Source organism: Hakea prostrata, chromosome 7 (assembly GCF_041222555.1).
Source record: "Hakea prostrata isolate BN-2017 chromosome 7, UWA_Hpros_2, whole genome shotgun sequence".
Classification (NCBI taxonomy): Eukaryota; Viridiplantae; Streptophyta; class Magnoliopsida; order Proteales; family Proteaceae; genus Hakea; species Hakea prostrata.
In genome coordinates this window covers 65,026,779-65,098,867 of record NC_142606.1, presented here as the reverse complement: position 1 = coordinate 65,098,867, position 72,089 = coordinate 65,026,779, and the positions used below count along the sequence as shown (strand labels likewise).

The 72,089-nt window shown below is 38.3% G+C and overlaps 3 protein-coding genes and 1 pseudogene across 3 annotated transcripts; all 4 read left to right on the top strand.

Moving 5' to 3' along the window:
• The first annotated feature begins 4,169 nt into the window (after positions 1 to 4,169).
• LOC149011711 (cytokinin dehydrogenase 3-like) lies at positions 4,170 to 6,374 on the top strand. Its single transcript, XM_089163986.1, has 5 exons — positions 4,170 to 4,833; positions 5,071 to 5,198; positions 5,335 to 5,619; positions 5,713 to 5,981; positions 6,071 to 6,374. Exons 1-5 carry the CDS (start codon positions 4,179 to 4,181, stop codon positions 6,372 to 6,374), a joined length of 1,641 nt encoding a protein of 546 aa, XP_089020112.1. The 5' UTR covers positions 4,170 to 4,178.
• An 18,389-nt stretch (positions 6,375 to 24,763) lies between these two features.
• Positions 24,764 to 28,059, top strand: LOC149011710 (cytokinin dehydrogenase 3-like). The gene is made up of 5 exons (XM_089162729.1): positions 24,764 to 25,421; positions 26,001 to 26,128; positions 26,274 to 26,558; positions 26,653 to 26,931; positions 28,027 to 28,059. Exons 1-5 carry the CDS (start codon positions 24,770 to 24,772, stop codon positions 28,057 to 28,059), a joined length of 1,377 nt encoding a protein of 458 aa, XP_089018855.1. The 5' UTR covers positions 24,764 to 24,769.
• Positions 28,060 to 37,451: 9,392 nt separating this feature from the next.
• Positions 37,452 to 52,985, top strand: LOC149011708 (ATP-dependent zinc metalloprotease FTSH 5, mitochondrial-like). The gene is made up of 7 exons (XM_089160991.1): positions 37,452 to 37,896; positions 41,184 to 41,271; positions 45,288 to 45,551; positions 47,038 to 47,283; positions 47,379 to 47,503; positions 50,330 to 50,806; positions 51,192 to 52,985. Exons 1-7 carry the CDS (start codon positions 37,870 to 37,872, stop codon positions 52,110 to 52,112), a joined length of 2,148 nt encoding a protein of 715 aa, XP_089017117.1. The 5' UTR covers positions 37,452 to 37,869; the 3' UTR covers positions 52,113 to 52,985.
• On the top strand, positions 41,590 to 44,194 carry LOC149011709 (putative pentatricopeptide repeat-containing protein At1g17630; annotated as a pseudogene).
• Positions 52,986 to 72,089: the final 19,104 nt, after the last annotated feature.

Here is a 72,089-nt window from a genome sequence, read left to right as displayed (position 1 = left end):
GCAGTTCAACTCCAAATCAAGTAAGGTTTCCATAAGGGAACACCATCATCAATATCCATTGGTTTTGGGTCAAACACCATGTCTTCTACTGAGATGACCCATAAAGGCTTCTTCTTTTACTTTGGGACTTTGGATCTACATTAAGGGAGAGGTCTGACTTAACTTCATAGGACTTTCCAAGGGTAACAACACTGTACTTAAGGTCCAACTTCAAGATCAAACATCAAACAAGCCCTTCTTCACCCAAAACAGATAGGGTGTCTTGGTTAGGTTTGGGCTGGATTTCACAACTACAATCTCATAGGTGATCTTCTTTGTAGGAGCAATCCGAACATCGACACGAGTCTCCATGTGCCCCCACATCGTCGCCAGTCGGTCCCTCATAAAATTCAAGTGGCGGCGTACTTTCCACTTGAATAGAGTCCTCATAACCTGTAATAAGATTTAATATATATATATATATATATATATATATATATATATATATATATATATATATATAGGAAGGAGACAACATAACTCGGGAGGCAACATGACCATAACTGCACCATCCACTTTCAAAACAACTATATATATAAATGAGATGAATAAATGAATTAGTATGCAACTATGCTCTTAACTCTAACGATGAAGTCTCGGTGGTAGGCACGCATTAAACTACACACTAGCCTCCTTTGGGTGGTCATGTCACTCTCCCTCAACTTGAGATGCCTTTTGGGTTTTCCACGGTAGTTGGATCAAGTCACATCAAATTGTGGCCAGGGATTAGGTAACCACTCTCTCACATCACCATTGGTCTAAGAATTGGTGCGTGTTAGGGATAACCCTAGGCCAATGCAATGTCATAAAGCATCATACTACATGTGGTCCAGATACCTTCCCCCATGCTCAGTGCCCTTTTGGTCCAATATCCTTTTCCACCTAAGAATGATATCCTCAACCAAAGATGTCTGTTGGACCCCATTCCTTAATCCTATGGTCATTCACATATGTTGGAGCGGATGCCTCTCATGTCTCCTCATGACACTCAAGCCATCTTTTGGATGCCCCATGAGTCCAACCCTAACATATGCAATTGTACCATCACGTGATGACAGTGGACCTACTCTTCATACCTGTAGAGAGAGCACCATCAGTCTAAACCACACAAGTGTCATCAGTCTTAGTCTTTCTCATTAAGATATTCTCTTTTTAGCCTTTTGGCACAAAGCCATGTGTTTTCTACAGAAGGCCTTCATCAATCTAGTATATCTTTTCACTTTCTAGTCTTGCTTAATGCCCTCCCATTGGTACACTAAGTACCAAGACTTATAGAAGCCGCTTCATGCCCTCCCATTTGGGTATGTTAAGTACCAGGACTTACATAAACCATTAACATTTTATTTCTTTTTCTTTTACTCTTTTATATTCAATTTCAGTATTGCATTACTATGATCTGTCTATTTCAATGCACATTTTTCATTTCAATCATCATTTAGTCTCATTTGAATAAAACTAGACACAATTCATACAATCCAATCGTTTAAATATGAGAGCATAATAATTCTACATTTAACAAGCATAAGCATCATTTCAAATTCATAATTCAACATCTCAATAATACTAATGACATTTCAATTCAAGCAGTTCAATCAAGACATTAAGCTGACATCCGATCCCATGCATTTGTATTCCATTCACAAAACAACATATCATGCATTTTCATAAATTGTGTAAGTGAGCAAATAAAATCAATTCGATATTAACATGTGAATGCTACTTGTCTACTAAGTGGAATCACCCACTTACGACATACATGAGTTGGTCGATATCTCTTCATGTTTCATGTGTGTGTTTCGGATCCTAGTTCAGTTAAAATCTGCTTCCTTTCCTGTATCCCGAACAACGGCTATTTTGAATGCGGGAGCCAATAGGGGGTTTCTTTTTTATTAATTTACTTTCTCTCTCCTCTCTCCCCTCGTTCTTCCTCTTCTCTCTCTCTCTTCGTTAATTATTTTCTCTCTCTCTCTCTCCCTTCTCTCCCCTTTCACAAAAAAGCGGGGGGGCCCCCCTCTCTCCCTTCTCCCCCTCTTCCTCTTTTTTCTTCTTTTTTTTTGGGGAGGGAAAAAATTTCTTCTAAAAAAAAAAACTCCCCCCCCCCCCCTTTTTTTCCCCCCCCTCTTCTCTCTCGTCTTTTATTCCTATTTATTCTCTTATGTTTAAAAAAAGGGGGTAAAGGAAATTTTTGAAAAAAAAATCTTATTAGGTATTCAAAAATCAAAATATTATTTCTAATTAAAAACTAACTCTTCAATCCCTATTTATTCTCTTATCTCTTCTCTCTATCCTCCTTATGTCCTTTAATGGCCTCCCCTTCTATAAGGGTGTTTAAAAAAATTTTGGAAAAAAATCTACTCCACAATTAGTCTCTTTCTCTTTCTCAATTTATTCATGTCTTTTCTCTTTTCTATGTTAAGCTCTTTACGTGATTTATACTTCATCCTCCTTATTTCTTTAATTTTTGTTATTTGATTTTGCATTGTGAATAACACCTCAATAGAAAATAGGTAACTAACTACCATTGATTTGCACCTCTTACCAAAAAAAATTTTTGGTTTACTCTCCACCAATACAAATGGTTGCATTAAGTAGGTGAGTTCTCAACCACTCCACTTCATATATCATATATACTACTTTTTCGTAAAAATCAACCATGTATGTGGGAGGGAGAGTGGGAGGTGTCACTCCCTCCTTCTCTCTCTCCTCCCTTAACCACGTATACAGGATATAAAATAAATATAAGGTAATATATATATATATATATATATATACATACATTTAACTTATAGATGGGGCTTGTGGGCCTACTTTATTATCTTATGCAGAGTCCACCTTAAAGTGCGAATATTAATACCTCCAGGTTTAGAAATTTATGTTGATCATTTCCTCATTTTCAGTTCAGTCTAATTCCACTGTTGTGGGACCCACAAGCGATGTTTGACCTCAACCAAATATCAATTGGAATCTAGCCTAATTTGAGCTATCCTTTAACTATACCCGGATCAATTGATTACACCATCAAACCAACCATCATAACATTTAATAATGTTAAAGACTGACACATTCACACAAAATAATAAAATAATAATATAAAAAGATGCGGCACATCACAAAAGAGGATCAATTAATGTATCCATCTCAACCCGACATCATGATTAGATTTAGAATAGATATCAGATAGATCAAAGAGTATTGATCTTGATTGATGCAGAGGAAAATCTTTTCAAATCAATCAAAGATAGAAAGAATATCTCCTCTAATATTAGAGGAATAGTCATGGCTTAATATTAGGCTATGTTTGTTTGCAAAGGTGACGTGGGAAAAAAAAAACATGTGCCCCATGTGTAGTGGGGTGAGGGAGAAGAAGGAAAGGAAAGGGTTTTATGGAAAAGTGATAGTGGTGGGTCCTATTTTTCACTTTTCCAAACTTTACTACAAAATCCCACTAAATTTGTAGAGTTTTGAAAAGCCTTGGGGTAGGAAAGTTAGGTTGCCATGTCACCAAACAAGTTTTCTTGATTCTCTCACTTTCCCACCTCAAGCAACCAAACAATATAGACTTTTAGGCTGCGTTTGTTTGCTGGAATAAAAGTGAGGTGAGAAAATTCTTTAAAAAAGTATAGATTTCTTACTTTTCCCTTAAATCCCAAAATTGTAGATTGTTTGGTTGCTTGGGGGTGAGGAAAGTGAGAGACAAGTATTCAAGGAAACTTACCTAGTGATGTGGCAACCCAACTTTCCCACCCCCAATCCATTTTAAAACCCCACAAATTTGGTGGGATTTTGTGAAAAAGTTTAGAAAAGTAAAAAGTAGGACCCACCACTATCATTTTTCCACAAAATCCTTTCTTTTCGTTTTCTCTCCTTCTCCCTCACCCCACCACACATGGGGCCCACATGTTTGTTTTTCCCACCCCACCTTTATTCCAACAAACAAACACAGCCTACGGTTTCCGCCAAAACTTCCATTGTCCATGGTTTCATGCATCAAATTTTTTTTTCTTTCTCTTCTTAATCCAAATTATTAAATACCCCCTCAAGAACGCTCAAAGAGACAACCAAATACTGCTCAACAGTCCTAGTGTCTCACCTCACTGTCTTTATTTCTTCTTCTTCTTCTTCTCCTGTCTCTCTTAGATATGGGTAGAAGTAGTAGGAGTGTCAGGAGTATTTTCATAGTGATATTCTTTGTAAAATGTTTGTTGTTGATGATAGAGAAGAAGCAAAGGAGGAGATCATCTCCTCGTTCATTTCTAGAGAAACTTAAATCTCTTGAAATCTTCCGGAGGCTTTGTTTCGACCATGAATCCATTAACATGGCTTCTACTGATTTTGGCAAACTTATTAGAGTGATCCCAGCTGCCGTTCTTTATCCATTATCTGAGGTTGATATCGTGACCCTCATAAAATCCTCTTATGGTTCTTCTTCTCCTTTTACCATTGCAGCTAGGGGTCAGGGTCATTCAATCTGTGGACAAGCCATGGCTCAGGATGGTGTCATAGTAGATATGAGAGCTTTGAATATTTCAAGTGACAAGAAAGAGAAACACCGTGGAAATGGATTAAGTGGAAGAATTAGTCTTTTTGGGTTAGGTTCTTATGTTGATGTGGGTGGAGAGCAGTTGTGGATAGAGGTGTTGAATGCAACCCTGGAGCATGGCGTTGCACCCAAGTCATGGACAGATTATTTGTACATCACCGTCGGCGGAACCCTTTCTAATGCCGGCATCAGTGGCCAAACCTTCCGTCATGGCCCTCAGATCAGCAACGTCAATGAGATGGACATTGTTAATGGTACAAAATTAGTTGTATGGCAAGCATCTCTTGTACTTATTTTTACTTGTTACGACTCTATATGAACGTTGTCATATCTCGGGGTTGGATATTTCACCATGGTAGCAGAGCCACAAGACGTGTCTATTTTGTAGCTAATTTTATTGTAAACCAATATGTATTATAATTATTATTTTAATCTGGAAGATCAAAGAAATTCTTTGCTGCTTCACTGACTGTATTAAGATGAATGTGCAGGGAGAGGTGAGGTGGTGACCTGCTCTAGAAACCTGAACTCAGATTTGTTTTATGGGGTACTGGGAGGATTTGGCCAGTTTGGGATTATCATAAGAGCAAGAATTGCCCTAGAACCGGCTCCAACTAGGGTAATTAATAATGCATGCATGTACATATACAAACATTTAGAAGGCTCCAAGCTATCTTCTTCTTGTTTAATAAAGAGGGTTGTTAAGAAAATAAACATTTAGAAGAAACTAATTATTTGATTTATGATGTTTGCAGGTGAAGTGGGTACGTATGCTTTACCTTAATTTCTCTAGTTTCACGAGAGACCAAGAACATTTGATCACACTCAAAGGAAAAGATCAAGCAGTGGAGAATAAGGGTCTAGATTACGTGGAAGGTTTTCTTATTATGAATCAAAGTCCTGCAAATAATTGGAGATCTTCATTCTTCTCCCCTACTGATCATTCCAAGATCACTTCCTTAGCAACCCAACAAGGCATGCTTTACTGCATTGAAGTGGCAAAGTATTATGACCATCTCTCTGTCGATACTGTTGATAGGGTGTGTGATGATCTGTTACGATAAATATTTGTTAGTTCATTCCTAATTTCTTCTTAAATGGAGAAATTGATTTTGATTATTTATCTTGTTCAGGAACTACAAATGTTACTTGAAGGGCTGAACTTCATCCCTGGTTTCATCTTCGCTAAAGATGTTTCTTATGTAGATTTCCTGAATAGGGTTCGAAGAGAAGAAGTAGAGCTTCGCTCAAAAGGACTTTGGGACATCCCTCACCCATGGCTTAATCTTTTTGTATCCAAATCTCAGATCTTGGATTTTGATGCAGGTGTTTTCAAGGGTATTCTTCAACAAAACCTGAATGCCAATGGACCCATTCTTGTTTACCCCATGATTAAAAGCAAGTGAGTACTGCAGAATTAATTGTTGAAGAACACCATCCATTAATTTTCATGCAACTGATAATCAGCATATAGTATATTTTCATTTGCAGGTGGGATGATAAGATGTCAGCAGTTATACCAGATGAAGATATCTTCTATACTATTGGGCTATTGAGATCAAGTAGTCTAATTAGGAGTGAAGAACATAGTTTAGAGTTGGAGAAACAAAACAAGAAGATAATGCAGTTCTGTAAAGAGGTTGGGCTTAAAGTGATGCAATATCTTCCCAATTACAGGACCAGGGAAGAGTGGATAAATCATTTTGGCGCAAAATGGGATTTGTTCAAAGAAAGGAAGAACAAGTTTGATCCACTAGCCATACTGTCCCCAGGTCAAAAAATCTTTAACTTCTGAGGCTAAGAATAGAGAAGCCATGAACATATCTCTTCAGGATTTATGGATCAATTCTAGTAGTACTAGTAGGTCTCTTCTATGTCAATTCACAAGCATATAGGTATTTGAAAATATATGTATTCTGCCGAATATTGTGTATGTAATATGGATTTTGGTTATGATTGTAGATTCCATTTCATAACAGGTTAATGTTTTCAGATTCATGTTCAAGTTTGGCAAGGCCGGCCAAAAGCGAGGTCTGGTCATGTGTGGAAAAAAAAAGTCCTAGTCCTACTGAAAATGCCTTGGGCTTTAGGGGTACCCAGATCAAAGCTGAATTTGAGTCACATCACATGTAAGGTCCATTGGATCTTGGGACAGATTTGGAACCACAGGCATGTCCATCAGTAGGATATATTCGGATTTGGGTTCAGGCTGATTAATATGCAATCGGGTCGGATGGGTTCGGGTTTACCAATCCGATCTAGTTTCTGCATTGTTACCTTGTCAAGAGTGGAAGTGCAAATTAAGTGGGCTGGGGCAGATTAATTGGTCCCCAGATGCTCAACCCAAACGGATTACCAAGAGGCATGCAACCTTAGCCGAGCAAGTCCAAGGTCAACTCATCCTAGGCAAGGCCCAGGTTGTAAAAATCAAACCCAAAGTCTTAAATAAAATATTCCTCTCTCCCAACCCCTATCTTGATTCATTGCTCAAGAAATGGCGGGGTTATTTTTGGAAGCTAAAATTGCTTTCTATTTTTTTAGTAAGAAGTTAAAAGACTTCATACATACATACATAAATAATAATAATAATAATAATAATAATAATAATAATAATAATTAATATAATAATAATAATAATAATAATAATAATAAATTAAAAAAGAAAATAAAAGAAAGCTGCATGAAAACACAAGGTTCGGTCCAAACCAAGGGGCAGAAATTGACCAAGCTGTCGTACATGCAATAGACAGGGTCATCCAAGTTTAAGGGATGGTCAAGCCTAATAAACCCTTAGAATAAGCATTGTAACAATCACAGCAACAATTAAGTGCAATGGATATGATATATGTATCTTCCATTACCAACACCCAAAGAGGCGAAGATACATGACAATGGTGGAGACAGAGACAAAACACTCCACAAGGGCAGAGACTCGATTGTCGCGATGGTGGCACCCATGTTGCGGAGAAGGTTGTCACTACGGTAGATCCAAAGAAGATGAGTCCATTCAGGGCAAACAGGGCTGGCTTTCAGTTTTGAATTGCCATCCGTCATTGCCGCAAATGTGGAGGCCAACAATAGTAGGAGACAACCAACTGAAGCTCGCCGCAACAGATCTTCCAGATTTGCAGGAGGCACTTCTAGATATGGCGTAAAACTACAAATCCGTGGGATGCACCAAAGCTCGCATCAATATGGTTTTGTTTATTTATTTATTTTTAACTAGAAACTTCTATTGGTTAGGGGGGAAAAAAGACAGACGAAGAGAAGATAAATGGAGAGACGAGAAACGGAGAGTCAATGATGGAGAAATGAAAAGAATGAAGTAGAGAAAGACACCGAGAGGGGAAAAAGAGAGAGAGGCGGTGAAACAGACTGAGAGAATGCATGGGAGAACGGAGTTCAACGGAGAAATAAACAAGGAGAAGACAAGAGAGAAGAGCGGGAAAAAAAAAATGGAGAGAGAGGAGATAGGAGAGATGAGGGAGATGAAGAAAAAGGAGAAAGCCGTGGAGAGAAGGAGAGGAAGAATAAACAAACAGCGTGCCAAAAGAGTGTTCCACTTTCCAGCAGAGAGAATTAATTTTTTCTTTGTTAAAGCAGTAACATTGAAATGGATTCCTAGACATAAGATTTTGAGCAAATTACACAACACCCACTTTAAAGGGGGTAAAACTCTTGACCACTCGCTATTACCTCTTAAATTACATAGCACCCACACTCAAAATTACAAGTTACCCATAGTTACATTTTCAGTTAACTGGATGTATAAAATGACCAAAATACCCTTACTTATATTTAAAGCATTTAAAATTTAATTTTTAAATTACCTAAATACCCTTTGATAGGCATCTCTTCACCATCCCCTCACCCATCTTCTTCCTCTCCACCACCAGAAATGATGTGAGACTTGATGGTGCCCTTGCTAATGGCGACGATGTCTAAAGAACGACTTTATGCCTACGATCAATCAAAGAAAATGTAACGACTAATAGCAGTGATAGCATCGCAGATATGCAACCAGATAGCATCCGCATTCTCACAGGAAAAAATTGAGGAGGAGGAGAAACTAGCAGTACTGGATATAGTGGTGGAAGAAATTGTGGCCAACACCTATAGAGGTGGACAAATGTTCTTTTACATGTGTGGTCGTGAGTGTCTTATGCTCAAGGCTCTATGCATGCGTCTTGCTCACTTGGGTGTCTCCATTCACATGGTTGGAGACATAACAACGCCGCCCATCTAATCCAAAGATCTTCTCGTGGCTTCTGAAGGGCCTGGTGGGATTTTTACTGTGGACGCCATATGCAACGTTGCACAAGCCAGTAATGCTAGGGTGCGGTTCATTATAGTGCAGCCTAAGTGTGAGTCAGCCACCGAATATGCCACCGTGGTTGCTCATATTCTAGCACAGACGATGGCGGATGAACATGAGGCCCTAGAGCAAAACACAAGGCAGCTACTTCTGATGGGAAGCATCATGGAAGGGTGATGAAGTCAAACCTAAGTGCAATGGTCAAGAGCATTAAAAGCTTTTGACTTTTCAACCCCCTCCCTCTCTTTTTCTTTGACGTTTGCTCTACCCTCTAACGTCTCCTCTCTCTCTCTCTCTCTCTCTCTCTCTCTCTCTCTTCTATATATATTGGTAGTCTTCATGGAAAGGGTTATTCTTTGGAAAATAAACTTTGTTTGTGCACACTTGTGTTAAAGAGTTGATGAATCCTGATTGAGTGAGTCCACACCTTGGGTTGAGAGAGTCCTCAAGTTTTTTCATTTCCTTGTATTATCATTCAAGATTAATATTGAACATGAGTTTGCATTGTCTTTCAATACTGGATCCATTGGCTACATCAATTGGTGTCAGAGCAAAGTTTGACTTGAAAACATCATGCCAAGAAGGGCGAATGTTCGTATGTCAACAATGCAAGAAATTGCATTACAAGATGAGGTGAATCAATTGAAGGAAGTGATCAAAACCTCCAACAAATGATGCAAGAGGTTTTGCACCAACTTCTTACAATGACTTCTAACACTCATCAAACAACTTCTACAATAGATGTGGATCAAAGTTTTCACATCCTAGAGAAGCTCCGAAGTGAGGTGTGAAGGTTCTTCAAGTTGTATATCCATTCAATCCCAGAAGTGCATCCATAAACACTTTGGGCAATCGAGTGGCTAGCACGAGCCCTGGAGCAATCTAATAAAAGCACACAGGTAGACATAAACGACTTTGACCGTAAATTCGATCCCAAACTCTATGTTGATTGGGTTGCTTCTGTTGGTGCAACCTAGAGGGGGGTGATTAGGTTGCAACTAGTGGATTGTCCCAATTTTTCAGTTTGTGCGGAAATACACGGTAAATTGAAAATTCAAATGAAACTAAACAATACAAGCAACTACAACACGGGATTTATAGTGGTTCGACTATACAAGTCTACATCCACTCCTCTCTTGAGGCCAAGAGAGTATTCCACTATTGATTCTCTTTCAATACAATGGGTAGAGATCAAACCCTTACAATAATCTTTGTTATGGGGCAAGAGAACCATTTACAATCTTTGTTTAGCAAGCAGGGCAAGAGCACCCCTTAACAATCTTTGTTTACTGGCAAGAGCACCCAAAGACCAATTCTAATCTACCAACCTAGACTAGAATCGAAATAGTTACAAAGGAAGGATGTTACCTTACAAGAGGTGTAACACTGTACCTCTTGTGTGAATGTGATGCAATGTGAGTTGTATGCTCAAATAGAGATGTATGCACCACCTACGCCTTTAATCACTTCAAGCTTGACTTTCACAAGCTTACTTTGTACCTTGGTATTGTTCTTCAAGGTTGGGAGAGGGTGAGAGGCTAAGCACAAGGCTTTCTTGCAATTTGAGAGCTTTAGGATCACTTGGGAAGTGGGTGATTAAGTGTGTGTTTTTGCTCTCAAATGAGGTGAATTGGGTTTATATAGAGCACCTTTGAGAGCCAAAACCCAATCCCCAACGGATAGAAAACGGACACATTTTTGTCCTGTTTTTCAACCCAGACGGACGTCCGTCTGGTCAGACGGTCATCCGTCTCAAAAGTATCCGTTGCAGCTATAGAGGATATTCTCTTTAAACTAGCCGTTATAGTCAAATATGGGCCAGACGGACGTCCGTCTGCCCAGACGGTCATCCGTCTGGCCTGGACTGGCTCAAACGGACATCCATCTGCCAGACGGAAATTCTGTCTGGTCTTCTGTTGTTTTTTGAGAAACAGAGTTATCAATAGACGGACATTCGTCTGCTCAGACAGCTGCCCGACTGAACTCTGTTTTTGCTGAATTAAGTTGGGGCTGGGACATGGATTGGGTTTTTGGACTTTTTGGTCAACCCTAAGCATTGTACACCTCACTAACATGTCCTAGGTCACTCTAGTAATATGAATTACATATAATTGATGCATTTACATGAATGTGTATGCGAGAGTGTCCTAAGCCCTAATTCAACCTAAGTCTTGATCTTCGACTTGATTTTGTGCAACGGTCTTCATGTCCATCTTGGCATGGTCATCTTGACTTAGACTTCATGTCTATCTTGGCATGATCTTGGCTTTGACTTGAGCATATGGCTTTGACTTGGAGTTGGTCCACTTGTTCTCATCTTGAACTAAAACATCATAACTCAATATAGCCATTAGTAATTCATGCTTATTATCATCAAAACCAATAGAGGCTGATGTGGCAAATGCTGACATGGCATTTCCCAACAATCTCCCCCTTTTTGATGATGATAAACACATAAATGATTGGAAGATATGAATGATAATTAATAGCAAATAAACACTCATTCATATTCATGCTATTTACATGTTTTTCCATGGTGAATTCTAATTCATGTTTGTTATCATCAAAACATGGCGAATTCAAGTTTCATGTTTGTTATCATCAAAACCAATAGAGGCTGATGTGGCAAAATGCTGATATGGCATTTTCCAACAGCTTCTATTGAAACTTTTTTTAAATGGAAAGAATTATCGGAAGAGAGAAAAGTTGATTTTGTACCCATAAAACTTAAGGGTCATACCTTGATTTGGTGGCGACAATTTCAACAAAGTCTAGAAAGGAGAGGATTCCGCTCAATTAACAATTGGGAGGATACAAAAGAAAAATTAGATGAAAATTTTCTCTTTCTTGATTTCTCTCAAACTTTATATAAGAAATTTCACCATCTTCGGCAAAGAAATTATCAAAGTGTGAGTGATTACCTCGAAGAATTTTTTAAATATTTATGTTTTGATTTACAAAAAAATGATGACCAATTGGTGGCTAGATATGTTAGTGGTCTAAAACTTTCTATTCAAGATGAGATTGTTTTACACCATTTGAACATCTTTGATGAAGCTCACCAATTAGCCATCAAAGCCAAAGAAAAATTGAAGAGAAAATCCTCTAAGCGGTTTGAAAGGGCTCCCAATATTACTATAAGAGAGAAAATTACTGCAAGGGTCTATTCAAGGCCTAGAAGTGATAAAAAGTCAAAACCCATGACCAAAGACCAACACAAGGGTAAGGAAAATTATAATGTGTGTTATCGATATGGGGAAGTGGGTTATTTGTCATTTTCTTGTCCTACTAAAAAGAAAGAAAAATCGAATCAATTTGATTGAAGGTGATGGTGATGAAATTACTATGAAAATGACCAAGAAGATGCAATCCCTCAACAGTATTGTGAGCTCGATAGTGGGGCCAAAAGCATTGTCGTTAGGCGTATTTTGACCACATCTAAGTGTTTAAAAGATGATCAATGGCTAAGAAACAATATTTTTCACACTTATTGCACTGCTTATGGAAAGAAATATTTAGTATTAATTGATTCCAGAATTGTGAAAATATGATTTTTAAAGAAATAGTTAAAAAATTAAATTTTACTTGTGATAAACATCCCAACCCTTATCACATCTCTTGGTTTAAAAGGGGAGGTGAGGTGTTACCGTTAGAGAAAGGTGTTTAATTAAATTCTCTATTGGTACTTATTTTGATGAAATTTGGTGTTATGTATTGCCTATGGACGCTTGTTATGTTTTGCTTGGTAAACCTTGGCAATTTGATAGGAAAGTTAATCATAATAAGGAAAAGAATACATATTCACTTGTCTTGAATGGTAAGAAGTATTTGTTGACTCCATTGAAAAATATTCCTCCTCGCGGTACCTCAAACGGAAAAAAAACAAATTTTTTTTAAATTTTTTTAATTTTTTTTTATCTTTGAAGCTCTTTGAACAAGCTTTCAAAGAAATAGTTCTACGGCATATGCTTGTGTCAGACGACAAACACATGAGATAGAGAAGAAAATAAACATTCCTAAGTGTATAGAAGGGTTCTTAAATGAGTTCTCCAATGTAGCACCGGAAGAACTTCCAGACAAGTTGCCACCAATGCGTGATATCTAACAGCCGAATTGATTTGATGCTTGGTGCCATCTTACCAAATTTGTCACATTATGGGATGAATCCAACCGAATATGTCAAGTTACAAAGGCAAGTTGCAGGGTTATTAGAAAGGGGCTTATTCAAGAAAGTTTAAGCCTATGTGCTACTCCCGCTTTTCTTACTCCAAAGAAAAATGGATCTTGGAGGATGTGTGCTAATGGTGAAGTAATAAATAAAATTACAGTTAAGTATAAATTTCCCATTCCCCGATTAGATGATATGATTGATATGTTGCATGGTGCAAAAATATTTTCTAAACTTGATCTTAAAAGGGGTTATCATCAAATTCGCATCCAACCAAGTGATGAATGAAAAACCACTTTCAAGACACGGGAATGACTTTATGAATGGCTTGTGATACCATTTGGCTTATCCAATGCACCAAGTATCTTTATGAGATTGATGACTCAAGTGCTTAGAGCTCTTATTGGAAAATTTTTAGTTGTTTATTTTGATGATATTTCATATTTAGTTCTTCTTGTGATGAACATATTAGTCATGTGCGTCAAGTTCTTAAGGTTTTACGGAAAGAAAAATTATATTTAAACCTCACTAAATGTTCTTTTGCAGTTGAAAGTGATTCCTTTTTATGTTTTATTATCACTTCACAAGGGGTTAGAGTGGATGAAACAAAGATTAAGGCAATTGTAGATTGGCCTATTCCTCGGTCCTTAACCGAAGTGAAGAGCTTCCATGGTTTGGCTACATTCTACTGATTTTGTGAAAAAATTTAGTACTATTATTGCTCTGGTAATGATTGCCTCAAATTTAAATCTTTTATTTGGACCCAAGATACAAATAAGAGTTTTGAACTAATTAAGTAAAAATTAACCAAGGCTCTAATTCTTACTTTGCCTAACTTTGATGAAGTATTTGATGTTGAATGTGATGCTTCACATATAGGCATTGAAGCCATTTTAAGCCAAAAGGGTCACCCATAGCTTACTTTAGTGAAAAACTTGATGATGTTGAAGGATGCTACTCTACTTATGACCTTAAATTTTATGTCGTTGTGCAAGCTTTGCGATTTTGGTGTCATCATTTGATTCACAAAGAATTTGTCTTGCATACCGACCATGAGGCTCTAAAGTTGTTGATTTCTCAAAAGAAATTGAATTCAAGGCATGCAAAATCGGTCTCATACATTTAAGAATTTAATTTTGTAATTCACCATAAATCCGGTAATAAGAATAAGGTTGTCGATGCTCTTAGTTGTAAACATTGTCTTCTCAAGACATGTCTTATAAAATCATTGGGTTTGATATTTGACCGGAAAGTTACAAAAATGATCCATATTTTGCAAAGGTTTGGGAAGAATGTGAAAATAATAGAAGTGACAATTTAACATTTTTTATGGATACTTGTGAAAGACCATAATGAATATGTTATGGTTTGAATTTGATTTTTGAATTCAAGTTTTTGAAGTCAAATTTTGGATTCAAGTTTTTAATTTTGAATTCAAATTTGAATATTGTAAACGAATCTTGTACAACAGCCATGTTTATTTATAAATACATAAGACTTACCCATCAAGGTAAGCAACCTACTTATTAAAATTAGAGTTTTTCTTTGCATTCTTTCATGGTATTAGAGCTAAGGTTTTGAGATTTTTTTTTCCCCAAAACACTGTATTTTCAATGGCCACTGCTAACACTCCATTCCCCATTACCAATCTCTCCGACCTTGTTTCTGTTAAGCTTGATGGAGCAAATTATCTCATGTGGAGAGAACAATTAGAATCCATTTTTATTACCTATGATCTTATGCATCATCTTGATGGTACTAGATCAATGCCAAATCAAACTGTCACTACTGGAGAAACTCAAACGCCGAATCCAGCATTTCAAACCTGGAGAAAGAATGATCATTTTGTTCGAGCATGCATCAATGCCACCCTCACACCGTCTCTTTCTTTCTCATATTCTTGGCCTTCAAACAATGAAAGATGTATGGGATTCTCTTCAACAATAGTCCACTGCTCGAAGAGCTTATCTTCGCAGTGAATTGCAGATGATCAATAAATGAACGAGCACAATTACGGACTATCTTCACAAAATTAAGTCCATCGCTGATTCCTTAGCGGCAATCATTGACAAGGTAAATGATTTTGACTTGGTAGCATATACATTAAATGGTCTTGGTTCGGATTATCTCACTTTCATCATCACTGTGGAAAATATTACCCCACTCATTATCTTTACCGACCTAAGGGCCAAACTACTTACTCATGAGCAACGATTATGCCGTGGCTATGGGAACACCCAATCAATCTTAACTGATTCCCATTCCCCTACTGCATTACTTGTTACAGATCAGCCTAAATTTAATCAGCCTAATAATAGTATTAATTCCTATCCACCCAACAACCGAAACCCACCTAGATCTGACTTCCGAAATTCATCAAATGGCCCTCCAAGATCTCAAAATGCCTATAACCGACCAAACCAAAACACCTTTAATACTAATTCCTTCAAATGTCAAATATGTGCTAAGCAAGGAAGGCCATTCGGCCAATAGATGCTATTTCCGTTATGCCCAGAGCCGAAATAATTATAATCCACCACCTCACATTCCTTATGCTAACTTACATGGTACCCAAAATACCCAACACATTACACCACAGAATGATGCACAGTGGATACTGGATTTAGGTGCTATCAACCATATGTCATTTGATCCAGCCATGCTACATCAATCTGCCACTTACAAAGGAGAAGACCAGATTTCAGTTGGTGATGGTAAGAAACTCCCTATAACTCATATAGACTCCTCAACTTTGAAAACAAATTCAAATCATTTATCTCTTAATGACATACTAATAATTCCCCAATGTCAAAGAATTTAATTTTCATTTCTCAACTTACGTCTGACAGTAATTGTTCTGTTGAATTTTTTCCATGGGGTTTCTATGTTAAGGATTTGGAGTCAAGCATCACTCTACTAAAGGGTCCAGTCAAAGATAAATTGTATTCTTTCTCGGCCAATGTTGTGTCTCCTTTGGGTCTTTATGGAAATAAAGCTCCTTCTGATATTTGGCATTGCTGGCTTGGTCATCCTTCTTCTGCAGTACTTACTCATTTGAGAAATAGTGTCTTATTTAATTCCTTTGAAACACTTGGATCCAATAAAATTTGTGATGCATGCCAACTTGGCAAACATCACAAATTACCATTTTCTATTTCAGTTAGTCGAACTACTCAACCATTACAGCTTATTCATTGTGATTTGTGGGGTCCCACTAAAACTTTGTCAATTAATGGATTCAATTCATATATTATTTTTGTTGATGATTTCAGTCGATTTACTTGGTTTTATTCTCTGCAATTTAAATCTGATGCAATTCATTGTTTCAAGCATTTTAAAAATATGGCTAAAAACTTGTTTTCTACTTCTATTAATTTTTTTTCAAAGTGATGGAGCCTTAGAGTTAACAAGGGGAGCTTTCAAAAACTATCTTGATGAATGTGGCATTGTATCCAGGATTTCATGTCCTCATACTCCAGTTGTTTGGGACAACTGGTGCGTCTTTTCCAATCCCTTAATAAGTTGTTCTTAGTTCCCGGATTTGAATTGCGGGAACCCTTGAGTTCAAATACGGCTCCCTAACCTAATAATGTATTGGGTTGACTTGCTCATCGGAAGATTCTTTTTAACATGTTCCAACATGATGAAGCATATGGCTGTGAAAAAACAAAATGGAGTTTCAGAAGAAAAAAACACAGACACATTAAAAAGATGGGTTTATCCCTTCTATTCCAAGCTCACATGCCCAAAGAATATTGGTTAGAAGCCTTTACTGCTGCTGTCTATTTAATAAACCGGTTACCTACATCGGTATTGCAAGGAAAATCTCCTCATTAAGCATTGTTTGGCTTAAAACTAGATTATTGTTTATTGAGAGTTTTTTGCTGCCTTTGTTACCCCAACTTGACACCCTACAGAGAAGACAAATTATCACCAAAGTCCAAGGCTTGTGTCTTTCTTGGTTACAGTCTTTATCACAAGGGTTATAGATGCTTAGATAAGGACACTGACAAGGTATATTTATCTAGACATATTATTTTTGAAGAAAATGAATTTCCCTTTCCAAATCCCCCATCACACCAATCATCAAACAAACCACCAGTCGAACTTATTTCTCTACCTGTTTTCATCCCACACACCCCACTAAATGTGCCTCCACTCACTTCACATTCTTCTTCACCTATTTCAAACAACCAACCATCACAAACAACCCCTACAACATCATCACCAGCCATATCAATGGCAAATCCAACCCAAGATATTAATCAATCCCCACCAACAATAGACCAACCACAGCCCCAACCATCTCATCCTATGATTACTAGGAGTAAAACCAATTCCGCCAAACCAAAAAACCCTCTCTCTTTACTCACTATTAGACACCCAATACCTCAAACCTTTCTTACCACCATCTCCAACATCCCAACTGAACCTAAAACCTACAAATCAGCCTCAAAAGACCCAAAGTGGATTGATGCAATGCAAAAAGAATACAAAGCCTTGATAGACAATCAGACTTGGAACTTGGTGCCTTCTTTTAAGAGTATGAATATTGTAGGTTATAAGTGGGTGTACAAGATCAAGACAAAAAGTGATGGTTCCATTGAGAGATACAAGGCACGATTAGTTGCCAAGGGGTTCAACCAGTAGGCAGGAGTGGACTTTCATAAAACATTTAGTCCAGTTGTAAAGCCAACCACCATTCGGACAGTATTAACCGTTGCACTATCAAAGTCATGTCTAGTACATCAACTTGATGTGAAAAATGCCTTCTTGAATGGCAACTTAGCAGAAGATGTTTACATGGAACAACCACAGGGGTTTGTTTGCACATCTAAACCAACACATGTTTGTCATCTACAAAAAGCAATTTATGGTCTCAAGAAAGCTCCACGAGCTTGGTTTCACAGATTCAAAACATACCTACAAGGAGAAGGTTTCAAGCAAAGCGTGGTAGATTCTTCCATATTTACACGCAAAACCCAAGGTACAATGACAGTATTGTTGTTACATGTAGATGATATAATATTGACAGGAGCCAATGAAGCTGCAATTCAAGAGGTTATTCAAAGCCTAGGCAAAGAATTTGCAATGACAGATTTGGGACACTTGTATTACTACTTGGGAATTGAGGCTAATCAAAGTTCAGATGGTATTTTACTCACTCAAAGTAAATACTCCATCGATTTATTAAAGTCTACAGGAATGGAGATTTCAAAGCCATGCACAACCCCAATTGCAGTGGGAACAAAGTTATCATCAACAACAGGTTATCCCCTACCTGATCCAACACCATACAAACAATTAGTAGGAGCCTTACAATATCTGACGATCACTAGACCAGATATCTCCTATGCAGTCAATCAAGTGTGTCAATTCATGCAATCTCCCACAAAAGATCATCTACAAGCAGCAAAACGTATTTTACGTTGTGTCAAGCATACTATTGGTGCTGGTGTTCTCTTGAAACCAACCCAACTTTCTTTCATAGTTACTTACACTGATGCAGATTGGGCAGGATGTCCAGACACACGCCGATCAACTAGTGGGTTTTGCACTTTTCTTGGGGATAATTTATTATCATGGTCTTCTAAGAAACAACCTACAGTATCTAGATCAAATACGGAAGCTGAGCACAAATCCCTTGCCATCACAACATCTGAGTTACTATGACTTTCTTATGTTCTACGTGATTTGCAAGTGCAACTTCCAAGAAGAATGGACATTTATTATGATAATGTGTCTACAACACAAATGGCTGCAAATCCAGTGCTACATGCTCGCACAAAACATATAGAAGTGGACTATCATTTTGTCCAAGACTTGGTTCAGAACAACACCATAAAAGTGCACTTTGTTCGGTCAGATGATCAAATTGCAGATGTGTTTACTAAGGGCTTAACATCACAAGCTTTCTTCAAGCATAGAGACAAACTCTTACACTTGCCAATTCAGAGTTTGAGGGGGGATGAAAGACCATAACGGATCTGTTTTGGTTTGAATTTGATTTTTGAATTCAAGTTTTTGAATTCAATTTTTGGATTCAAGTTTTGAATTCAAATTTTTAAATTTGAATTCAAATTTGAATATTGTAAACGAATCTTGTACAACAGCCATGTTTATTTATAAATACATAAGACTTACCCATCAAGGTAAGCAACCTACTTATCAAAATTAGAGTTTTTCTTTGCATTCTTTCAACTTGTTTAAGGGAAATCAACTTTGTCTAAGAAATGGATCTCTTAGACTTTATGTCATCTCCAAACTACATGGTGGTAGTTTAGGAGGCCATTTTGGAAGAGACAAAACTTTAGCATTAGTTAAAGACTGTTATTTTTTGCCTAAATTAAAGCATGATGTGGAAAAATATGTTAAGCAATGTATAATTTGCCAAAGAGCCAAAGGAAAGGCTCAAAATCATGGGCTTTATCAACCATTACCTATACCAAATCACCCTTGGGAAGACTTGAGCATGGACTTTATTATAGGGCTCCCAAGAACTCAAAGAGGTTTTGATTCTATCTTTGTAATGGTAGGGCTTTCCAAAATGTCTTATTTAATTCCTTGCAAGAATACCTTCGATGCCTCAAATGTGGAGAGACTATTTTTCAAAGAAATCGTGAGGCTACATGGTGTTCCTAGGAAAATTACTTTAGATCGTGACACTCGGTTTGTGAGCCACTTTTGGATTACTTTGTGGAGACTTATGGGCACTAAAACACAACTTTCAAGTGCTTATCATGAACAAACCGATGGTCTAACCGAGCTTGTGAATAGGTCACTTGGTGACTTGCTTCGTTGTCTTGTAGGAGACCATCCTCATCAATAGGACTTTATTCTACCACAAGCGGAGTTTGCCTACAATAGTTTGAAGTGTCGATCCACTCAAAAATGTCCCTTCGAGATAGTGTATGGAAGAAGCCCAAGTCACATTTAGATCATGTTCCAATTCCAAATCCTAATAAGAGAAATCTAGAAGTGGAAGAGCTTGCAAATCATATTCATCAAAATCAAGCACAAGTTTGAGCACAACTTTAAAGAGCCAATGAACGATATAGAGAAGATGCCGATATTCATCGTTGCCATGTGAAATTTGAAGAAGATTAATTGGTGATGGTATATTTGCGAAAAGAGAGGTTTTCAAGTGGAACATACAACAAACTCAAGCAAAAGAAGATTGGTCCTTGTCGCATCCTTAAGAAAATAGGACATAATGCCTACCACATTAAGCTACTTGAAGGCATGAATATTAGTCATATTTTTAACATCTCAAATCTCTGCCCATATTATGGCAATCCAAACTAGAGGACGAGTTCTTCTAAAGCGGGGGAGGATGATGAAGTCAAACCTAAGTGCAACTGTGCAAGAGCATTAAAAGCTCTTGACTGTTCAACTGCCCCTCTCTTTTTTTCTAACGTTTTCTCTACCCTTTAACGTCTCTCTCTCTCTCTCTCTCTCTCTCTCTCTCTCTCTCTCTCTCTCTCTCTCTCTCTCTCTCTCTCTCTCTCTTCTCTATATATTGGTAGTCTTTATGGAAAGGGATAATCTTTGGAAAATAGACTTTGTTTGTGCACACTTGTGTTAAAGAGTTGAATGAATCCTCTAGGGTTGAGTGAGTCCCAACCTTGGGTTGAGAGAATCTTTAAGTTTTTCCAAGAGTAATAGTGAATATCTTCATTTTCGTTGTCTTTCAATATTGGATCTATTGGCTACATCAAAGGGGCTATGTTTGTGTTGTTTGAGATGGTGATTTACAAATTGACAAAGGTTCTTGGTCAGACTCCAGAGGCCATTAGAAGCCCTCACACCAATCTTGAATAGAAAAATTAATGGATTCACAAGCTCTTGAAGGTGACCAACTCTCATAAAAAATTGTCATGTGTGTGTGAGTATTCTCCCTGAATAAATCATTGCTCAATGTACTCTTCTTGCATGTTACCTTCTCTGGACGTCGTTGCAGTTGGCAAGGGTGCCATCAAGTCTCTTGTCATTTCTGGTGGAGAGCGGTTCCGGTGGTGGAGAGGAAGAATATGGGTGAAGGGATGGTGAAGGAATACCTAACTGAGGGTATTTAAGTAATTTAAAAATCAAATTTTAAATTTTTTAAATACAAGGGTATTTTGGTCATTTTACACGTCTACTTAATTGAAAATGTAACTATGGGTAACTTGTAATTTTTGAGTGTGGGTGCCATGTAATTTAAGAGGTAATAGCGGGTGGTCAATAGTTTTACCCCCTTTATAGCGGGTTACGGGTAATTTGCTCTAAGATTTTTCTGTGGCGTATGATAAATGGGGACCTTTTAATAGCACCTACAATTGCCAAATGGAACCATAATATCTCTCTTGTTTGTGTGTTTTGTAATCAAAGTGATGAATTTAACCTTAGTTGGAAACCCTCATCGCTCTTGCCAAGGATGTGTTTGTTTGAAGGAATTTAAACTCTAATACTATCTTCTCCCTGAGAAACCCTAAGGATGCCATTTTTTTAGGCGAAGAGACAAATCTATCTATCCACCTCTACTTCTTCTTCCTCTCCTCCTCTCTCTGGCTTTCTCCTTTTTCATCTCCCTCATCTCTCCATCTCTCTCACCACCTCTCTCTCTTGTTTCCCCCTCCATGTCTTTCTCCTCTTCGTTTTCCCCATTTCTCTCTTTTTTCCATTTCTCTCTCTTTGTCTGTTTTTCTTTCCCCTAACCAGCTTTTAGTCAAAAAAAAAAATTAAAAAAAAAAAAATCAGGTTGATGCAAGTTTTGGTGCATCCCATGGATCTAGAGTTTTTACGCCAACTCTAGAAGTGCCTCCTGCGAATTTGGAAGATCTACTGCAAAGAGCTTCTGCTTTTTGTCTCCTACTGCTGCTGGTCTCCATGTCTGCAGCAACAACGGATGGTAGTTTAGAACCAAGATCCAACCCTGTTTGCCCTTAATAGACTCATCCTCTTTTAGATCCGTCGCATCAACAACCTTCTCCACAATACGGGTGCCACCACTGCGACAACCGAGTCTCTGCCCTTGTGGCATGTTTTGTCTCCACCCTTGCAACATGTCAGTCTCCACCTTTGTAGCATGTCTTCATCTCTTTGGGCATTGGTAATGGAGGATACATATATGGTATCCATTGTGCTTAATTGTCGTTGTGATTGTTACAACTATTATGCTAAGAGTTTATTGGGCTCGACCCATCCCTTAGCCTGGATGACCATGTCTATTACATGTATGACAACCAAGTCAATATTCTCTCCTTGGTTCGGACCGAACCTTGTGTTTTCATGCATCTATCTTTTGTATTTCTTTCTTTTTTATATGTTTGTCTATAAAAAAATCAAAGTGAGATTGTTAGGGAGGATTTGGATGGGGGTTGGCCCCCTTTGGTTACACATTTAGTATTTGGACACTTCGTCGTGTCTTAGTTTTTGTCTCAATATTGCTAATCATTTTGAATGACATAAACCAATTCTAGACTGGGTCTTTAATATTGTGGGAGTTGCATGTTATGTCTTGTGGGGAAGAAGAAACAAGATTAGGAAGAGGGAAATTAGTTTTGAACCTCATTCCATTCTCCATGAAATCTATTATTGGGTCTCAGTTCTTCAGCGGAGTGCATCCCAATCTGTGTCATATAGGGATATGAGAGGTAACGTAGAATCACAAATGGATTTTGACTTCTCCAATTTAGGAATAGAGGATGCTGGCCCGTTTACAAAGTATCTTCTATGCTTTATATTGTACAGAGATCAGTTGAAGCTCAAGTTAGAGTGTAAGGTACATGCTAGCGCTCCTAGGACGCTTTTCCATCTACTTAATATGTACAAGATATAATCTTATATTGTGTTTTGTTGTTCTGCACATTAAAAAAAAAAAAAAAAAAAAAAAAAAGAAAATAATAAGTATCAGGAGCAAGAAAGATAGTTTAATCAGAAAGCTGAAACTTCTAGGCACGTTACTGTAATCGTTGTCCTTAAGACGTAATTTCCCCCACAGAAGGTGTTATAGGGTACCAGTGAAACGTCTCCCAGAATACAAAGAAGCCCAACTCAATGTTGTTTTCCTAGATTTTGCAAAGCACTAACAAAACCTAAAGAACACAGAGAATGTTGGATTTTTTTTTCTATACATCTTACTATTGTAGAGCTAGAGGGTATTTATAGGCATTGAGGAACCTATATTGAATAATTCATGACTTTGTTCATATAGGTTCACCTCTCTATAGGGATACCAATGCCACGTTCAGATCAGAGCGGTCGAATCGTTTGGCCGCAAAATCTGACTATCCAAAATGAACCATCGATTCCATCATCCTTGATCTACACCATTGTAAAAATATACGATTCAGATCTGATCTTACTCGAAGCCCACTAAGTGCTAAGTGCGTGTGCCAAAAATGCCTAAACAACCAACACCGTGTGTGCTCGTGTGCTCGTGTGCTCTTGAATGGTACACCATCCTCACTCGTATACCACATACCATTAGCATGTCTCATTAATGTAAATCAAAGTTCCAACCCAGAAGATCCATTACACCTATTAATTTAACTTATTTCACCCTTTTTGGAAAAACTGTGTTCTCGTGTTGCTTGTTGTGTGCCGACTCCTGTGGTTGTCTTCCTGTTGGTGAGACTAAATAAACAAACACTCTCCTAAAAAGAAATAATGGAAAATTTTACTCACTTAATAAACCCAAGAAAATAGAACTTTTGTTTTTATTATATTAAAAATAATACAACACTAACCAAATTAACTTTAACAAAGATGTTTGTAGTCTTACAGCTGAAATTAAAGCTGGTAAAAATCACTTTCACATCACATTTTCTTACTGGAAATTAGTGGGGATTTCTTATAATTGACACCCTTAAGGTGTCAAATAATTTATAACTTTTACAATTTTTCCCCTTCTTAATTTGAAATACATTTTCCTTTTAGATGAGGATGTATAATACCTGTTTATTCACACTTGTACTCGAGAAGCATGCAATGCAATTTCTTTTTTACCATTGTATCTTTTTGTTTTAATTTAATATAATATTCTCGCCAGGTTACGAGAAAAGTAAAAATAAAAATATTCTCCCTACTAGAAGTTATCACGTCCACATTCGCAAAAGGAAGAAATATTTTAGGAGACATTCTGTAGACTAGCATGCACATCTCCTTTCTTGGAAGCAATGCGTTGATCTCCAAGATTTGAAGGAGTCGAATTAGGTAAGGCAATCAATGAAATTGCCAACAATTTGGGAGGTTACCATATAGGTGTTGTTGAATGATTATTATGGCATGCTGCTGTAGTCGAACAAGCCAAGGGAAGATCCTGGCTCTGATTAGTTTTTCAGGTTCTGATTTTAGTTTTTCTTTCCATTATTAAAAAAATACTCGAATTCTTTCTTTGGGCTTTCCTTGTTTCTCTCCCTCTGGTCTCTAGGAAAGAGAGGGTTTGTTTGTTTGAACCAGCCATTAATTTTGTCCTCTTTGTCGTTCTTTGTTGCTGTCTCTCAATCTCTTTCAATTCAAATTCCATTCGTTCTGCTTTTAGTCAAAAATAAATAAATAAAGCCTTATCATCAAACCAAACCCACCACCAGACCATATCTTTGGAAAAAAAAAGCCCCAAGATTGCATAAATAACCCATCAAGAATACCCAAAAATACAACCATGCATACACTGCCCAACAGTCCTCAATCTTTCCCCACCGTCTTCTTCTTCTCTCTCTCTAATATGGGTAAAAGTAAGACTGCTAAGAGTTATTTCATGGTGATATTCTTTGTAAAATGTTTGATGTCGATGATTGAGAAGAAGCGAAGGAGGAGATCATCTGCTTGTTCATTTCTGGAGAAACTTAAATCTCTTGAAATCTATCAGAGGCTTCGTTTCAACTTTGAATCCCTTGACATGGCTTCTACTGATTATGGTAATCTTATTAGAGTGATTCCTGCTGCGGTGCTCTATCCAATAGCTGAGCTTGATCTCGTGACCCTCATAAGATCCTCATATGGTTCTTCTTCCCCGTTTACCATCGCAGCAAGGGGTAAGGCTCATTCAATTTATGGTCAAGCCATGGCTCAAGATGGTGTTGTCGTGAATATGAGAGCTTTGAATATTTTGAGTGAAGAGAAAGAGAAACACAATGGAAATGGATTCAGTGGAAGAATTAGTCTTTGTAAGTTAGGTTCTTATGTTGATGTGGGTGGAGAACAGTTGTGGATAGAAGTGTTGAATGCAACCCTAAAGCATGGAGTTGCACCCAAGTCATGGACAGATTACTTGTATCTCACTGTGGGAGGAACCCTTTCTAACGCTGGAATCAGTGGCCAAACCTTCCATCATGGTCCTCAAATCTGTAACGTTTACGAGATGGATGTTGTCACTGGTATGAAATTAGCTCTATAGCGTCCACCTCTTACATTAAGGACCCGTGAGAGTGTTTTGCAGGTTTTGATGTTTAGGATACCAAATTCTAGGAATACCCCTCCCTAAAACTATTTCATTCAAATGTAACCATTCCCAATGTTTGCTTTGAATAACAGTTGCAACAACAATTTTTTGTTATGTCAAAAGTATTTCTCAAAGCATAAATTTTCATAAATTTCAATTTATTTTGCAAAGTCACCAAATACAACAGTTTTTTCAAACCGTTTTTAGCCTTTTTTGGGGTATTTCTGGGAGCAAGAAACACCAGAAAATTTTATCCTTTGGGTTATCAAATGGGTCCTTATTTTTATTTGTTTGCCATTTTATGATAGTTTTGGTGCCAAAGAATAATCTCACATTGGAAAACTCTAGGACGTTGGACATATCTCCATATCCAACATGGTATTAAGAGTTATAAGAGCCGACAATTTGGTAGCTGATTATCAAGTAAATCTGTATGTACTATAATTATTATCTTAATCTGATAGATATAAGAACTTGTTTTTGGTTCGCTGATTGTATTGAGATGAATGTGCAGGCCGAGGTGAGGTGGTGACCTGCTCCAGAAACTTGAACTCAGATTTGTTTTATGGAGTACTGGGAGGATTTGGTCAGTTTGGGATTATCACAAGAGCAAGAATTCCCCTAGCACCGGCCCCTACCAGTGTAATTAATAAAAAATTCATGAGTATAAAATGTCTAGTCTCTCATGCTTGGCATTTTTGGCTTTTATTGGGATTCTCAAATCAAAGCTATCTATTTTTATTTCTTCTTGGTAAAGAGGGTTGTGTTTGATTTATGATGTTTGCAGGTTAAGTGGGTACGTCTGATTTATGACGAGTTCTCTAGTTTCACAAGTGACGAAGAACATCTGATCACACTCAATGGAGGAGATCAAGCAGGGAAGAATAACGGTTTGGATTACGTTGAAGGTTTTGTTATTTTGAATCGAAGTCCTGCAAATAATTGGAAATCTTCTTTCTTCTCTGCCGATGACCATTCCAAGATTACTTCCTTAGCAACCCAGCATGATGTGCTTTACTACATTGAAGTGGCCAAGTATTACGACCCTCTCTCTGTCGATATTGTTGATAAGGTGTGTGTGATGATCTGTTACAATGAATATTTATTAGCTCATTTTTATTTTCTTCTTGAATGGATTGATTGATCTTTGTACTTATCTTGTTCAGGAACTAGAAATGTTGCTTGAAGGGTTGAACTTCGTCCCTGGTTTAATATTCGTCAAAGATCTTTCCTATGTAGATTTCATGGATAGGGTTCGAACAGGCGAACTAGAGCTTCGTTCAAAAGGACTTTGGGACATCCCTCACCCATGGATTGATCTCTTTGTACCCAAATCTCGGATCTTTGATATCAATGCAGGGGTTTTTAAGGGTATTCTTCAACAAATATTTTTCTTTCTTTTTCCCCCCCCCCTTCTTTTCTCTTCTCTTTCTTCAAACCCCTTCGCTCCTCCTTTTTTTTTTTTCCCCACCCCTCCTTTTTTTTTTTTTTTCCATCTTTTTTTTTTTGGGAAAAACCCCGACCGCCGTTTTCCTTTTTCCCCCCCGTGTAACTTTTTTGGGTTTCCCCCCCAAGATCGACAGAGAAAAACAATACAAAAATGTATTCGTGAATAGTGCCCGTGTGAATAGTGTTGTGAATAGTGTCGATGTGGGGCCCACGTGAATAGTACTTGTATGGGACCCACGTGAAATATAACGAAGGAAATAATCACAAAGGAAGCACCAACACAACAATATACGTGGTTCGGCTTTGCCTACATCCACGGGCGTAATGAGACCTTCACTATGAGAAAGTTGAAATACAACTCTTGTACAGTGCTTGGATTTACAACCCAACCCAACCCTGTATCCAAAACCGGATACCCCTGTACACCCTCTCTCAACTCACACTCTCAACTCTAGAGGAGTGTTTCCACACTTGGCTTGCCTCTCACTTGGCTTAGCCTCTCTCACTTGGCTTCACTCTCTTGCTTCTCTCTACACTTCTCTGCTACTCAAGCAAACCTCCACACCCCTATTTATAGCTGGAGAGGAGGAGAAAGGATGAACGTTGCCTTATCTCCCTTGACAATTTGTCAAAGGACTTACCGTCCATATTAATGGTTGTCTCCTTTGTCATAAATAGGTGAATTCGGTGGAGATAAGAGAAGAGAAGCTTCTCTCTTCAAAGTCAACATAAGTGGCTGAGAGAGAAGAAAACTTTCTCTCTACAAATGTGTTTGTCAAACTTTGTGAGCCCTCCATTAATGAGGAGGACTTTACAAACTCCCCCTTCGACTCATATGGAGGGACGGATCATGCCGCCGTGTTGCTGCAGGTAGTTATGTTTGCCCTTTGGTAGTGCCTTTGTCATCATATCCGCTCCATTTTTGTCGGTATGGATTTTTTCAATCCGCAGCTGCTTCCGCTCCAAAGTACATCTCGTATCCAATGAAACCTTACATGGATGTGTTTGGATTTATAATGCAAACTTGGATTCTTACTTATATGAATTGCACTTTGGCTGTCGCAGTGAATGACATACTTTTCTTGTTTCAGACCAAGTTCTTGAGTGAATTGCTTCATCCATAGCATCTCCTTACATGCTTCAACAACAACGGTGGTGTACTGCGCCGGTAGATGACAAAGCCACACATTTTTGCAACTTAGATTGCCATGACACTGCTCCCCCTGCAAAGGTAACTAGGTATCCTGATGTGGATTTCCTGGAGTCAATGTCTCCAGCCAAATCAGCATCTGTATATGCTTGTAACATAGGTGGCTAGCTTCCAAAACACAGAGAAATGTTAGTAGTACCTTTAAGATATCTCATTATCCACTTCACTGCTTCCCAGTGTTCCTTTCCAGGATTGGATAGAAATCTACTAACAACTCCTATTGCATGTGCAATATCAGGTCTAGTACAGACCATGGCATACATCAGACTTCCTACTGCTGAAGAGTAGGGAATGCATTTCATTTCATCCCTTTCTTCTTCAGGTGAGGGACTTTGTTCACTACTCAACTTGAAATGACTACTAAGGGGGGTACTTACAGATTTAGCTTTGCTCATATTAAATCTTTCAAGTACCTTCTGCACATACCTTTCTTGTGATAGCCACAACTTTCTAGTTGCTCGATCACGATAAATCTTAACGCCTAAGATTTGTTGTGCAGCTCCCAAATCCTTCATGGCAAAGGACTTGCTCAATTGTGTCTTCAACCTGTCAATTTTATTGACATCCTGACCAATAATCAACATGTCATCAACATAGAGCAAAAGAATAATGAAATCTTCTTCAGAAAATTTCTTAACAAACACACAATGGTCTCGATCTTGGTTCATTATACCCATGATCCATCATGAATGAATCAAACTTCTTGTACCATTGCCTTGGTGCTTGTTTCAAGCCATACAAGCTCTTTCTTAACCTGCAGACCATGTGTTCTTTACCTCCGACTTCAAAACCTTCCGCTGCTCCATGTAAATTTCTTCCTCCAAATCTCCATGGAGAAAGGCCGTCTTTACATCTAGTTGATGGATTTCCAAATCCATACTAGCAGCTAAACTTAACACCACAAGTATAGAAGACATTTTTACTACAGGTGAAAAAATTTCATCGAAGTCAATACCTTTCTTTTGCCTAAATCCCTTCACAACCAACCTTGCCTTGTACCTTGGTTGTGAGCTTTTCTCTTGGGCTTTTAGCTTAAACACCCATTTGTTCTCGAGTGCTTTCTTACCTTCAGGTAACTTTACCAGGTCATATGTGTGGTTCTTATGCAGAGAATCCATCTCTTCTTGCATAGCTTTCAACCACTCATCTTTATGCTTGCTTTCATTTGCTTCTTCAAAGCATTCTGGTTCACCTGCATTTGTTAGCATAACAAACTGATTAGGTGAATACCTGGTAGATTGACGTCGTGGCCTGGTGGATCTTCTTAACTCAGGCTCAACTGGTGGTTCGTGAGCTGGTTGCTCACTTTGTTCACCATTTGTGGGACCATCACCTTCTTGAACATCTCCCCCTTCACCTTGCACCGACGGTGAAGTGTTTGGACTAAGGTCAATAAGATCGTCATTATCTGGTTGAGGCTTCTCGATCTTATCAAAGTCTTGGATCGTTTGGTCTTCTAGAAAGACCACATCTCTACTTCTGATTACCTTCTTATCAATTGGATCCCATAACCTGTAACCAAACTTGTCAGTAGCATAACCCAAGAAAATACATTGTTTTGCTTTCTCATCAAGTTTGGTTCGTTCGTCTTTTGGGACGTGCACGAACGCCCTACAACCGAACACCTTCAAGTAGTTATAGGATACCTCCTTTCCACTCCAGACTCGCTGAGGAACATCTCCATTCAAGGGGGCTGATGGAGATAAGTTGATTAGATGAACGGCTGTGCGCATTGCTTCTCCCCAATAGCACCTTGCCAACTTTGCATGTGAAAGCATGCATCTTATTCTTTCAATAATGGTGCGGTTCATCCTTTCAGCTACACCATTATGTTGTGGGGTCTTTGGAACAGTCTGTTCATGACGGATTCCATGCTCCTTACAGTACTCTTCAAATGCTCCACTGTACTCACCTCCATTGTCGACGGACACATTTAAGAGTTTTACCTGTTTCTCTTTCAACGAGGCATGAAAAGTTTTAAATACATCAAAAACTTGATCCTTAGTTTTTAATGCATATGCCCACACTTTTCTAGATGCATCATCTATGAAAGTTACAAAATACAAAGCTCCCCCAAGAGTTTTTACTTTCATAGGACCACATACATCCGAATGCACTAATTCCAAAATTTTTCTTTTTCTATGGGAAGAAGTTCTATTAAAGGTAACACGATGTTGTTTTCCCTTTAAACAATGAACACATTGTTTTAGATGCGTACCTTTAATGTTTGGCAGAAGATTCCCTTTTGTGAGAATTTGCATACCTTTCTCACTCAGGTGGCCAAGTCTTTGATGCCACAAATCTGCGGTGGACTCTTCTTCTGCCTGCAATTACCCTGCTTTGCATATTTGCACTTGTGTTTTGTACAAAGTGCAACATTTGCTACCTCTTGCCATCACTAGAGATCCTTTGGTAAGTTTCCATTGACCATTACCAAAATGGTTATGGTATCCCTCTTCATCTAGCTTTCCTGCAGAGATTAGATTTAAACGGAGGTCTGGCACATACCTTACTTCCTTAAGAACCATTTGGCATCCGACATTTGTCTTGATGCACACATTACCTTTACCCATGATTTTTGAAATGCCATTGTTACCCATCTTTACTATACCAAAATCACCTGATTCAAAAGTAGTAAAGAATTCTTTGTAAGGGGTAACATGGAAGGATGCACCTGAATCAATGACCCAATCTGAGTCATGGCATGTAAAAGTGAGGCAAAGCTCATCACTAGTTGAGACGATGATAATATCTCCATCTGAGCTGATGGCAGTGGTTTCTTTGTCTTCTTTGTCCTCACTTTGGTTCTCCATTCGTGCCTTAAGCTTTCTGCAATCTTTTTTCATATGCCCTACCTTTTTACAGTAGTAGCATGTGATCCTGCTTCTTGACTTGGATCTTCCATATGATTTCTCACGAAAATGAGGCGGTCTAGTTTTACTTCTCCCCCGCTTCTCAGTGACAAGGGCTTCACTGTGAGATGAGATTGAGGATTTTCTCCTTGTCTCTTCATTCAGTAGGCTTCCAGCTACTATATCCATTGTGAGCTTTCCTTCAGGAGCTGAGTTACTGAGGGAGACAACTAAGGTTTCCCAGCTTTCTAGCAACGAACTTAACAATAACAAAGCCTGCAACTCATCATCAAGTGTCATTTTCATAGAACTGAGTTGGTTAACAATACTTTGTACCTCATTTAAGTGTGCTGCCACAGAACTCCCTTCCTTGTATTTGAGATTTACAAGTCTCCTAATAAGGAATGCCTTGTTGCAAGCGGATTTTCTTTCATACAGACCTTCTAGCTTTTGCCATAGTGAATGCGCCGAACTTTCAGTGGAAACGTGATGATAAACAGAATCATCTAACCATTGGCGTATGAAACCAACGGCTTTTCGATCTAGGACTTTCCATTCCGCTTCAGACATCTGCTCTGGTTTTGATGATGCACCTTCTATGGGAGCATACAAGTCTTTGCAATATAGCAAATCTTCCATCTTGGATTTCCATATCATCCAGTTGCTCCCGTTCAAACTGATCATCCGTCCTACGACGCTTCCCTCCATCGACATCTTTTACGAACAGTCACGCGAACCAGGCTCTGATACCACTTGTTGGGAAAAAGACCGATAGACGGTTCACTATTTTCCCTCCTGTGTAAAAGATCGACAGAGAAAAACAATACAAAAATGTATTCGTGAATAGTGCCCGTGTGAATAGTGTTGTGAATAGTGTCGATGTGGGGCCCACGTGAATAGTACTTGTATGGGACCCACGTGAAATATAACGAAGGAAATAATCACAAAGGAAGCACCAACACAACAATATACGTGGTTCGGCTTTGCCTACATCCACGGGCGTAATGAGACCTTCACTATGAGAAAGTTGAAATACAACTCTTGTACAGTGCTTGGATTTACAACCCAACCCAACCCTGTATCCAAAACCGGATACCCCTGTACACCCTCTCTCAACTCACACTCTCAACTCTAGAGGAGTGTTTCCACACTTGGCTTGCCTCTCACTTGGCTTAGCCTCTCTCACTTGGCTTCACTCTCTTGCTTCTCTCTACACTTCTCTGCTACTCAAGCAAACCTCCACACCCCTATTTATAGCTGGAGAGGAGGAGAAAGGATGAACGTTGCCTTATCTCCCTTGACAATTTGTCAAAGGACTTACCGTCCATATTAATGGTTGTCTCCTTTGTCATAAATAGGTGAATTCGGTGGAGATAAGAGAAGAGAAGCTTCTCTTCAAAGTCAACATAAGTGGCTGAGAGAGGAGAAATTTCTTCTCTCTACAAATGTGTTTGTCAAACTTTGTGAGCCCTCCATTAAGTTAAAAAAAAAAAAAAAAAAATAAAAAAAAAAAAAAAAAAAAAAAAAAAAAAAAAAAAAAAAAAAAAAAAAAAAAAAAAAAAAATAAAAAAAAAAAAAAAAAAAAAAAAAAAAAAAAAAAAAAAAAAAAAAAAAAAAAAAAAAAAAAAAAAAAAAAAAAAAAAAAAAAAAAAAAAAAAAAAAAAAAAAAAAAAAAAAAAAAAAAAAAAAAAAAAAAAAAAAAAAAAAAAAAAAAAAAAAAAAAAAAAAAAAAAAAAAAAAAAAAAAAAAAAAAAAAAAAAAAAAAAAAAAACAAATACAAACCAAAAAAAAAAAAATTAATAAAAAAAAAAAAAAAAAAAAAAAAAAAAAAAAAAAAAAAAGAAAGGGAAAAAAAAAAAAAAAAAAAAAAAAAAAAAATTTGTTCATAATCTCCTCTTGTGTGTTTTTGTTTTAATTTAGGGATAATTACTATTGCCCCCCTGTACTTTGATTTTATTACTAATGTATCCCCTGTATTTTGCAAAATTACTAATCCAACCTTTAACTTTGTCTATAATTACTAATGCCCCCCTACTGTTAAGTTCCGTTAGTTTACTGATGATGTGGCATTTCCATATTTTCTAAAAATCCCAAAATACCCTTTTACTTATCTCTTTACTTATTTACCCTTCTGTCAAGTTACAGTAATACCCTTAATTAATTGTAGAGAAAAAAATAATCATAATCTGTTTTACTCTAAAAAAAAATCACCAAAATAAAGAAATAATAATTGAATAAAATTAAAATAGAAACCGAAGAGGAGGGAAGATAGAATTCAACTCAAATTTGGAAACTGAATATCACCTACTTCGTTAATTCCTTCTCTGGCAAGATTTTGTGGTTTCGTCAATGGTGGGTTAGTAAAGCGGTTAAAAGTTTAAACTCCCATGGGGAGGTGTTACGTTTCGTTTCCAATATTAAAAAAGCACCAGTCCCCCCTCCCCAAAAAAAAAAAAAATTTTGTGGTTTCCTTCCCTATGTATGCTAGAGGAGAAGGTGGGAAACCAAATCGAATTTGAATTTTGCCAATTTCTTTAATTCAGAATAAATAAGTTTAGTGAAGGTGGAAAACCAATATTTTTTTAAGTCAAAATAAATGAAGTTAGGGTAAAATTGACATTTAATCTGGTTTTTATAAATGGGGTAGTATCGTCTTTTGATTTCTTAATTTTAATGAAGGTCAAAGTGGACATTACATATTCAAACTTAACGGCTACTTAACACCGTTATAAGGAAGGGGGGCAACAGTAATTTTGTAAAGAACAGGGTTTTATTAGTAATAAAATCAAAGTACAGGGGGTAACAGTAATTATCCCTTTAATTTAATATAATATTCTCGCCCGGTTACCAAAAAAGTAAAAATAAAAATATCCTCCCTTCTAGAAGTTATCACGTCTACATTCACAAAGGAAGAAATATTTTAGGAGATATTGTGTAGACTACCATGCACATCTCCTTTCTTGGAAGCAATGCCTTGATCTCCAAGGTTTGAACGAATTAGGTAAGGCAATCAATGAAATTGCCAACAACTTGGGAGGTTACCATATTGGTTTTGTTGAATGGTTATTATGGCATGCTGCTGTAGTCAAACAAGTCAGGGGAAGATCCTGGCGGGAAAAAATCATCTGTTGTGCATGTCTCTCTGCTGTAAATAGCAATGTGGCACCATAGCTTGACACGTTAAATTCTTAATTAATGGCTCAGATTAAAAAGATGAATTTAGAAGAAAATACCCACATCTATGACCCGTTTTAGCCAACCCCACCCATTTCTGGAAAAAGGGAAAATCGACCTGAAAATTTCTCATCGTTACCTTCCTGTGTAATTGTGGTCATATTTTTCATTGCTTTTGTCTTTCCTTCACCGTCAGGTGGCCTCGGTTCAGCCTCAACTCTTACCGTTAGCTACGAATCTGGTACTATTTGTGGATTCTCTCAAGCAACTCTTACCAGAGAATCAAATGCTAAAGAGGAAGGCAGACAATTTCTATCCTTCCCAATGTATCTTTTGAAGTAATCTCTGGTGGCCGGAATTTCTTCTATGGACTCACTTGGGATGGATCTATCATGCTTTGTTGGGATACTAGTTTCTCTAATACGAGTTTTGAACCCAAAAGGGTTTATTATAACATTAGCGTTAGATTGAGGGATGTAATAGTTGGGGATGATCAGGTTTGTGCTGTAGCGGTTGAGACCCAAGTCGCTATGTGTTGAACAGGGGTTCAGAATAATTTCCCTTCAGCACTGACGAATTTGAAGTTTCAGTCCATTACATCAAGGGTAGGGTTTCCTTGTGGGATTTTGAGTAGCAACTAACAATACAACTGCTTAGGAGATTCAGAATCAGTTTGGGAACATCTCCATGAACAGCTTGGTCACTGGTGCATTGCATGCTTGTGGTCTGAATGTTAGTGGGTTTCTCATTTGCCAAGGAAGAAACGATTTTGGGCAGCTCGAAGTTACCAAAAGTTCGTCATTTGAGTTTGTAAACCTCGCATTGGGGTTCAACCATAGCTGCGCTACTCGAACCTTGGATGATTCAGTGGTTTGTTGGGGAGGTGGAGGTCGATTTTCTAGTAATATCACAGATGAAGATGGAATTGAAATGGCAAACGATGAGAAATTTTTAGGTCGGTTTTCCCTTTTTTCAGAAATAGGTGGAGTTGGCTAAAACGGGTCATAAATGTAGGTATTTTTAGTTTAAAATTCAGTTTTTTAATCTGAGCCATTAATTAAGAATTTAACACGTGTCAAGCTATGGTGCTGCACTGCGTTGTGCACAACAAACGATTTTTTCCCGTAATAATGTATACACATTTAGAAGTAAATTGTGTAATCCTCAAATTCAGAGGATGGTGATGACCCAACTCCACCAAATGCAACCAATCATCATTCACGATCAAAGTATTAGAGATGCGGCCCGCACCTCTCGCATGCAAAGCGAGCACTCTACCATGTTAGCTACATTCCCACTGGGCATAGTTTTTAACGTTTTCAATATATTAAAAGAATTTGGTTCCAATTTGGAACCAAGAACACTTCCACCTTCTAATCGTAACCAAAGCCGGAAGAGTATAAGTGTATAACACATCTTCTACGATATAGTTCAAATTAATGAATTTTAATCCTTCTCATAAAAAATAAAAAAATAAAAAAAAATTGAAGGATTTTTATTGAAACCAAACCAATTGCAGCCGACTGGAAAATTTACACTTTTGTTTTTTATTAATCATCTCTGTTTACCAAAATAATTAGCATATGAACCCAAACTATTAATTATGACCTTGTTGTCCAAAATGCTAATATAAGTTAATTTTATTAAGGTTATCTTTTGTATAATTGAGATTTACATTTATGACTTATTTATATACAATCAATTATGATAGTGGGTTATAACATTGTTATCTCTAATATATTGCAAAAGTTGAGATGGGAGCAACAATGGTGCAGTTTTCTTACCCCCTTTATTTTTTTCTTTTGGTTATTTTTTTATGTGACAACAATTATTTAACAATTATAGTCATGATAGGATGGAGTACAGGGTACACATCCTCTGTAGCTTGGCATTCAGCAGCACTCAACAACGTGTACTCTTTATTTTTTCAACCCTCAGGTTAACGGAAAAGCTAAACAGATTTAATAATGGTTGGTTCACTAGAAACCTGATCAAATCAAATCATCTTTCTATTTCTCTCATCTTCTTCTCAGTTATTGTTTTTGCCTTTTTCTCTGCAAATCAGGTCTCTCCCAATTTGATAACTTCATCTCCAGTGTACCATGGCAATCTTAGTTTGAATTCAAATGCGAAGATCGAGGACAATAGGTTTCCAGATTGAAAAACAGAACTAGTGAGTTTGATAGGTCTTGGTCTTACCTTCTTCCCTAATCCCATCTAGTTCAAGAGCTCCACCAATGGCACAACCTTCTCCTTCTCCAATTCCTCTACCTCTAAGCATAACCCTTTCCCCTACTTCTTCAAAACCCATGCTACTGCTTATCCATAGATCTCTCCCAAATCCTCCTTGATTTTATGCATGCTAGATTGTCTTTTTCGATGGGTCTGCTCGTGAGCTCCCATTACTTATTGAATGGATCTTCAAGGTGAACATACAGGCTCAACTCTTAAACAGAGAAGAAGGCTTGAGGAAATAATAGATGGTTTGGTTTAGTTATTTTGTTTGATCTACGTTATAATAAACTAGTAATGATTAAACTGATTTAAGAATAATTAGATTTTGTCCCAATCTGAGGGTTGAAAAAATAGAGAATACACGCGACACTCATCTGTTGAGTGTCTCTGGATAGCAGCTAAATGCTTGGCTGTAGAGGATGAGACTAATTGTTTATTATTTGGATTTTTATTATATGGACAGATTTGAGCGTTTGGATATCAAGTTTAGAAAAAGAGTGAATCATGTCACATTTTTAAATCAAATCAAAGAACCATACCCAAATTAAGATAGAGGATTTGATTATGTCCAAATTTGGAGGGTTTTCATAAAATGTCTCAATTCAACAAATAAAAATTCTGTTTTCTCTCGCACATAAAGACTAGAAGCCCCAATATTGGCAGGTTGTGTGGGTTGAGAAAACCCTTTCCCTGTCTCCCAGATGCGCGGAATGGGTTGAGAGTTAAGACATCATTGGGACTTACATATTTCAGGCCCACCAAATTGGGCCTGCTTTTTACTGGGCTTAGCTGTAGGTTTCCTTCCTGGGCATGTGATTGATAATTTTTTTGGCCTTGCTGTTTTTGGTAGAATGGCCACCCTATTGATTTAAAAAAAAAAAAAAAAAAAAAAAAAAAAATATTCAACAATGAAAAATCAACTCCTGTTTTTTTTTTTTTGGTATGAATCAACTCCCTTCTATCTCAAATGAAGATATAAATTCCATCTCAACATTCAAAATTATAGAAAATTTCTGAATTGTCAAACAACAATTTCTCAGCTTTTTGTCTTTCCAAACCGGGTTCAATTTAGTTTGCTTCCCGGTTCGATAGGAGAACCATCTCTACGGTGCGGAATAGTGGTCGGTGTGCAGGTTGGAAAACTCGCCGTCACAGATATGAACAAGATCAAAATTTTATCTTCCATAGGCGATAAACTCGAGAACCCGAGAACGAGCTCAGGGGAGGTCATTAACGATAAGATGATCGGGTGGTAACTGTAAGAGAGATACCGTAAGAAAAATGTTGGAAGCCAGTTCGGTGCCATGAAATTCATGATGTTTTGATTAAGAACCCTAACTTGAAGTTGTCGTAAGTTAAGATCAGGTCTCGGTATTTATTCTTATTCGATTCTTCAATTTTTAACTTGGCGACTTATACAATAACAAAAGGGGAGACGCTCGGGATAGATTTCTTGAGAGCAGATGGCTTGGAGGCGACTCCTGACGCAGGTCAGTTCTTTCTTCACACTGTTTCAAGTTTCATTTCTGCGATTTTTCCGCAGATGTATCTTCTGTCAACCTGAAACATCACCCGATTTTCCTCCCATTTCTTATGTTGGGCAATGTTGCTGCATATCTATGTCATGTTTATTGATTTTTTTTAATGATTTGAGATGCAATTAAATTGGTATTAATCACTCCCGAGAAAATCAATTATTTGGTATTTGAAAATTGGTGGGTTTCGAGGGAAAATTGGTACTGGTCATTGTTGGGTTTTATTCTGACCTATTTCAAGCTTGGCGTTGATGTTGACAGACCGGGATTGTCTGTTCCTAACCAAGAATGTTGAACTGTGGAGCATAATGAAGTCAGAAGAGCAAAGGAAGGGCGGCGCCCCCTGGGGTGAAGGGGAGGTGTTAGGGAGAGCGTAGGTGTTAGAACTTTCTGGGAAGGATATTCTCTACATCAACGCGAAAAAGAAGTAGCGTTGATTGCATATGATTTTTTCCGTTAGGATGCTCAGGCTTTGTCACAAGCAAATAGAAACCTGCAATGACAAGTTGTCAGCTTTATGAAAAAGGCAACTTTTGGTTTCGCATAATGGATTGATCAACATTGCTGAATCTTGAAAAGTAATTTTATTTTTTTGAGGGTTCGGGAACAATCTAGGAATGCAACCTCACATTATGATTGAAAACTCAGTTTGTGTTGACAATTTGATTCGTAATGGCTTGATGCACATGGTAAGTAATAGCGCTAGGATTAATTTGATCATCTCGCTAGCTGGCATTCTTCATTGGATCCTCTTCCATTTTAGTCTGATGGGTTTGTAGAAGCCGAAAGTGATAAGGTTTAGGAATCCTAAGCAAGCGAAAGAAAAAGGCACAAGGAAGGGGGAAGACCAGATTGAAGAGAGTTTCAATATGTACCAATTTCCTTATTCAGATTGGAATGATTTCTTGTCGAAAGTCACTTAATGGTCTAGAATATCTCTGCAGAATATCAAATTAATAATTAAATATCTCAATTCCAAAGAGATTGATAATCTGAGAGAATCTGACCTTCAGAACAAGTAGAATCAAGAATCCTAGTTAAAGTAGGACTCTTAAGACTCGTCACAAAATTCAAAGTTTGAAATTAGGGGTCATAAATCTGAAATCTAAGATCTAAAACTGGAGATACAGGACATTGAAGTCTTGTTTTTAAGATGCAGACGATAATTGAGAAACTACGGACTGAGTAGGGGCTTGATTTTCATGAACAAATTGAACCCTGTTGACCCATCAAAATGATTACTGCAAGCACATAGAAGAAGAATAGAATGATATCGGCCAAGTCCCAAGCATGGAACTTATTGCCACCGTGTCCCTCAAAACCCACCATAGCATCTAATGCAGGGTTGCCTCTGTGTTTCACAAAATATATTCTGAATCTCATAGAATTGTGATGGGATTAGGGTTATTAAACAGTTAAGCTGAATAGTTGTGGATCCAAAAAATCAAATAATTACCAAATGTGAAGAACCGATGGAGCAGCTTGAACTATATGTGTAAAGTACCAATTGAGGGGACCAACATTAAAATATTAAATTGAACTTGAAGTGAAGGCTTTTCTAAGATTAAATTTCAGGACGAGAAATACAGTTCAAGGTTCATTGGTGGCTGATTAATATACCCGGGAAAGGGGATTAATCAGATAATGAGGAAGGTGTCCTCTTTGTCACAACTTTGCCTACCAGCAGTAATGCAACAGCAGGTCATGAGCAACCCAGCTGCAAGTTGGTTGAGAAAACTCAGCTGTATGACCTCCAATAAAAAATAAGATCTCAGAATCAGGTTCTTAACCCTCTGTTGAAACTAACCAAGAACCAGCCCAATCAGCAACAATGAATGGATTAAACAGATTCTGAAACAAACTTGGGCAGAACTCTAGAAATCATCTTCCGTTGCTTAATTAAAACTGGCTACAGGGAAAGATTTGGGTGACCAGATCCTAAGATTTGTCACTCATGAAAGGAGAACTCTTGACCAAACCAAGGCAATTGGACTTACAAACAGCGAGTCTGATTGATTCTCATGGTTCTGAAAACATGGCTAAAAGAACAGTAAGCAAGCAAGGTAACAGGAGAGCAATTAATAGGTACTAATCTGGGAGGATCATAATATGGTAAAGCAAATACGTCAAGATGAACTTAAACAGAAGGGGAAGATTGGACCTTAAGGGAGGACTTCAGAGGAGGGAGAAAGATTGGGGGACTAGCTCTAGGCAGCAACATGCTGAGCACTTTCATTCAGTACCAAAATCCAAAACCCAAAATCTAACACATAATCTTCGAATTCATGCTATTATATAGATTAAAAAAATTCTTAAATCTTCAAGTGACTGAGTCATAACTTGATTCTAAATCTATTTGATATAAACTGAAATAGACTTCAAAATCAACTGTACTACCTACGAAGTCCTATTGCCAAGAGCTGAACCAAATATTATAATAACTCTAATTAATTGAATTTCTAACTTCATCAAACATAGAGGCAAGATGCCAACTCTTATTTTTTCAACTTTTGTCTCTCTTAATGGCTGGCTACATGGATATGTGTAGATTGTATTATATAGATAATTTGCGAGGCCCATTCTAGCTATATATGTACATTGTATTAGCATAGATAAATCAGTTACTTTGGGAGCTCCGTAGATGTATTAAATTGTTTACTATTCCAGAATCATAACAAAGGGATACATATTATGAACTGGACATTACAAACAATTCAGTTCCAGCAAATGATATTGTTATCGCCTCAATCTGATTAATTTTCTTCTAACATGACTAGGATGGCTCAGACCAACCACTGGTGGAACTGATTGCTTAGTTGACCAATGAAAGACTCAAAACATCTCCAAAACTGACTCGAAAACAGAACATAGACATAAAATGTACTACAGACTTAAACTCCGAGTAATTCAAAGACTTAACTTTCTAAAGAAAACCAAACCAAACCGGACTGGGGACTTGTAGAGTTCTAAACCAGCCTGAGCTAGGAGGAGAATCCAGTCAAATTAGGAAAAAAACCAAAAACAGAACTCCATGCCTCCATGGTAGACTAAGATTCCTAGTGAGAGTAGGATTTCTTGAGGGACTACGAGTTGTGAACCATGGTTCTTCTTATCCTGCCACTGCTGCTAGTTTCCAAATAGTGCATCATGATCTTTATGTTTTGTGTGGCCAGTCTATATCTCTGATTTATGGTGGTATTCTATTGGTCCATTTTGATTGAATATCTTGTTTACTGCAACAGGTCTCAAGGCAGCATTCAGAGGTGAGGCAATTCAAGGAGCTCTATGTTCGACCACTTCTTCCTTTCCAAAATTTGCCAGGCAGTGGAGGTATGCTTATTATTTGCATTTAATCTCCAGCTGTATATTATACGAAGCTTACTCTTAATAGTAATCTTCAAGATACTATTGTTTTGAGGTGTTTTTCCTTTCCCAGTTTCAAAAAATGTAACATTTGTATTTGGTGTTTTAGCCTAGCTATATTTCCTGTGCAAGTGACTCTTATATGTGGTCATTACTTCCATGTTTAAATTTCTCATGTCATGCTTCAGTTGTCCTTTACTCACTCGAATTTAACTTGCTCAAGCTTGTAGTTTACCATTTCTTTAGATATTGAGATTTGCATATAATATAGCCGTGTAGTCTAAGATGCTGCTTAGTTTGCAGCATGTACACATTCACATAGTGATACTGAGACTATAGTAAATGAATTTGTTTGATCTCCTTCGGCAGTATATAGGACCTTGGTAAGCCAAATAGACGAAAATGTTTACAGCAACTGCAACACTGTCAACAACCGCAGCGATGACAACAAAAATATTCTTGATTTATTTGATCAATTTCTCCAGCAGTGTACAACGGTTGAAGAGTCTAAGCAGGTTCATGCACAGATCATCCTCAGGGGAGTGTATCAGTTTGCATTTCTGGCTGCAAGACTTACCTCGATTTACAGCCGTTTTGGGCTTGTGGTGGATGCGAGAAAAGTCTTCTGTAGCATTCCTGTTGAGTGCAGTTTTAATATATTACTTTGGAACTCCATCATGAGAGCAAATCTATCACATGGGTACTCTGAGGAGTCCCTTAGACTTTACCTTCAAATGTGTAACCTGGGAATTGTCCCAGATGGTTTCACTTTCCCTTTAGTTGTAAGAGCTTGTGCTTCCTTGGGGAGCCCAAAATTGTGCAAGATCATACATGCTCATGTTATCTTGTTGGGTTTCCACTTTCATCTTCATGTTGCAAATGAATTGATGGGGATGTATGCAAAGCTTGGGGAGATGTGCTGCACACGGAGGTTGTTTGATAGGATGCTTCACAAAAATTCTACTTCTTGGAATACTATCGTTTCAGGATTTGCTTTAAATATTGATTGTGATGGTGCTGTTGAGATAATTAGAATGATGGAAGAGGAAGGATTGGAGCCTAATCTTGTGACATGGACATCGCTATTGTCAGCCCATGCTCGATGTGGGATGCATGAGGAAGTTTTGAGGTTATTTGGTGATATGAGAATGAGAAAGAATGGTGCCACTGCAGAAGCAGTTGCTGTTGTCTTGTCTGTTTGTGCATATTTTGATGCGTTCAGTCAGGGTAAGGAGATCCATGGATATGTCATTAGGGTTGGTTTTGAAGATTATGTGTTTGTGAAGAACTCCCTTATATGTGTTTATGGTAAACATGGAAATACTGAGGCTGCAATGAAGCTATTTTCAGAGATTAAAATCAAGAACATGGTGAGTTGGAATGCATTAATATCCTCCTTTGCTGAAGCTGGATACTGTGATGAAGCTTATAAGTTTTTCTCACAGTTGCAGAATATGAATGACCAATTTATGAGACCTGATGTGGTAACATGGAGTGCACTAATTGGTGGGTTTTATTCCAAGGGGCATGCTGACGAATCCATACGAATCTTCCGTCAAATGCAGCATTTTAATGTGAAGGCCAATTCAGTAACAGTTGCCAGTATTTTATCAGTCTGTGCAGAAGTAGCAGCATTGCATCTCGGAAGGGAGATCCATGGCCATGTCATTAGAGCACTGATGGATAGAAATATTTTGGTAGGAAATGGATTGGTAAATATGTACACAAAGTGTGGGAGTCTGAAACAGGGTCGACTAGTTTTTGATTTGATAAGAAGTAGAGATTTAATTTCTTGGAACACATTAATTTTGGGGTATGGAATGCATGGTTTTGGGGAGGATGCTCTAAGTACTTTCAGTGAGATGCTTAGTGCCGGAATGAACCCTGATGGGATAACTTTTGTTGGTCTTTTGTCAGCATGTAGCCATGCTGGCCTTGTCAATGAAGGTCGTGTGCTTTTTGATCGGATGATCACGGAGTTCAAGGTTCCACCTAAAATGGAGCATTATGCTTGTATGGTTGACCTTCTTGGACGGGGTGGCCAACTGCAAGAGGCAAGCGAGATTGTGAAAATGATGCCAATGGAACCCAATGAATGCGTTTGGGGTGCTTTGTTGAACTCATGCAGGATGCATAGAAATACAGAGCTGGCTGAAGAGATTGCCTCTAGGATTTTTAGCCTTGAGAGAGAGACTACTGGAAGTTACATGCTGCTCTCCAATATCTTTGCTGCATGTGGAAAATGGGAGGATTCTGCCAAAGTTAGATGGTTAGCAAGGTCAAAGGGCTTACGAAAAAGTACAGGCCAAAGCTGGATTGAGGTGCACAAGAAGGTTTATATGTTCTCAGCTGGGAACACCTCCCATCTTGGTTTCAATGAAGTGTATGAAATCCTCAAGGGTTTGGTTCTACAAATGGAGATTGAGGGCTATGTACCTGACAAGAGTTTGTACTGCAAGATGTAGAAGATGAGGGGAAGAAGCAGATACTGTATGGGCGCAGCGAGAAGCTTGCAATTGCATTTGGACAGTCTATACTGCCTTCCAATATGCTGGCATTAGGGTAATAAGGAGTCTTCGGGTTTGTGTTGATTGTCATAACTAGATGATTTTTTTCTCTAGGATGACAAAATGTGAAGTTATTGTGAGGATGGCTGCGGTTTCCATCATTTCATGAATGGGTTCTGTTCTTTCAAAGATTACTGATTAATATGCCTATGTGGGTTCAATGCAAAAACAATGGAAAAAAAGAAAGGATTGGGCCTGTTATAGCACCCCTGAAGTCTATCCATTTGGAAAAGGAGTTGGAGAATTGGAACTTAATGGTGTGTGGCATAATTGGAAGCATAGGTAAAAAGGCTATAAACCCGGTGCTGAAGGCTTCCTCACAGGCAGAGGGTTTTTTTTTTTTTTTGGGGGGGGGGGGGGGTTAAGGGGGTTAGGGGGGTTAGGTATTATCTCAAATTGGGAAACGATGAAGGGCTTAGTGAGCTTTGTTTCTGTCTTAGTTTGTAAGTCATTAGCCACTTTCATGGAAGCAAATCTTGTTGGAACCAGTATATCTCAGTTCCTCAGGAGTCCGAGACAAGATGGTCTTGTAGTCCAACAAATACTACATTTTGACAAGTTTCAACAGTATTTTTTAACTGTTTCAACCGATTCTGACAACTTAGTTTCAATTGTGTCAACAAGTTTTGACAGTTTACATGGTTATAACAAGTTCTGAGTGGTCAATCACGTGTCAACTTTCAAACCTCCCCTCCCCTTCCACACCCCCACCCCCCCCCCCCCCCCCAAAAAAAAAAAAAAAAAAAGAAAAGAATAGAAAAAAAGAGAGTGATAATAACAATAATAATAATAAAACACTGGTTTCAACCAGTTTGAGACCAAATTGGGTTTCTGGCTGGTTGAAAGGCCAGACCAAAGTCTTCATCCTGCAAGTTTTGGGTACATTTTGCTATTCATAGTCATGAAACAACAAGTATTACTCTTAGTCTTATTTGACACTCCACTGCATTTGCCTTTTATGTATCATGGTTTATTGTGTGGCCCATTTTTTATTTGACTTCTCATTGCACTATTTAACTTGAGCATGGGGTCATTTCCTGATCATAAATGTATTTGTGTTTGGAAGCTTTTCTATTTTCAAAGATCAGCAAACCTGGGTCTGTCAGATAGGTTTGTAATGGAATCTTTGCAACATTATATATTTTACATAGAATTGGTATTTATGTTGGCATTTTCTATGTTTTTGTTATTGTCAGCTAGTCTTGCACGGAATCCTTGCAGCTCTGACTTGCTGCCCTGTTGTTGTGGTTGTCTTTTTGGCCACATGTGACCTCTGATTCTCAACAGTGGACTAAACTCATTCCGTTACATAGCCATCCATGCATATTTGCAGCATTTGCTTGGTTTTGTTTTAGATGTTGATATTTTTCTGCAAACTTGTTCATTTTGGTTTTTGGTTTTTTTTTCCGATTGCAGTGAGTAGACTTTTGGGTGCACAACGAAGGTGTCTGTCAAGTTATGTTGGCAGTTTATCTCGGAAAGCACGTCATGCAGATGGGGCAAATGATGTCACATTGCTTAAAGAACTTTACCGCCGAAGTGATCCAGAAGGGGTGATAAGACTATTTGAAAGTCAACCTTCATTACATTCTAACCCCTCAGCGCTCGCTGAATATGTCAAAGCATTAGTCAAAGTGGATAGACTGGATGAAAGTGAATTACTCAAGACATTGCAGAGAGGTGCGTTTGGGAACTGTTCCATCAGTTTGCACCGACTGTTTTGATCATCATTGGTGCTTTGATATTTTGACCTTTCTAGCTTTTTCTGAATAGTGGCGTGTGTTGACTTTGGATTTTATTTTGTTATTTTTTAATTTTTATGGTGGGTGGGTTTGTTTGTTATACAACTGGATAGCTGTTTTAAGTGCTTCTGCCTGTGTATGTCATTGGTTGTTGGTAAATGCTTTAGGGGTTACCTTTGAAGGTTATCTATTGACATTGCGCTTCTTGCCTTGTGCAGAAATTCCAATAAGTTGAAGCAGAAGTGAGGATATACTATGTAATAATTTAGTTCAGGTGCTTCAGTTAAATATGAAAAAGACAGATCTTATCCTGAAGTTAAAGCAACATCGCCATTTTGGAATCACTTTCCTTAGTAGGTTTTAACAGATTAGGATATATTCTTCACTGTTTGCTTAATGGTGCTTCACATTTGCATTACAAATTTGCTAAGAATGTAAATTAATTACTTGCCATCTTGTTTGAGTTGTCTTCATATCCTTTCAACTTCCCTTATTTGTTTTGTGAGATAGTCTTTTTTGGGATTCTCATTTGATTCTAACCGTAGGTTCTTGGGGGTTTTACTTTTCTGCTCAAAGTATCCACAATGTGCTCAGACTTGGCTTTTCTACGTAGGGATTGTCTGAAAGATCCTTCTATAGGTTTACTTAAATTTGCAACCTTCTTTCGTTTGCTGTTTGTCTTATTCCGAGAATTTCATCAAGTTGGGTAAATGAGAGATTTCATTGCATGCTTCTTGAGTACAAGTGTAAAGAAACAGGTTTTATCTTCACTGAAAGAAAAATGTATGTGTTTACCCCAAAAAAAAGAAAGAAGAAGAATGGAAAATGCATGTCAAATTAAGAAGGCAGAAATGTATGTTTATATATTATTTGACACCTTAAGGGGTGTCAATAGGACAATCCCTTCTAATTTCCAAATTGGCCCTGTATTGGTTTGTTTATTCAGATGGGGTGCCATGGAGGTGCAAGGATGAAATGTCTTATCTATGTTATTCAGGCTGCTTTTGTCCTGATGATTTGTTATTCTAGTGTGCTCCCCTTTCAGTGCAAAGTTTCGACAGTGATCCTCTTTCAATCTGAAGAAAGAGTGATCCAACATTTTAGGGAAAACTTCAATTTATGTATCGAAAACTATGAGTTTTTCTCAAGTATTTTGAGTTTTGAATTGTAGGGAAGGTTGATATTAGATTTCTCTGTTGTGTAAAATTTTTGGTTTGCTGCTGACTATATCTAGGCCCTTTTTTTGAGGGTTTTCAATTTCTATATTTGGTTTCCATTTGGATACTTATCTTGATTATAAGTAATCATTGGCCACCTATACTTCTCTTTTTAATTGCCTTTTCAGCATTTGTATGTGGTTTCGCTAGCAAAGATTGAAAGATTAGCTTATCTTTATGGAAACATTTAACCAGAACTTCATGCAGGAATCAGAGGAATTTCTAGTGCACCGAGGGGGGAAGAAACTATGGGTGGCCTTTCAGCTTTCAGAAATATGGGAAGGCCTACAAAAGATGGTTTACTTGGAACTGCCAGTGTGCCCATTCATATGGTGGCATCGGAAGGCGGGCATTTCAAAGACCAGTTGTGGCGTACATTTCGCATGGTTGCATTAGGATTTCTCCTGATTTCAGGGGTTGGAGCACTCATTGAGGACAGGGGAATAAGTAAAGGTATTTATGTTCTTTGTGATCCTCGTGTGCCTCTTTTGGGTTTGTGGTTTCGATGGATCAGTGAATGGGTGAAAATTCCTTTTGATATGATACAGGACTTGGACTGAATGAAGAAGTGCAGCCTAGCATGGAATCTAATACAAAATTTAATGACGTGAAGGGTGTTGATGAGGCTAAAGCTGAGCTTGAGGAAATTGTACATTATCTTCGAGATCCTAAGGTATATATTTGGTTGAATTGATGTCTTCAGCGAACTTCCATGATCCATAGTTATCTGTTTCTCATTTCCAATCACGAGGGACAAAACCTTGCACTTGCTTCTTTTCATAGCAGTAAAACTTGCCATTAACATCTAGGATCTATTTCATCGCACCAGAAGACTAATGTAGTACTGTATTTGATTGATCAAAACAATAGCCAAATAGGAATATAGGACTTTTTATAGGGAATCAAGTTCAGATTTGATAGACTTAAAATGAAACATAATTTAAAGAGGGTTGAAACTAGAGTGGGATTATAAGGATAATAGCCTAACAATATGGGCTGAATAGATCTTCAAAATAGGGGCAAACTTGAAAGGACAATATAAGGGAATTGAGAATAACAATGTAACACTCGGGCTTCACACTGCAAGGTGGATCGAACACCAACCTACCTTGATCAAACACAAGGATTCTCCATAGAGAAGGAATGCTAACAAAGCGATTTGATTTCAATTGATGAGTTGTCTACACCTCTTACATAAGTCTCTTTATATAGCATTCTAAAGAGACAAACATTAATGGTAACATCCAACCACTAGCTAACACCACATACCTATTAATAATTCAACTACTACCTAACTCTTGACAAAGGAAACTCCTTTGGCAATGAGTTCATTTATTTTCAAACCACAACCCCTTTTATTGACTTTTCAAATACTAGACTTGGGTTTAGGTCTAGACTATGAAGTTCAACATATGTGGGCTAACTTTAACCCACTAAAACAGTCCTAGCCCATGAAAGCCATGGGCTGATTCAGGTGATAGCTTTAGGCCTTTGATGAGCCTAACCCAATGGGCTTTTTCTTTCTTAAATATGTCTTTAATTCAGCATCAAAGACAATATTTGTTTTCATATTGTGTGCGTCTTGTTTCATGTTCCTTAAATCTTGTACCTTTTTATCTTATATCTCTAGCTGCATGAGTGGGTTTATCACACAAAAGGCATATAATAAAGTTGGAAAAATAGAACTGTATTGAGAAAAGCTTTAGAAGGGTTTTGGTTCCTAACCTTTCTCTACCTTTGAGTTCTTTCAACGTGCACATTTTCTAGTCGTTTCCTATAAAAAATGGGATTGATTCTTAGAGATGGTGAGGCTTTCAATGTTGGAAAAAAATTTTCATTGTGAGCCAGGAATAGGGTCTTTATGAAGAACTATTGTAGTCTTCTTTTTGCATGAGAATAGATTTGAACTCTTGTGTGCAGGTTCATTTTCAGTTATCCCTCTAGGAAATCATGTGATTAAAGCTGTTCATCTGTAGAAGCAATTTAGTGCATGCAGAAGGAATCAGTTTTGGGTCTTGAGACCTTGTAATTGCTTCTGCATTTGACACATAGAGTTGTGCCATCTTATACAGGTTTATTCCCATGCATATGTTAATACTTGATAGAGAACATTGAGATAACTCATTTTAAACAAATCATTACCCATTCTCATTTTATTAACATGTTATGCATTATGTCTTGGGGGCTGGTAGATCTAAGTCTACAATGCATGTGTGTATGTTTCTTATTTTTCATGAATGCATGTTGGTATTTGATGCCATATACAGATCTATGTAACACACTCATAACCTAATATATACTGCAACACTCTTCTTTCTAGGTATAGTGAGATTTCGGACTTCTCTTTTTTCCTCGTTTGTCTGGCAGATTTGTTTGGCCCAACTTTTGTCGTATATCAATTCATGTATTAGACTTTTAATGAAAATTGCTGCATTACCTTTGTTACCACTCTTCTAGTTTGAAAAATCTGGGAAGAATTTCAAAACCAAAATTGGAACTGGGATAATTAGGCAATAAGTGGGGTTTTAACACTAAGCTATGCTTAAATTAAGAATCTTTCAAGTGAGGACAGTCATTGCTGGATGAAGTGTTTTTCTTGGCACATGTTTTTGTATGTGGTGTTAACAATTGGATTGGCCAAAGCTGTAGGCCTGATCGTGACCATTACTTCAGAAATTTATTTTATTTTATTTTTTAACCTCAAACCTTGCAAGTTATGATTTAATTGTCTGATAAATAAATTTGTGTACATAGATCAAAGATTTCTGTTCAATGATTTTATGTATGGTTGAGTTCTAGGTTAAAAGATGGTTCATGGCTCCATATTTTTAGTTTCGTACGTTGATGACCAAGCCCAACGTTGGATAATTTCATCTAAAATATTCTCTGTACCAAGAATAAGGATGATCCATATGATTGATGTGTCGATACTTGATACCTTGTAGTGATCAAGTGGGATCCATCATGAGGTGGTTACCATATCGTGCACTACTTTCAGTCAGTGTATCTCCTCCTTAATCAATGGCTCAGTCTTGGTTCTGCTTCTGCTTCTGCTGACCAAACAGTGCTGAATGTTGCATGTTGGTTCTTTTACATTGAATTCTATTAGAAGAGAACTATTAAATAGAAATTTAGTATCCTGACCTTTATATTTTTTCTAACTTGATCTTAATTGTGGTTTCTGGTCACTTATCAACCTCCATCTATTTTTGTAGTAGTTTTTAGTTTACTGTTGCAGATTATTATTCTTTGAGGGTAATACTGCAGGTTAATTTCTTGTCTATTTTATTTAGCGTTCCCGGCTTCACTACTTGATGTTTGTCGGCCTCCCCAAGATTGCCTTTATATATATTGTTATTATTATTACTATTATCATTATTTTGGGTTTTTTAAATTTAATTTTTTTTGGGGTGGGGGGTGAGTGGTGCGGGGGTTTGGGTGGTGGTGGGGGGACTGTAAGGTTTCCAGCCTTCATTATTTTGTTTTTTGTTTGTCACAGCGCTTCACTCGTCTTGGAGGCAAGCTTCCTAAAGGTGTTTTGCTCGTCGGCCCACCTGGAACAGGAAAGACTATGTTAGCACGGGCCATTGCTGGAGAGGCTGGAGTGCCTTTCTTTTCATGCAGCGGCAGTGAGTTTGAGGAGATGTTTGTGGGTGTGGGAGCAAGGAGAGTAAGGGATCTTTTTGCAGCGGCAAAGAAGCGTTCCCCTTGTATAATATTCATTGATGAAATAGATGCGATAGGGGGTAGCCGTAATCCAAAGGACCAACAGTATATGAAGATGACACTAAATCAATTGCTTGTAGAACTGGATGGTTTCAAACAAAATGAAGGGATTATTGTCATTGCTGCAACCAACTTCCCAGAATCATTGGACAAGGCGCTTGTTAGACCGGGGCGGTTTGACCGCCACATTGTTGTTCCCAATCCTGACGTAGAAGGACGGCGGCAGATCATGGAATCTCACATGTCTAAGGTAATCCATCTAGTGCTTTGAACATTTAAGATGCCCTGGAACACCATGAGCTGTTAATAAAATTGGTAGGTGCTGCTAATGAGCTTCATCTGTGGGCTCCATCCTCAGATGTGGTGCCTGAGGAGATGACCGGTACAGATGATGATGGCCATTTAGTACCACATTCATTTGTCTTTACCAATTACATGAATGACTTACCACAATGCCTTGAGGAATATAGATACATGGTCTCTTTGCCAGGCAAAGTTGAAGGTGTCCAGTCCTTCGTGTCTGTATTACTAATTAGCTTTGCTGTCATTCCTTATTACAACCTAAGGGATGACTTTGATATTATCATTTTGGTCTTTTTTGTACCTGTTAACTTGATCTCAGTACTGTCCTGCAGGTGCTCAAGGCAGATGATGTTGATCTAATGATCATTGCCAGAGGCACACCTGGCTTTTCAGGTGCAGATCTTGCAAATTTGGTAAATATTGCTGCTCTCAAGGCTGCAATGGATGGTGCTAAAGCAGTGAGCATGGATGATCTAGAATATGCCAAGGATAAAATCATGATGGGAAGTGAGCGCAAATCAGCTGTAATATCAAATGAATCACGGAGGCTTACTGCTTTCCACGAGGGTGGTCATGCCCTTGTGGCCGTCCATACTGATGGGGCTCATCCAGTTCACAAGGCAACCATTGTTCCACGAGGGATGACTCTTGGCATGGTTGCGCAACTGCCTGACAAGGATCAGACAAGTATTTCACGCAAGCAGATGCTTGCTCGGCTGGATGTATGCATGGGTGGGCGTGTTGCAGAAGAGCTCATATTTGGAGACAGTGAAGTTACCTCTGGTGCATCGGATGATCTAAAGCAAGCAACATCTTTGGCAAGAGCAATGGTGACCAAGTATGGGATGAGCCAAGAGGTAGGGCTTGTTTCTCATGATTATGACGACAATGGGAAGAGTATGAGCACTGAGACCAGACTTCTTATTGAGAAGGAAGTTAGAGGTTTCTTGGATAGGGCCTACAATAATGCAAAAACCATTTTGACAACTCACAGTAAAGAGTTGCATGCACTAGCTAATGCCCTGCTTGAGCAAGAAACCCTTACAGGAAGCCAGATCAAAGCTTTACTTGCCAAGGTCAACTCTCAACAGCAGCAGCAAGTGCAGCAACATGTTTCATCACAAAGCAGTTCACAATCTGCACCTGTGCCACCGTCTACACCCGCTGCAACAGCATCTGCTGCTGCTGCTGCCGCCGCCGCTGCTGCAACAGCTGCCGCTAAGGCTAAAGGCGTTGCTCCTGTGGGGTCTTAATGCAAGTGTCACAGTAAGGTTCAGATACCCTGTTACGCCATATTGAATTTAATGTGCATATAGTAATTTATCCGACAGTTTACTCTCCTGAAAAGGAAGGGAAGAGCCTTGTGGTCTCTCCTTGTGATCACAATTTGTGAATTCTGAAGGGAACACAAGCTGTAGAAATTACAGACGCTAAGTTGTATTAGTTGAGAGTGAACTCCGGAAAACTTGTAAGTTTCATGCTGGCTTCGTTTTCTCCTGAAGTTGACATAAGTTATAGAGAAAAAGTAGGGTTACTGAAATGAAGATTGATTTGGTTATGGTACTCTTCTTGTCAGCTGGAGGTTCATGCAATATTTCAGTTCAATCGTAATAGAAGCTGTTGAAATTTATGTTATTCAATGTGGTGTGCATGTGAGGAGCTCTAGGCTACTTTGGAGGCTTCTCATTAAGAAGGTTTCACTACTATTTTTGAGGCTACAATTTGACTTCATAACGAGTCCTAAGGCTAATTGTAGCTCAGTTGTGTTGTTAGAAGTCGTACGCAGAGTTGATTGGGTTTCTTTTGCATTCGATGGAGGAAAATTGAACCTGTCATCTCTTAACTGGTTGGATGATGGATATTAATATGCTTTAGCAAGAGTTGAACCCACGACTTTTTCACTAAGAGGTATTGGTTTCACCACTAGAACAGCTCTGTGTTGGCATAGATTTGTCATCATTTACCTCTATATACCTATATATTTTCTTTCGGTGACAGTTTTCATTCAAACGAAGAGCTTCTACATTACACAAGCTTTGAATTCACAGATTGACAATAGGCCAAAATATCCTATCTTCCTTGGATAAGGCCCGCTTTACTAGGGAATCAGTCATGCCATTTACAACCCTAAGAAGTAATGGGTTTGCATATTGCAATTTGATTTGTATTCATATCCGTTTAAGGGCATTCAAATTCAGTTTTTTTTGGGGATTTGGATTCGAATGATTCGATTGATAATCGGATTCAAATTTGGATATGCCAATTTTAAGTCGGATATTATCCGATTTGATTAGATATTTGACGAATATTATCCGTCCCCGATTATAGTTTAATTTTAGGGAATGAATCATTATTCCTTCATTATTCCTTCATTAATAGTAACTAATTATATTAAAATACCAATACACCATTACATTAATTGGGCCTAACATTCAAGAATGAGATGAAGAGTCCAAAATGTCAAGTCTCTCTAGGCTTCACATTTTGAGTCTATGACTCTTCATTTCTTTCTAGTTTCTACTTGTAGTTTTTCACCTCCTTTTAGTATACTAGTTCTTTCAAGTGTTCTATCAATCTGCACCAGAAGAATTGAATTTTGAATCTCCTTGCTACAAGGTATGTGTACACTCCCCTGACTTCAGGTCACTATATAATACTGTTCACATGCAGTTGGATGGCATAAGCAATAGATGGCCATCAAAAGCTTTTACTTTCCTTCTGATTTCGAAGCTGCTTCTTGATCAGTGGCTCCAAAGATGAGGTTTCGTTCGACAATGCAGACATCTTTCACCCAGTAACAACTGCTAAGACGAAGAAACTTTACTTCACCCCAAGGAGAAGAGGTAAGTGAACCAATGATTGGCTAAAACAACCACGAAATTGTCATGGATTAGACTACCAGAACAAGAAATTGATATTATTGGGATATATATTAGATGTAGCGAATGATTAATATTTTAATGATTCTTAGATTTTTTTATTATTTTATTATTTTATTATTTATTATTTTATATTTTTTAGAAACTATGTTTTATAGTTTTTTTTGGTAACAAAATCCTTTTATAGTTATAGACATCTTCTGCTTAACGTACTTCACAATAACTAGTTAACAGAGATGGACAATAATGCACCAAATCCAACTTTTGGTACAGTTGCTGAGGCATCTAATGCTAATGGGAATGAAAAGGAGAATAGTGAGGTTGAAAAACAGAAAGAAAATGAGGCAGGGAAGGCAATCTTCGACCATTCACAATCCAAAGGTTGCAGAACCACATCTGATGTATGGAAAGAATTTACAATGACTGTTCATGAGGGGTCAATAATGTGTCGCCTAGATGCAATCATTATGCAAAGCTCTTTGATGGTTCCTTCAAAATTGGCAAGTTTCAAATTTAATCCAATGTGAACCCAAAAGGATTTTACTTGGATGCTTGCCAGCATGCTTATCCATTTATCATGGCCAAGCATGAATACTTTCAAGCCTATGTCCATAACATAAATCCTACAGTGAAATTCTATTCGAGAAACATGGTGAGAAAGGATGTTATGGATGTGCTCGAACAGGAAAAGAAGAAATTGTATGCTGATTTGGATAAATGTACTTCTTAAATAAGTCTCACAACAAAGATGAGCTATTTCATGTGCGTTATAGTGCATACATTTTAAACTTAATTGTTCAGAATGATCTAGATGAAGTTAGAGATGCTTTATTAAAAATTTGAGATATGGTTAACTGGGTTAATGGGTTAACTCATCACCATTAAGATATGAGAAATGCAAAAATGCATTGGCTCAGTCTAGGTTGGATAACAAAAAGAGTGTGTCTTTGGATGTTCTAGCAAGATTGAATTCAATGTATTAGATGCTACGTAATGCATTAGAGGGGAGAGATGCATTGCAGAGTTGAATCATAATTTTAAGACATTGCCAAGTGAAGAGGAGTGAAAGAAGTGTTAAGTGATTGGAAAATGCTTACTAGTTTTTTATGATGCCACAAGGCAAATGTCTGGAAGCAAGTATCCCACCGCAAACTTCTATTTCAAGGATGTATTTGACATTCATCACCATTTGCTTCAATGGGGGAAGAAGTGGATGATCATATTCGTTCTATGGGTTACACAATGAGACTAAAATTTGATAAATATTGGAAAGAGATAAAGAGACGAGTTTATTTATGGCATTTGAAATTATTCTTGATCCCCATTATAAGATGGAACTTATAGACTAAGCTATGAGTATGATTTATGGGGTTGATGCAGGTTATTATATATAAATGATATACTTTGAACTCTTTCAGTTTCTTTTTGAGTATCCAATCAATTATGGCCTTGTAGCTCCTTTATAGTTTTTTTTTTGGAAGAAGTAGCTGATAATATTAATAAAGAAGAGACTATACATGGGATTACAAACGGTAATAAGTTCTGCCAGAGGCGTCACTATAAACAAGCTTAGCCAACCTAGGCGGAAGAAGGTTACAATCAAAGACCACCTCCCCCGGCACGGAAAGAAATCCAGCAAAAAAATCAGCACAAGTATTGACCTCCCGAAAATTATGCTCAAATAAACACTCTTGAAATTGCGACGCCATCACTTTAATGTCTTCCACAATGTCTACCACCTTCCACGGAATTGAGAACTTCCTCAACACCATCGCCATTGCTGTAGCAGAGTCTGAACAGATAATCACATGGGGAATGTGTAGCTGGATAGCTTGTAGTAGCCCATTTCTAATAGTTTTCAGTTCTATCAAAAGAATATTGCCTTCCACCAAGGAACCGGAAATAACAAAAATACATCGACCTTGCGAATCCCTGCGTATAGTGCCATGGCTGCCCATCTCATTCCTCACGGAACTATCACAACAAATTGACATCCACTCAAGAGGTGGCTTCTTTCAAGACATTGCAAGAGCCTTTTTAAAAGTAAAACTAACTTGATTGGAGCTCCTTTATAGTTGGTAATGCACCAGTGGCAAAACCTTTAGGAAAAAAAATTAGTGTTTATTGGAGGGTTTGAGAAATTCATGCAACAACAGTCAAGGATTTAAAGAAGAGCCAAAAGTCTGAATTGGAGATGTACTTAGACGAAGCATTGTTTCCCATTGGGGATGATGAGTGCCATTTTGACATTTTGTATTGGTGAATACATAATGGTCCAAAGTTTCCAATTCTTTCTACTTTGGTTTGTGATATTTTGGCCGTCGCCACATTGACAATTTCCCCATAATCTACCTTTAGTGTAGAAGGCAAGTTGATTTCTGAGTATCGCCTATTGTTTCCTCCAAAAATTGTGGAAACTCTAATCTGTTTAAATGAGTGGTTGCCATCATTGAAATTTGATAATTACTTACGAGTTCCTTTTATATATATCTATATATATATATATATATATATATATATATATATATATATATATTACATAAAATCTTTGGTTTATACATTTTTATCTCTGATTTTTATAATTTATGATGTATCAGCTACTGCTATTTATGCATGGCTTTTGTGTATATATTGCGTTGGCCTTGTGAAGGTATTAAACATTCATTCCTTGTCTTTAACATTCATTCGTTCGTCCAGCTCATCTCTGCTCCTTCTGTCTTCGTATGGGACATAAATATCAGGATTGCAGGTACAAGCGACTGGTTGCTGGGGGTGCAGGCTCCTCTGCAGGCCAGAGGGAGTCAGCATGTGTTATTCCATCTATGGCCATTCCTTACAAATGACAAGGTTATGTGAAGTTCGTCAAAGAGACATATGAGAGTGTTGTTATTCGCCGTCGGGTTATCAATCAAGCCTAGGTTGTCGGCCCTGTTCCATCAGTTCGTGAAGAAGCGTTACACCGCAGTTTTTTGAAGCTGGTTGTAATCTTCAAAGTTCGCCTGCATTTCCATGATGACGGTAATAACCCTCCTTTGGATGCTCCTAATAGGGGTAGGCTTAATCATCCTAAACCTGTTGTAACTCAAAATGAGGATATGTTTTTTGTTGTGCATCACCTAAACCCACCGTACTCTCTCATGGAGTATACTAGGGATGCCTCTCCCAACTCGACAATAGGTAATGTAATGACCTTTTCACCTACACCTGCTCCTCCCCCTTCCCCTGTTGAGGTAATGGGTGTTGATCGAGCGGGTACTTCGGCTAAGGATTTACATTCTTTAGTGACAGCTCATTTAACCCCCACTAGTCTGAACAAAGGAAAAAAGGTTGTAGCTGTTGATTTACTCCCATGTAGGAGAAAATTGAGGACACAGGAAATGACTAGTGTTGGAAACTCTGAGATGATGGATGCGCAGACCAAGAAATTTAAGGTGGATCCTTATGGTTCTAATTTGAACTGCTCTGAGGTGATGATGACCAACCTTAATGGGTCATCGGAAGAAAAATGAATGGCATCATGCTCAACTGTAGAGGTTTGGGTTGGGCCTCTATACAGAAAGAAATTAAACTTCTCATCAAAAAACACCGACCTTCTTTTGTTTTTCTATCTGAAGTTAGGTCCTTAAAGGTAGATGTTGGAGTTTTTTGTAATTCTCTGGGGTTTTCTAAATGTGTTTCCTCTCCGCCAGTGGGTAGAGCAGGTGGTCTTGTATTTGGTTGGCTTGATTATGTTAATATAGATGTGGTGTGGTTTTCTTCGTGGTGTGTTCATCTTTTATTTTCGGATGTTGGCAATCTTTGGTATTTCACTTGTGTGTATCTAAGTTCTCTTCCTTCTATTCAATACTATCAGTGGCAAACCCTTTCCAATATGGGCTCTTTTATTGACAAGCCGTGGGCAATTGGTAATGATTGGAATTCTTATTTGGACTTATCTGATCGTCAAGGTGGAAGGCAATTATCTCTTGGATCTTTGATCCTATTCCAACAATTTACACAAGAATTTGGAATGCTTTCAATTCCCTTCATTGGCACCAAATATACCTTGTCACACCCCACCCGTCGGTCTCGGTTACCCGCCCAACAACTCGTGGGTGCGATCCGTCACAAGATCCAAGGTTTTAGTCTATCAACAATATTTAAGACAAATAAAGATAATCAAGAGCAAAGACTATTCAATAACTGAATTAAATGAATTACAGGAGTCCAAAATACTCCAATCTCAATAAATAAAGGAAAGAAATAATGAATAAAAGGAATAAAGGTTTCAGCGGAAGTAAACAAAAAGGTTATATCAATTTCTTCCCAGTTTCCTTTTCTAAATCTAAAAAGTCTTTTTCATGGATCTCAAGGTAAGGTGTTCTCCAATTCAACTCTATTCGCCGAGCAAACTTTCTGACCACCCTCCGCCTTTGATCATCAATAAGTGCAATAAGCACACTCCATGCAACTATAGGAGCTCCCGCACATGCTATTTCCATCTCCCACTAACGGTGCCACATTTTCTTTATACGGGATGGTTCCTTCATAGGAAACCAGTCCATCTTCTTGTAAAGTTCCTTCTTCTGTGCAGGCTAATAAACAATACAAAATAAAGACGTGAGTTCTAAAGAACTCAGCAAGAAACAATCAACATCCCATCAATATATCCAATAATGCCAAGATACATGAATAATATAAGTGAATGCAAAACATGAATGATACTAAGATTTCTAATTGTGCAAGTCTCTAATAGTGGACATGCTTTAAGTTATACACCAGCCCTCCTCTGGGTAAGTCTCATCACTCTAATCCGGCAAGGATTGCCTACCTCTGTAGGGATCCTGGGAAAAAGGGAAAGTCCACACCTGGCTCTCAATTCCATGGCTGGGGGGTTAAGTCAACACTCTCTTACCACGACCGTTGGTAATGAGTACTGGCGCATGTCGGGGTTTCTAATCCAATGCAAGGTCATATTGGTTACATGTCTACATGAAGTCCAGATACATCCCCTATGGCACCAACCAACTCGGTTTAGTATCCTTCGCAACCTAGGAGAGAGAATCCTCACGGACTGGATACCTCTATTGGACTCCACTCCTTAACCCTATGGTTATCCACATATTATTGGGGCGGATGCTCTCATGATTCCTCATAACACCCGGTCCGATCTTTGGACATCCATGATCCCAACCCTAACATATGCAACCCTACCATTTATATGACTAACAGTGGATCACGAAGTCATATCACTGTCATCACGGGTCACTCGGTTTCAATCCCCCTACCGAAAGGGTAGTAGCATGTGGGGTACCTAACCATGCAATCTAGACTCTACCTAAATAATGCCATCAAATAGTAAAGACAGTGCTGGAGACATCAGCAGGCATGTGTCCCATTCCACAGCCTCCTGATATCCCTAGCCAAGATATCCCAAAATAGATACCTCATCTATCATAACCATATACCAACTACCATCAATCCATAACATCCATAATCAATACAATATGTATATAAGTAAGACAAACAGCAATAAAGTAATATGATTTCTATATAAAACATATAAACAGCAGCATATATAAAGAAATATGATTTCAAATATACACTAGATTAACATATTATAAGTCTATTCAAGAGATAGGATGAATTGTCCTTACCTGCATATAATAAGATTGTCCGTAAAATGAAATCCGATAACAATTATATGACTTTTCTTTCAAACAGTAGTTACCTATATACAGGGTTACAGTAACACATAAGTTAAATGAATCAATTTGAATCAAAACCAAAAACCATTTGGTCTCTGTTTACCGGCCGGTTGCTTGGGCCTGTCGCTTAGGTTGAGCGACCGCCACTAGTGACCGCCCCAAAAACAGTGAGTTTCAATCCGAAACTCAGGCTTCTGATTACTCAATTTCAATTTGGATTTCTAGTAATCTTGACCTAAGTCTCGAATCAAACACTCCCTAAGCCAAAAGGGTGAGGGAAAACTAACCATTACCATCAATAGATTACCCATAACCCTCCCCTTGACTGAATTAACCTTCTCACGGAAACAGGGTTTCGTTTACGGTTATTCCATCTCAAGTAGATTAAAAAGAGAGTTAAAATATCCAAGGGGGTAATCACAAAGATGAGGGAAAAAGGGTTAATACTAATTTAACGGACAAAGAGAGTAAAGAATAAATGATTAATTCAATACCTCACGCCAGAGAGTCAGAGAAGGAAAGAACTGATCTTCCAAGTCACTGCCAGCACTCCAAAGACTCTTTCGGATCTTCCCCGTAGCCGTCTAACCTCCCAAATAAGCAACCACGAATACAATATTCGTTAATTAGATGAAGGTTGCCTTTTATAGAAGTCAGGGGGCAAAATAGGGCAAAATCCCCGAAAATAGACCGGGCGGTCGCTTGGTTTGATCGACCGCCATTAGTAACCGCCCCTTAATTTGCCATACAAGGGTGCTTTTGCTAGGGGGTTGATACCTAAGGCCAACCTAGCCCTAAATAAGTGCTGGGGGAGATCTTACCTTCATTCCGGACATCTCTGAACAACACCTGACTTTCAGAATTCCAAAATCCAACCAAGGCAGGCTCTTCAGATAAAGGATCTAGATCCATGGGTCCAGGGTATGGATCATGGGCTTCAATCTGGACACTCCACAAGTTCACCCGACTAGACCTTTGGGTTCTCGGACCTGGAATACGGATCACGAGTTAGAAATATGGGGGTTGTTACATACCTGGTCCAATAAGCAAAAGGGTCTTCAGCGTATCGAGGGTCAGCTTGATCGAGTAATATGTAACTTGGATTGGCTATCTTTATTTCCTGAGGCAATTGTTCATCACATATCAGTTACTTATTCTGATCATAAGGCCCTACTTTTGCAACATGATACTATTCATAGCAAGCAATTTCGACCTTTCAGATTTGAAAAGTTTTGGATTAAAGAACAGTCATATTTGGCTTTGGTGCATTAATATTGAAAGAAGCCTATCAGGGGCTCTCATTCTTTTGTTCTGGCTCGGAAACTGGCTAATCTATCTTCTATTTTGAGGTCTTGGAACAAACTGACAGTTCAAAATTTGGAACTCAAAGAGGAGAATTTGCGCCATTCTATTGCTATACATGAATCTGTGAGCTTGACTAGTAGATCGGAGCTTTGGTATGCTGAAGAAAAGCGAAGACTTGCTCAGTTAAAATTAAACTTACAACACAGCAAACGGATAAATGGAGTCAAAAAGCTCATCTATCATGGCTCTCTCAGGGGGATAGCAATACGCGATTCTTTCATCAAAGTACAATGGTCAGGTGGGCAAGGAATAAGATTAGGCAGATCGCACATGCGGGTACTACGGTGCAAGATCATAAAGACATTTCCAATATTTTTGAGTTGCATTTCAAGAAACTTTTCTCTTCTTCACAGCCAACTTTTCAGGACTCTTATCTCTCACCAATTGCTAATCGTGTATCTGATGCGGACAAGCTTTCTCTAATTCACCCGTTCTTGGAAGAGAAAATTTATGTGGCAGTTTTCGGCTCCAATGGTTTGAAGTCTCCAGGGCCTGATGGTTTCCCAGGTCTTTTTTATCAACATGATTGGGAGTTGCTTAAACCTGATGTTATAGCTATGGTCCATCAGTTCTATCATGCAGGTACATTCTCTTTATCGCACAATGCGACTTTTATTACTCTCATTCCCAAGATAGATGCTCCTCGGGAAGTCAGTGATTTTCGACCAATCAGTCTTTGTAATTCAAGCTACAAGATCATCTCAAAATTACTGGTAAATAGGTTGAAATCTCTTGTTCCGAGCCTGGTATCTTTTCAACAAACTGGGTTTGTCAAAGGTCGCCATATTCAAGACAATATTCTCATTGCACATGAGATCATGTCTAAGATCCATCAGCATAAGAAGAGGAAAAAAGGCATTATGGCGGTAAAATTGGATATGAGTAAAGCCTATGATAGACTTGAATGGAATTTCCTTAGACAAGTATTACTTGCTTATGGGTTCCCATCAAAGTGGATAGATTGGATTATGTTTTGTGTTCAATCAGTTTCCTATTCACTTCTCATTAATGGTTCGGTGGAAGGACGCATTACTCCAACCAGGGGACTCAGGCAGGGAGACCCGCTCTCCCCTTACTTGTTTATTCTTTGTGCTGAACTGCTAACTTCTCATTTAGAGCTTGCTGTGGCTCGCAGAAAACTCAAAGGCATACAATTATCCCAAGGTGGAGAGAGGCTATCTCATCTGGCTTTTGCTGATGATTTGATCCTATTTGGACATGCTACAAAACAAGAAGCTCGAACTTTTGGCCAGATAATTCAGAAATACTGTTCCTTTTCAGGACAAGAACTCAACTTTTCAAAGACTCGAGCTCATTACAACCCAAGTACTTCTTCTAGTATGAAGAGGGCGCTCTCCAATGGTTTTCACATTACCCCCACATCGGAGGCTGATCTTTATCTAGGAATTCCTCTTTTCCCTGGGAGAATGAAGAAAAAGCATGTGTGACCCTGTTAGATAGGGTCAATCGCAGGCTTCAGGGTTGGAAAGCAAAGTTGCTATCATATCCGGCAAAATCAGTACTTATTCAAGCAACTCTTGCAGCTATGCCAAATCATTTTATGTCATGTTTTCACCGCCGACAAGCAGTGCTTACATATCTCAAAAAATGTATGAGATCTTTCTTTTGGTCCAAAGGAGAAAGTCAACATATTCACACCGTGAATTGGCTCACGCTTTGTAAACCCAAGTATGATGGGGGTTTAAACTTTAGAAACCTTCAAGCTTCAAACCTAGCTTTTCTGGCTCGGAAGGCATGGGAATTACTCAATGACACAAACTCTTTGTGGGGACGAGTAATGATTCAGAAATACTGCAAACAAAACTCATTCATGGAAGTTCTACCACGACCTTCAGACTCATGGGGGTGGAGATCTATACTGAAGGGCAGAGATATTATTAAGCATGGTGTTGGTGCAACCTAGAGGGGGGTGATTAGGTTGTACCTAGTGGTTTATAACAATTTTCTGGTTTAGTTGCAATTTCAAAATGAATTGACAGTTCAAGATAAAATCTAATGAAAAACAACAATCACAAACACAGAATTTATAGTGGTTCGACTCTACGAGTCTACGTCCACTCCTCTCTTAGTCTCAAGAGAGTGTTTCTACTAACGAATCTCTTTCAATACAGTGGGTAGAGAAACAAACCCTTACAATCTTCGTTCACAGACAAGAGTATCCAATACAATCTTCGTTTATGGACAAGAGTATCCAATACAATGAATTCTAATCAACCTAAACTAGAATTAAAATAACCAATTCACAATACGAAAAGTATTAGATATTACCTATCAAAAGAGAGTAACCCTTTACCCTTTGAGTGCAAGTGATGTAATGAATGAACCAAGAATCAATATACTTCAGCGGTTTCAATAACTCCAGACTTTGCTTCGATGAAAGCTTCAACTTTGGAATATCCCTCAAAGTTAACCGGAGTTGGGAGGACAGCAATAATGCTAAAAACACCAAAACTTTGCTTTTTCACTTGTGAGTGAATATGTGCTAGATGGGGGAGAAGGATAATTCTCAAATGGGGATGGTTGGGCTTTTATAGACCCCAAGTTACTGCTTTCCCCATTTCCCCAACGGATATAAAATCTTTGCGAGATTTTGTTCCAGACGGACGTCCGTCTGCCCAGACGGTCATCCGTCTGAAAGGTATCCGTTACAAACAGTTGTAGAAGATATTCTCTTTAAACTAGCCATTATAGTCAAATCTGGGCCAGATGGACGTCCGTCTGCCCAGACGGTCATCCGTCTGGCCTGGACTGGCTCAGACGGGCATCCGTCTGCCAGACGGAAATTTGGCCTTCTGTTGTTTCTGAGAAACAGAGTTATGAAAACAGACAGACGTCCGTCTGCTCAGACGGACATCCGTCTGGTCTCTGTTTTTCTAAACAACTTTGGGCTGGGATATGGCTTGGATTTTTGGATAGTTTTGACAATCCTAAGCGTTGTACACCTTACTAACATGTCCTAGGTCACTTTAGTAACATGGATTACATATTATGGATGCATTTACATGTGTGTGTATGCAAAGGTGTCCTAAGCCCTGATCTAGCCTAAGTCTTGATCTTTGACTTGGTCTTTGACTTGATCTTGATGCTCTCCTCTTGACTTTGGTTATTTGTCTAGATGTTTTGATCTTGAGCTTGACTCTCCAGAAATTTCTTTGAACCGGATATTTACATCGAGATTCTCTGCAGTGATGAGCTGGACAAAAGCATATCTACATGGAAACATTAGTAGAGTGTTTGTTATCATCAAAACTGATTGGAGACTGATGTGGCAAATGCTGACTTGGCATTTTCCGACACATGGCATATTTCATCAGGTTGGTAATGGAACACTCATTAACCCCTGGAAGTCGAAGTGGATTCCTGATCAATCTCTTGATATCGGATGCTTTCCTTTTGCATCCAATGCTCCTAATACTGTAGCTCAGTTTATTAACCCCCGTACTAGGGGTTGGGATAGAGATCTGTTATCCAACTGGTGGCCCAGGAGTACGGTGGAGAAAATCTTGGCTATTCCTATACCTCGATTACCCACAAATGATCGTATTATCTGGCCTTGGACAACTTCGGGGGTCTCCTCGGCAAAATCTGCTTACAACATAACCTACCATCTTCTTCAGAGTCAACCTCTTAATCAGTTGGATTCGAAGATATGGCGTAACCTTTGGCCTCTTCAACTCCATCCTCGCCCAAAGCACTTTATTTGGAAATTATTGCATCAAAAGATTCCAACTGCAGGGTTACTAACACAGCGAGGAGTTTCTTGTCCCTTGCATTGCCTCTTATGTGGATACCATGATGCCTCCTTGGATCATATACTCAGGTTATGTCCTTATACTATCTCAGTCTAGAATGATCTACATTATCCTGAGATGACTATAGGTGATTCAATCTACACCAAGGTCCAGCAGCTTATATCCATTCGGTCTACCTGTATTAGCCATAAATGCATGGATATTCTTATTATTCTCTGGCTTCTCTGGAAATCATATACATCTCAGCTGAAACCTAGAGCGACCCAGCCGGGCTCAGGACGTAGTTTTGGGATCTGGAAAGGTCTTCAATTTTATTCTTCAACTTCTCAGAAGCCTCCTCGGCCAATAAATAACCACAGTTTAATCAAATGGTCGACACCTTCTATCAAATTACAAAGATTAATGTGGATGGGTCGTTCTTTAAAGAAACACATAGAGCTGGGTATGGGGGTATAGCTTGTGATCACTATGGCAATATGGTATTTGGCTTTGGTCAGGTTTCAACATGTCAGGATGTACTCACTTTGGAAGCTCTGGCTCTCAGACAAGTGATGGTATGGGCTTAGGATTTTTCCTTATCCCATATAACCTTGGAAAGTGACAATCTGGCACTCATTACCATCCTTCAGAAGCAGGTCTCGGAGGTACCATGGAAAATCTTTCCCATCATTTCAGATATTCACGGAATGGCGTCCTCTTTTGAATTTGTCTCCTTCTCCCATATACATAGGGAAGCCAACACGGTGGCTGATGCATTGGCCAAGGAAAGTGCTACTACTCAGGAGGCTTTCTTATACACCCATACTCCCCCCCCCCCTCATATTCGTTGGCTTTTGTTTTTTGATGTTATGGAACTAGGATGTAACCGTGGCTTTGCTTTTTAATAAAGTTTCTCTTACCCGAAAAAAAAAAAAAACTTATTATTCTAAGATTTACTTTCATTTTAATAACCCTGTTAGGAAGTTTCAATCTTTTTCACTATAGTTTTCTTTTAAGAATCTTTATTCCACTGTCAAGATTGTTCTAAGGATTGTTGGTGAAGGCACTGAAGCAAACTTGGGTTTCATTGTAGGATCACCCAAAAATTTTCCTCGCAATTATGGTTTTTAAAATATCACCCACTCTTATTTTGTCAAAGCCATGCCATACTATTTGAACTTCTTGAACCAAAGTGGTATGACAAAGATTTACACGCTGTAGGAGTTTGGGGACTACAGATCACATGGGTTGAGCCTTCTTAGGGGGAGAATGTAAACTAATAAACAATTATATTGCTTCAATTGCTCTTTTTGCACTATTTTTATTTGATCATATGTTTGTTAATTTTGGTCCATCGTTTCTAAATCTTTTTGTCAATGAAGAAAAGCCTTTTTTCCCCCCTCGAATATTTGTTACTCTAATCCGAGATCGGATATTCTGTCTACATTCAAATATTTTTATCCATCGGAATACTTTGAATTTGGATTGGATATTATTTAAAAATTCTATTAACTAAATAAATTTGAATTCGGTAATAAATTTAGACATTTGACGGATATCGGATATGAATTTAGACAACATGTTTAATAATCTAATTTAACTTCGGACATTACCATGTCCGAGCCGAATTCGATCAGTTTACATCTCTAGGTTTGAGGGGGGTTTCTTAGCCGGGTTTGAGAGCAAGTCAATCACCACCTTGCTGTCAGATTCAATAATACAGTTCTGAAAGCCCATCTTTGTGCATTCTATTAGGCGCGCTCTTAATGCATAAACTTCACCCATTGAAATATCATTAACCCAATGTCTAAATTTCTGCAAAATATGCCAGATTTCGACATTTTAGGCCCAACTTTGGTGTATAGCCTAATTTGATGTCCATACTTTATAAATTTGATTTATTTCCTACAAATTATTCCATGCAAATTCTATTTTCTAGCCACATGTAACATGTTACTTTCTAAGGCCTAAATCATAGGGATATAATTGGAAAGATTACCTACGAACGGATGGTTCTTTCTTTCCCGCTTTAGTCCCTTTATTTAAGTCTTTTATTCTGGCATTAGATGCCCATTTCGAGTGTACTGAAGTGCAATTAGATCAATTTGGGGGACGAGTTTCAGGAAGAATTGAGGGTTCCTGCCCGGTTGTGGTCCGCCATGTTGATGAGCCTGAAGCAAACAGGCCCCATACGCCAGTATGTGAAGGCCATCTTTCGTTAACATGTTACTTTCTAAGGCCTAAATCATTGGGATATAATTGGAAAGATTACCTGTTGACTTGAAGATTCCATTACAGAATCCCTTCATAATTTGAATTGTTTCCATAAATTTTTTCATGTAATGCAACATAGGAAAGTACTTGCCTATGCATCAAGGCAGCTTAAGGACTATGAGCATAATTATCCTGCTCCTGATCCTGAGTTGGCGGTTACGGTTTTTGCATTGAAGATCTAACGCCATTACCTTTTTGGAGAAAGAATATCCATCTACACTGACCTTAAGAGTTTGAAATACTTCTTCACCTAGGAAGTTGGACATAAGACAACATAGGTGGTTGGAGTTGGTTAAAGATTATGATTGTGATATTCAATATCACCCAGGGAAGGCCAAATGTGGTTTGCAGATTGCGTTGAGTAGGAAGAGCAACCGTGAGACAATAGATTTGGCAATGATCTGTTAACCCCTACTGAATGCAATTGTGGAGGTTGAGTTGAAGATTGTACTAGAAGGTTTGGATGTGACTCTTGCAGCCTTGATAGTGAGATTGACCTTGAGAGAAAGGATCATTGCCTTGTAGTCTTAAAATCCAGTATTGAAGGAGAAGGTGGAGAAGATTTCTTCAGATCCACAGAAGTGCTAGACTTTTCTATATCCTTTGATGGTGCTTTATTGTATAGAGGAAGATTGTGTGTTCTTGCAATGGAAGACTAAAGAGGGAAATTCTAGGTGAAGCACATCATTCGGTATTCACTGTGCATCTCGGTAACACCAAGATGTATAAGGATTTGAAGGAGCACTATTGGTGGATAGGACTAAAGAGTGATGTGGAAGAGTTTGTAGCCAAGTGTGGTACTTGTCAGAAAGTGAAAGCCATTAGACAACCAGCTTCAAGTCTTTTACAACCATTTTTGGTACTTAGTTGGAAGTGGAAAGACATTATGATAGAGTTTGTCACAGGCTTTCCTTGTACTAGCAAAGGGAATGACACTATGTGTGTGATTGTAGATAGATTGACTAAATCGGTTCATTTCATACCAATAATGATCACCTTTAAAAGGGATAAGTTGGCGAGATTATATGTCGCGAGTATGGTGAGGCTGCATGGTGATCCAATTAAAACTGTGTCGGACCAAGAATCAAGATTTACATCTCGATTTTGGAGCAACTTGCAGAAAGCTTTGGGTAACTAGTTGAATTTGAGTACAACCTGTCATCCTTAGACAGATGAACAATCTAAGTAGACCATACAGATTTTGGAAGATATGCTTCTTGCTTGTGTAGTTGATATGGGCAAAAATTGGGTTGAGCACCTAGCTTTAGTGGAGTTTGCCTACAACAACAGCTATCAGTTGACTATCGACATTGTACCATTGAAGGCATTGTATGTACGGACTTGTAGGACACCTCTATTGGGATGAAACTAGAGAGCGTCAAGTTTTGGGCTCCGAGTTGATAGAGGCCAACGGAGCTATGGTTGATTTGATTAGAGAGAGGAATAAGACAACTCAATCTAGGTAAAAATATTATGCTAACAAGAGAAGGATAGATCTTGAATTCCAAGTAAGTGTGTAAGCTTTTCTAAAGGGATCATTGATGAAGGGTGTAATGAGATTCAACATCAAGGGGAAGGTTAGTCCAAGGTATATCAGACCATTTGAGATTATGGAGAAGGTGGGACCAGTTGCATATATCGGTTAGCACTTCCTCCATCTTTAGTTAGTGTGCAAGAAATGTTCCATGTTTCTATTCCTCGGCAACGCATAGAGAACCTGGAACAACTTCGACTGCAAGAGCCTGTAGGTTTGAGTGCAAACGTCACTTATGAAAAAGTGTCAGTAGAAAGTTTGGACTACAAGGACAAGCAACTTTGGAACCGGAGCATACCATTGGTGAATATTTGATGGAAGAATCATACCCTCGAAGAAGCATCATGGGAGAAGGAAGAGGAAGCAAAGTACCACTATCTCTTTAGAAGTTTAGGTACGTCCAAATTTTGAGGACAAAATTTCTCTTTAAGGGAGGAAGATGTGAAATCCCCTAAAATCCTAACTTAAAAGTCCATCTCGAAGGCCCAAGAATCAAGAATGCAAGTAGAAAGCAACTGTGGGCCATCTGAGTCGAGACTATGGATTCAAGAGTCGACCTATGGATACAGTTGATGAAGGAGATGACCCTATCACTTTAAATGACTTTGGGAGAAGAGACAAGCTAGCCAACTTGGATGGTTTTAGAAGGTGGATTTATCATGCACAAAATTGAGGTTGAAAGACCCCAATGCCTAGGTAAATGTTAACATTGAGTCAAGCTAAGTTAGAAGAGTCTTCCGGTCGAAGCCTATCAGAAACCTCCTTCAAATGAGCAAGTTAGAAGGGTGTTCTATTGGAGGGGGGGGGGTGAGTCTAGTTTACTGACCGCCACCTACCTAGAAAAGGGCATTTTTAGCATTTTCACTGTGGAATCCATATTTTATTGTTTTTTGCCTCACAAATGAATTTTTTTTATCATTTGTGAAGGCTGTGAGCTCAAGTGGAGTGGAGAGCATTGGTTTTGGTTAAACTCCTGTGGATTTATGTGTACCAAGTGCGAATCAAGCATTTGAAGGTGAATTGAGGTAGGAAAACCCTTTCCTCTTCACTTTCCCACAAATTTGTTCAGGTACTTATGGTGGTAGATGACATTAATGGTGGTGGTTGTGATAGTTGTTTGATGTCTATCTTTATGTTTCCCAACCCCAGTGAGCAATTGATTGTGCTAATCTCCCATTTGGGCCTGATTTCCCATCTTAGAAATTCTCACGAGAAGCCTCTCTATTAACATTTGGGGATGATTACAAAAGGGTTTAGTTGGGAGTTTTTTTTTATGTGTTTTTGGGATGAGTTTGGTGGTTCTAATGGAGATCCAAAACCCCTTAAAGCTAGGGTTTCATTTGAGCAAGATATGACTTGGGCATTTTTGAAGCCCAGGGGAGGTTGACTAGGTGGCCCAAGCCACTGGCCCTATTCAGGTCCGATTGGGTGACTTTGGCCGATGTTCCTCCAAGTTTGATTCCAATCCCGATTCTATTATTCTACTTATAATTACTAGGATTTGGGTGATTATTTGGCTTTTTAATTGAGCACATTTTGGTCTCTTGGGGTAATACTAACATCATTGATAGGTGAGGGATACAATCTTATATAATTGTGTATTTAGTTCATGTTATATCTCATGTTGTCATGTTTGTTAGTGTGTTTGTGTGACTAATGTTTTAGGGCATGCATGCATGGGTAGTAACATCAATTTACATTGTGTATGTTACTTTTTTATTTTATCAATTATGATTATGATGAAAAATGGGTGGATAATGCATACATGTATATCTTACCCCCATGCATATGCTTTAGGTGTCTAGATGCATGTTTAGGAACCTATTATCATGCCATCACCCTTTTGGCAGGGGCATTGAATCCAACTGGTGACAGTGGTGCTGGGATGTGGGCGCCCAATAGCCTATCAAAGTAGGTGAGGGGACTATAACAGATACGTTTCATTCATGGTAGGGTTGCATAAAATAATAGGTTCTTGGACACTCAATAGCCTTTTGGAGTAGGTGAAGGGACATGAGGTAGGTTGCTTATTATATGTGTATAACCATAGGGTTAAGGGTGGCATAATCTGAGTTGGTTGGTGCCATAGGATGTGGCCATTCCTAGATGGGCACAGATATTGAGCTGAATTGGTTGGTGCCATAGAAAGGATATCTGAACCTAGCATGACATGGTTCAGTAGATGACCTGTTGCATTGGGCTAGGAAGTTTCCTATCACGTGCCAGTTCTCATGCTAATGGTCTTGGTGAGAGAATGTGGCCCTAATCCCTAACTATGATCGTTGATTGGATTGTTATCCCTGTACCTCGATCGTGACTCCCGGTTGGTTGGTGCAGTTAGGGTCTTGTGAGACTTCCCAGAAGATGCTGGTGTTATATCTTAACGCATGTCTACCTAGATAGAGACTAGGATGATTAGATTCATAGAAGCATACATTTCATATGCAATTCATAACCTTACACATGTGTTATATGTGTGGTATATGATGTTGTTGACTTCATTGAGTTCGTTGGAACCATGGTAAAACATATCTCCAAAATTCGACCAAAAATTCACCATATTTCGATCAATTTAGTAGGTAGTGAAATAAAAAAAAAAAGGGGGGTGAAAATGACATCTGCTCAAACTCGCCGGAAAATCGTCAGCAAAATAATGGCGAACATTGCTGAAACTTCATAGAATCTTAGGTTATCACTGAAATATTGGATGTTAGGGAGACGCTGAAAGGAGTTGCAGAGAAGAAGATTTGCTCTTCTCTAGAACTTCTCTCCGGTGACCGTGAATGTTTGGCTGCATCACTTCATCAGCATTTAAAAAAGAAAAAAGAAAAGACACAGATCCGCTACACCTCTGATCTACATTCTCCAAGACGATCCTAATCTACAATCTATATCCGATCATACTCAGGTCCGATCACTTTATTCTAGTGTCATGTATCAGTAGTTGTTTATGGATATTTTGGGAGAGTTTTTGGCGATTTTCTCCCATCTGCTCGAGTTCGAGTGTTGTGGGTTTGTCATCAAACATAGTGATGGGTCCTTCAGCTTTACCAAATTTGAAATACTTTGTTTTTTGAAAGTTGAGCTTGAGCATGGTTATTCAAAGAGAAAAACAAATAAAACTCTATCTCTTAAAAGTTGAGCAGATAGATTACATTGTTGATAGATAACGTGGTAGAAAGAAAAAGCAAACAAAACCTTGAAAGTTGAGCAGACAGATTACGTGGTTGAAAGATATGTGGTAGGGGAGAGAAGAAAAAAAGAAAAAAAACCAATTTGGAAGTTAAGAAGACAGATTGGATGTTGTTGATAGATAAAGTGGTAGAAACAGGGGTTTTAGGTAAAAGTGTCATCATATTAAATTGGTGAGTCGGTGAATTTCGCCCGAATATTGGCTTAAATCGCCATTTCAATGGTATCGCTAGGGAGCGAAATGACGAATTTCACCAATGTTCCGCACCTTGGTTGGAACTCATCCCTCACGGAAACTTTTTTTTTTTTTTTTCTTTTCCTCTTCTTTCTTTTCTTCTTCTTTTCTTTTCTTTTTTTTTTTTTTTTTTTTTTTCAAATTATTACACAGGTTATGAAGACACCATTTTTCGGGAGAGTTCGGCATTGACAAGAGAGGACGTTGAAGCATACAGAGACGCGAGCATGTGTTTGGGTTGCTTCTATGGAGTCGAACTCTTTTGAGTGTTGAGGGGTTTTGTTTAGGAAAGTGGTGGCTCTAACTGGAATT

Bases quoted from the DNA above. Each gene is read 5' to 3' on its own strand.
- LOC149011711 (XM_089163986.1), top strand. From the start codon at position 4,179: ATGGGTAGAAGTAGTAGGAGTGTCAGGAGTATTTTCATAGTGATATTC. The intron at 4,834-5,070 runs GTACAAAATTAG...ATGAATGTGCAG, and splicing joins TGAGATGGACATTGTTAATG to GGAGAGGTGAGGTGGTGACC. The intron at 5,982-6,070 runs GTGAGTACTGCA...TTTCATTTGCAG, and splicing joins TACCCCATGATTAAAAGCAA to GTGGGATGATAAGATGTCAG.
- LOC149011710 (XM_089162729.1), top strand. From the start codon at position 24,770: ATGGGTAAAAGTAAGACTGCTAAGAGTTATTTCATGGTGATATTCTTT. The intron at 26,559-26,652 runs GTGTGTGTGATG...TATCTTGTTCAG, and splicing joins CTGTCGATATTGTTGATAAG to GAACTAGAAATGTTGCTTGA. The intron at 26,932-28,026 runs GCTCCTCCTTTT...TTCTTGTTTCAG, and splicing joins CTCTTTCTTCAAACCCCTTC to ACCAAGTTCTTGAGTGAATT.
- LOC149011708 (XM_089160991.1), top strand. From the start codon at position 37,870: ATGGCTTGGAGGCGACTCCTGACGCAG. The intron at 37,897-41,183 runs GTCAGTTCTTTC...TTACTGCAACAG, and splicing joins GGAGGCGACTCCTGACGCAG to GTCTCAAGGCAGCATTCAGA. The intron at 45,552-47,037 runs GTGCGTTTGGGA...AACTTCATGCAG, and splicing joins ACTCAAGACATTGCAGAGAG to GAATCAGAGGAATTTCTAGT.